This window comes from Podarcis bocagei (assembly GCF_964188305.1).
Source record: "Podarcis bocagei genome assembly, chromosome: 2".
In the NCBI taxonomy this organism is placed as follows: domain Eukaryota; kingdom Metazoa; phylum Chordata; class Lepidosauria; order Squamata; family Lacertidae; genus Podarcis; species Podarcis bocagei.
Genome location: NC_138126.1, coordinates 111,809,325 through 111,880,187, shown reverse-complemented (window position 1 = coordinate 111,880,187; position 70,863 = coordinate 111,809,325). Strand labels below are relative to the sequence as shown.

The 70,863-nt window shown below is 46.8% G+C and overlaps 3 protein-coding genes across 3 annotated transcripts in view; all 3 read left to right on the top strand.

The window, feature by feature from the left end:
• Nucleotides 1–2,652, top strand: part of TUBA1B (tubulin alpha 1b) — a 10,750-nt gene extending 8,098 nt beyond the window's left edge. The window contains exon 4 of the mRNA XM_081181456.1: nt 1,462–2,652. Within this exon, the coding sequence (XP_081037582.1) occupies nt 1,462–2,442 (981 nt within the window). The 3' untranslated portion in view covers nt 2,443–2,652. The remainder of the gene's footprint in view (nt 1–1,461) is intronic.
• Nucleotides 2,653–11,333: 8,681 nt separating this feature from the next.
• On the top strand, nt 11,334–62,546 carry LMBR1L (limb development membrane protein 1 like). Its single transcript, XM_081181436.1, has 17 exons — nt 11,334–11,729; nt 36,821–36,905; nt 39,928–39,958; nt 42,175–42,314; nt 43,733–43,836; nt 44,838–44,964; nt 47,558–47,626; nt 49,511–49,575; nt 50,827–50,902; nt 51,114–51,197; nt 51,945–52,021; nt 53,660–53,737; nt 54,459–54,532; nt 55,012–55,102; nt 56,592–56,658; nt 58,416–58,577; nt 60,144–62,546. The coding sequence occupies exons 1-17, from the start codon at nt 11,658–11,660 to the stop codon at nt 60,200–60,202; spliced, it is 1,461 nt and encodes a 486-aa protein (XP_081037562.1). The 5' UTR covers nt 11,334–11,657; the 3' UTR covers nt 60,203–62,546.
• A 4,084-nt stretch (nt 62,547–66,630) lies between these two features.
• DHH (desert hedgehog signaling molecule) overlaps nt 66,631–70,863 on the top strand; it is a 22,973-nt gene continuing 18,740 nt past the window's right edge. Inside the window, exon 1 of the mRNA XM_081181469.1 lies at nt 66,631–68,081. Coding sequence (XP_081037595.1) covers nt 67,773–68,081 — 309 coding nt within the window. The 5' untranslated portion in view covers nt 66,631–67,772. The remainder of the gene's footprint in view (nt 68,082–70,863) is intronic.

The following is a 70,863-nucleotide window of genomic DNA, read 5'->3' as shown; positions in this document are numbered from 1 at the left end:
GTGAGCCTTTTCTCATACCCAAATTCAGCTGCAGATTGGAATTTGTTTTGGATTTACATAACCAGGTGCTTTTTCGGGGGGGGGGGTGCAGGGGTACACATACCCCTAAACATTTTGTGAACCTTGGACTTTTGTCAGTTTACTATATTTATTTCCCCCGATTTGAACTATAAAATGGTGAGTTTCTTGAGTCAAAATGAGATTACCCCTAAACATTTTTTAAAAGAAAGAAAAAGCACTGTACAGTGGTACATCGCAAGACGAATGCCTCGCAAGACAAAAAACTCGCTAGACGAAAGGGTTTTTTGAGCTGCTTCGCAATACAATTTTCCCTATGGGCTTGCTTCGCAAGACGGAAACGTCTTGCAAGTTTGTTTCCTTTTTCTTAACACCGTTAATACAGTTGCGACTTGACTTTGAGGAGCAACTCACAGAACGTGGTGTGGTAGCCTTTTTTGAGGTTTTTAAAGACTTTGGTGATTTTTGAAACTTTTCCAAAACTTTCCCGACACCGTGCTTCGCAAGACGAAAACAATCGCAAGAGGACAAAACTCGCGGAACGAATTAATTTCGTCTTGCGAGGCACCACTGTATAACTTGGATTTGTGAAGGCTTGGAAGTGTGGAGCCATAACAAGCTTCTGCCCACCTTAGCTACCCAAGCTCCCAGATCCATCCTGGTTGTTCTGCCTATGTAAACACTAGCCTCTGCCCTTTGGTGAGGGCAAGCATATTTAAACACAAATCACCATGTGAGCGATGAAAGGGATAAGGGGGGGGGGTTTGGAATCCTCAGATGAACCGCAATCAGCATGAGACATCTGGGGAAATCTGATCATGAAAAGCAGCCAAGACTTAACTGCAGATGCATGAGGGAGTTTTGAGTAGATAAATGCATGGTTTAGTCTGAGGTTTGCCAGTGAAATGGTATTGATGTGAAGAAGTCCTTGAGGGCTGTGCTAGTAACTTTTACAGTGGTACCTCAGGTTACAGACGCTTCAGGTTACAGACTCCGCTAACACAGAAATAGTATCTTGGGTTAAGAACTTTGCTTCAGGATGAGAACAGAAATCGCGCAGCAGCGAGAGGCCCCATTCGCTAAAGTGGTGCTTCAGGTTAAGAACAGTTTCAGGTTAAGAACGGACCTCTGGAAGGAATTAAGTACGTCACCAGGGGTACCACTGTATTTAAAACCAGCATCCTTTCAAAACTGCTGTTTCTGCTGTGGCATAACATGCCTAGAGAAGCACACCTGGAGTTTAGTGTTAGTATTGGGATCCAAAACAGTCTTGAAGAGATCAATGTATGAGGCTGTTAATTTGTTAAGTAGGGCCAGGAGTCAATTTAGTTGCTGAACGTTGATCCTGCCTGTTAAATTATGTGATAGGGCTTGCCTTGCAATAGACAAGTGTTAGAATTTTTTAAAAATCAGCACTAAATCTTGTGTGGTTATTTCTAACAGGCTGACCAATGCACAGGTCTCCAGGGCTTCCTGGTCTTCCACAGCTTTGGTGGGGGCACCGGCTCTGGGTTCACGTCTTTGCTGATGGAGCGCCTGTCCGTTGACTACGGCAAGAAGTCCAAGCTGGAGTTCTCCATCTACCCAGCTCCCCAAGTCTCCACAGCTGTCGTCGAGCCCTACAACTCCATCCTGACCACCCACACCACCCTGGAGCACTCCGACTGCGCCTTCATGGTAGACAACGAGGCAATCTATGACATTTGCCGCAGGAACCTGGACATTGAGCGCCCCACTTACACCAACCTCAACCGCCTTATCAGCCAGATTGTGTCCTCCATCACGGCCTCCCTGCGATTTGACGGTGCCCTGAATGTAGACCTGACCGAATTCCAGACCAATCTGGTGCCCTATCCCCGAATCCACTTCCCCCTGGCCACCTACGCCCCGGTCATCTCAGCTGAGAAAGCTTACCATGAACAGCTTTCTGTAGCAGAGATCACCAACGCTTGCTTTGAGCCAGCCAACCAGATGGTGAAATGTGACCCTCGTCACGGTAAATACATGGCCTGCTGCCTGTTGTACCGTGGGGACGTTGTTCCCAAAGACGTCAACGCTGCTATTGCCACCATCAAGACCAAACGTAGCATCCAGTTTGTGGACTGGTGCCCCACCGGTTTCAAGGTTGGTATCAACTACCAGCCCCCCACGGTGGTCCCCGGGGGCGACCTGGCCAAAGTGCAGCGTGCCGTCTGCATGCTGAGCAACACCACAGCCATTGCTGAGGCCTGGGCTCGCCTGGACCACAAGTTTGACCTGATGTATGCCAAGCGTGCCTTTGTCCACTGGTACGTTGGGGAAGGGATGGAGGAAGGCGAGTTCTCGGAGGCCCGGGAGGACATGGCTGCCCTAGAGAAGGATTACGAAGAAGTGGGTGTGGATTCCATTGAAGGAGAAGGGGAGGAGGAAGGAGAGGAATATTAAGCCTGTTCTCCATCACTTCTGCTGCATGGCTCATCTCCACGGTTTTTTCAGCTTAACACACTTAGCATACCTGTTAACTGGGGGAGTGTTGTCTATGAAAAAGTGCAGCGGTCTTCACTAGGTTATCTCTCCATTCCACTATGTGATTATGTCAATTTTCCATGTCTTTTAAAGTATCATCATGTCTGTGAAATAAATGCTTTAAAAGGATTTGGATATGCATCATTGAATTATTAGCAATCTCTTAACACCAAGGGTTATTGCACACGGACTGAAAGTGCTGGAAATGCTAGTTCTTGCCTACTACACCATTCAGCACTTTCACTTTCTTTAGAAACTGGTAGGACAGAAAACAAATCTCTTTAACTGATGTCAATAGCCATTAATATATAAGCTAATATGCAAACTTGTACAGTATATAGCTTATTCACTGTTCCTTTGATGTCTGGACTTTTAAGTACAAGTACACAATATCATCACCATTTATTAGACTTATTAGTTTTTACAAACAGATCATTAAGTAACTTGCACCATATTTACAAACAAAAGAACATAGCGACACATTAGCAGAAAAATACTGTACATGCAATTCATGAAAAACGTTGGAAGCAAAAAGCAGCTGCACAAAGCTTTGGCAGCACACAAACTGCAAAACCATCATTGTCCATTAAAAGCCTGCCGATGCTTGCCCATAACTTTGCAGCTGTGTGGTGTTTTTTTTTAAAAAACATCTATCCCAATTTGATTTACTAAAACTGGCTTGAGAAAAGGAGAGAAAGAAACACAGTGCTAATTGGCTGGTAAATGTCTGCTTAGAAATAAGTCCCATTAAGTTAAATGAGGGTAAGTCCCAAGTAAATGGGTATTAGGCAGGGGTCAGCAACCTTTTTCAGCAGGGGGCCGGTCCACCGTCCCTCAGACCATGTGGGGGGCCGGACTATATTTTTTTGGGGGGGGGAAGGAATGAATTCCTATGTCCCACAAGTAGCCCAGAGATGCATTTTAAATAAAAGGACACATTCTCCTGTAAAAACACGCTGGCTCCCGGACCGTCTGTGGGCCGGATTTAGAAGGCAATTGGGCCGGATCTGGCCCCCGGGCCTTAGGTTGCCTACCCCTGGGTATAAGGATTACAGCCATAGGATGAGTAAGTGCAAATATGCCATCACAACCTCCCACTGAAAGCAGTAGGAGTGTAGCCCCCTTTTCTGTTGTAGCTAAGCGATAACTAGCAGTCTTGTACCTGGAAACACTTGGGAATTCTAAGCTTCCCCCCAAAAATTGCAGTTTTTAAATCAGTGGTTAAAATTGGTGAAGGATGTAGTCTGCTATCTTGATTAAAATGGTGTCCAATTGTATCCAAACACAGACTCCTTGATCTCCTCATGCAAAATTTGTTATGATATCCGAATGCATAGGAAACAGATAATTCCCTCACTGGCGGTTCCCTCACTGCGAGAAGCGAAGTTACAGGGAAACCAGGAAGAGGGCCTTCTCGGTAGTGGCACCTGCCCTGTGGAGTGCCCTCCCATTACATGTCAAGGAAATAACCAACCATCTGACTTTTTGAAGGCAACCCTGTATCGGGAAGTTTTTAACATCTGATGTTTCATTGTATTTTTTTACATTTTCTTGGAAGCTGCCCAGAGTGGCTGGGGAAACCCAGCCAGATGGGTGGGATATGAATAAAAATAATAATAGACCAATACAGTGGTACCTCTGGTTACATACGCTTCAGGTTACAGACTCCACTAACCCAGAAATAGTGCTTCAGGATAAGAACAGAAATCGGGCTGTGGCGGCACGGCAGCAGCGGGAGGCCCCATTAGCTAAAGTGGTGCTTCAGTTTTAAGAACAGTTTCAGGTTAAGAACAGACCTCCAGAACAAATTAAGTATGTAACCAGAGGTACCACTGTAATGTCTTGGTGACCGATAATGCCACTTAAAAAAATGATAATCTTGGTTGTATTGCTGGAGCTTTATTAAAAGCATGTCGGCCCACACAGCCTAATTCTTCTTTGTCCACTGATACTCTCCACCTGTGCTGCTTTACTGTCACATAAGTTTGAGGTGCAGTGTAAATACTAGATGGGGATGGTTACGATGGTGCATTGGGCTGATAGATGGGGGCTTGCATGCTGCTCTTTCAGGGACGCGGACTTAGAAAAAATATTGGGGGGGCCCGGGAAAGCTCATGAATAATAAATGAGCTCATGAATATGCAAATAAAGTGGCTCCGGCCCTAAATAGGGCAAGCCACGCCCCCCAGCCAGCCGATTGGCTGGCTGGGAGGTGTGGCCAGTCGGGATTCCCCTGTTCTCGCGGGATTTCCGGCCGGGGCTCTCCGATTAGGGCGCGCGGCTGGCTGGCTGGCAAAGGAGCAGGTGGGGAGGAGGCGGGGGACGGCGGCGGCGCTCTGCTGGAAGGGCGCCCGCCCGAGATTATTGGGGGGGCTGAGCCCCCCAAAAAAAATTTTTGAGGGGGCTCGAGCCCCCTCAAGCCCCATGGAGTCGGCGCCTATGTGCTCTTTTGGAGCTGGCGCAACGGGGCCCTGGCGACATAGCACAGTCAGCGCGCATTACAGCTGATGCAACAAAGCTCCTTTGTGCATTCAGGGGATAAAAAATTAATCTGGCCACCTGACGGAGCAATCAGATTACTATTTTATTGAGTGCCCAGCTGTAATGTGCATGGAACTTGCCCCATGGAAAGGCTCAGTTTTCACTAGTGTACTCTTCCCTTGTGATAAATGACTGAGAACTATTGTGGAAGACTTTTTTGATCATTGGCTGTCTTAAACGCAGCCTGTCTCTCATCTGATTGTACAGTGGTACCTCGGGTTAAGAACTTAATTCGTTCTGGAGGTCCGTTCTTAACCTGAAACTGTTCTTAACCTGAGGTATCACTTTAGCTAATGGGGCCTCCCGCTGCTGCCGCGCAATTTCTGTTCTCATTCTGAAGCAAAGTTCTTAACCCGAGGTACTATTTCTGGGTTAGCTGTAACCTGAAGCGTCTTTAACCCAAGGTACCACTGTTGGGACGCGGGTGGCGCTGTGGGTAAAACCTCAGTGCCTAGGACTTGCCGATCGCATGGTCGGCGGTTCGAATCCCCGCGGCGGGGTGCGCTCCCGTCATTCGGTCCCAGCACCTGCCAACCTAGCAGTTCGAAAGCACGTCAAAGTGCAAGTAGATAAATAGGGACCGCTTACCAGCGGGAAGGTAAACGGCGTTCCGTGTGCTGCGCTGGCTCGCCAGATGCAGCTTGTCACGCTGGCCACATAACCTGGAAGTGTCTGCGGACAGCGCTGGCTCCCGGCCTCTAGAGTGAGATGAGCGCACAACCCTAGAGTCTGGCAAGACTGGCCTGTACGGGCGGGGGTACCTTTACCTTTACCACTGTACTGCCCTCCATTTCCAGTTAGTTGCATTAGGATGGGTTTTTGCAAGTTCGCCTACTACTCTGAGCACCATGGTTTTGGCTACGCCTCTCAGGTCGCCTTCCATTTTGTGCTGCGCATAGTGGTGCCTAGGCAGATGTACTAAAACCTACAGTAAAGGTAAAGGGACCCCTGAATATTATGTTCAGTTGCGGATGACTGGGGTTGCGGTGCTCATCTCGCTTTACTGGCCAAGGGAGCTGGCGTACAGCTTCCAGGTCATGTGGCCAGCATGACTAAGCCGCTTCTGGCTAACCAGAGCAGCACATGGAAACAGCACACACATAATATTTTACTACTAATACATTCTGCGACAGCAAGCACATAAACATTTTACTGCCGAACTGCATAATCTCGGCGAAGTGTTAATTGCATACATGCGATTGCACGTCTTCCTCTGTATTGTGGGAGCGGATATGGCTCAGACACACTGTCGGCACCTGGTGCCCTCCAACAGTGGGTGGCGCTGTGGTCTAAACCACTGAGCCTCTTCGGCTTGCCGATCAGGTCGTGGTTCAAATCCCCGTGATGGGGTGATCGCCGGTTGCTCTGTCCCAGCTCCTGCCAACCTAGCAGTTCGAAAGCACACCAGCGCAAGTAGATAAATAGGTGCCGCTGTAGCGGGAAGGTAAACAGTGTTTCCATGTGCTCTGGTTTCCATCACGGTGTTCCGTTGTGCCAGAAGCGGTTTAGTCCTGCTGGCCACATGACCCAGAAAGCTGTCTGTGGACAAACACCGGCTCCCTTGGCCTGAAAGCGAGATGAGTGCTGGAACCCCATAGTCGCCTTTGACTGGACTTAACTGTCCAGGGGTCCTTTACCTTTTACCTTACACACTGACTGTTGCCAGGGCTCAGCAGTCCTGCTGGATCCCATTGGACACTAACACCTATCCCCAGCTGTGGACTTCATGTGCCCCAGAGTTATGCTGGTGTGGGGCACCTCAGGTCACTGTGGGAAATGGAAGTCCACCAGAGGGCACTTGGCTGAGGAGCTACTCAAACCTGAAGCTGGCCCAAATTCCTCTCTCATGTATAATGGGGAAACTTATGGATGCCCTGTCTGCCCCTGTACCTCTGCCACTGCCTCAAGTGGCAAAATGGGACTTGCTAGCCCAGACATTGAGGGAAAGACTGGCAGCCTGCTGGACACACAAAGATGTTGAAAGAGACTGAGGAAGATGTGTGTTTGCCTATGCTGGAGAGCTGGCACTGGAAGGGATAAATAATAACGATATAATGATAATTTATTATATCTACCCAGCACATCTGGCCACTCTGGCAGCTCCCAACAGAATATAAAAAACACAATATAACATCAAACATTAAAACTTCCCTAAACAGGGCTGCCTTCAGACATCTTCTAGAAGTCAGATAGTTGTTTATTTCCTTGACATCTGACGGGAAGGCGTTCCACAGGGCAGGCGCCACTACCAAGAAGGCCCTCTGCCTGGTTCCCTGTAGCTTAGCTTCTCGCAGTGAGGGAACCGCCAGGAGGCCCTTGGAGCTGGACCTCAGTGTCTGGGCAGAACGATGGGGGTGGAGATGCTCCTTCAGGTATACTGGACCGAGAACATTTAGGGATTTAAAGGTCAGCACCAACACTTTGAATAGTGCTCGGAAACGTACTGGGAGCCAATGTAGGTCTTTCAGGACCGTTGTAATATGGTCTCGGGGGCCACTCCCAGTCACCAGTCTAGCTGCTGCATTCTGGATTAATTGGCTTTAAAGGACCTACAAGCCAGCTCTGGGAGAGGTATGGAACTTAATGAACAGAAGAAGAAGAAATTGCTGAAAGCAGGACATGAGCACATAAGCACTCGATTCCTATCTTTCCCCGTGATGAGGTATTGTTAAGCCGCTCTGAGAATTGTAGCTTTGTGAGGTCAATAGGGGCCTCCCTAACAATGCTCAGCACTCTTAACAAACCACAGCTCTCATAATTATTGGGCATTTGTGTGCCGTGACTGTTTAGAGTGGTACCGTTTTGCTTCAAATAGATGGTGCCAATGTGGCATAGATGTCTTTTGAGAGGGATACCATGTCGTGCACCTTCTCAGAAGATATCCTCCCTGGTTGTTTTTCTAATTCTTGCAAGGCCTCTAGATGGCACTATATGCATATGGTTATTTCCGGGGTGCGCAATGAGAGCAGGTCTGAACTTAATGCATGGTAAAATTGGGGAATTGGTCACAATGAGTAGCTGTCATGAGAACAATAAACTGGCATGCTGTATGTTTTCATAGGTCATGCTGGGCAGTGAACCCTCAACAGTGTAATAAAGCACAGAATCTTAATTGTGATGCAAACCCTTATTTAGTGGTTTTGATTATATGGTGTGGCGTCTCAGGCTAAGCGCATGGCAGTGAGTCAGGTGGCTCAATTACTCTGTGCAGAGAGACATAAGGCTTGTCTCATCCACTGTTGGGTCCAGGTTTTGCGAGGGGCTCTGAGCAATAACCCCTTAGTTAATGAGGCTCTTCTCTTCCTCATTGCCTATTGTGAACGGAGAAATCTGAGAGCTCCCTTGGACAAAAAACAAGGACACCCGCCAGGAATACCAGAGCAAAACAGCAGCCAGTAGGCTTGGTCTTTATTGAAGACTGTCGCGACAGGACTCCCACCTGCCACAAGGTGGAACAAGATGGAAGCCCCGAACAAAAGAGCCGCCAAACTTTTATTAGCTGCTAATCCCCATGTTACACCCCCCAAACTACATCACTCATACATCACAGTTACATCATGAAAGGGGAGGTCTGGTGGCAGTAATCTGAGCATCCTGGATCCTGCCCCATGGTTCTCCTTGCCCTCCACCAAACACCCATCAGGTGTAACAAAAGAGATATTTGCATTTCCCTATTTCCCAGCCAAGTTAATCCCACCCTTTTGTCTTCAGCTGGGTTTGTTATTTCTGGAATGGCTATCTGTCTGGCACTCAGGTATCAGGATGCCAGGGATTATCACTCAGGCAGAGGGGCTGCTCAGTAGCTGAGCTCACATGTCTATATGAATTTCTGAAGTTTTCCCTGTGAGCCAGTACACAGATACATTTATCAGTGAATTGTTACATTTGGTATCGTGCAGCAAAGGCCCTTTGAATAGACAGGAAGAAACTGTGATGAAGTGTTTTGTGGGGACAAATCACAAAAGCGATTGTGCTGATTTTGGTAGTGGGCTGCATGTGCATGATATCTGCTGGAGGGGCAACCCCCCTCCAACCTATACATAAATTCCTGCAACACTATCAACCCAATGTTTACAAGTGACGGGGGGGGGGGGGGAGAATGCAAGGCAAGTGAAAGAAGTCCATGCAGCCCCATGGATCTACATGAGCCCAAAATGCCAACCTTGGATGCTTGTCCTGACTCTGCCACATGGCAAGGCACTACAACCAGCTGCCCACACTGTGAAATGCACCATAGGGAGGCATTGAGAGTTTAATGGCACTTCCAGGTGTCTTTTATTGCATAATCACAATTGTGCACGATCCCACTTCAAATATTTCAATCTTTATATGCGGTTTTGAAATTTTCAGATAAAAAAAAAAAGATTGACATTTTCAGTGGGAGGGCTGTGCCCCAAGTAGGACATTGTCACACCATCTGCACCAACCAGCAAGAAAGCAAACATGTCTCTCTGGTATCAGTCTCTATAGCCACAACAGGCGCTGTAACTCTCCAATGGTTTGACTTCCCTCCCAATGGCGCACTCTTCCATTGTCAACGAAGGGGTTGGACTAGGTGACTCTCAGGGTCCCTTCCAACTCTACAATTCTGTGAGTCTAAGTTATGTTGGACATTTTATGCCCTTTAAGAACAAACGTATGGAGGGGTGTGCGTGTTAATGTTGTGTGTGTTTGTGCATGTGTATGTGTAAACATGTGTGGGGTGCGCGCATCTCCACCCCCATCGTTCAGCCCGGACACTGAGGTCCAGCTCCGAGGGCCTTCTGGTGGTTCCCTCCCTGCGAGAAGTGAGGTTACAGGGAACCAGGCAAAGGGCCTTCTCGGTAGTGGCGCCCGCCCTGTGGAACGCCCCTCCCATCAGATGTCAAGGAAATAAACAACTGTCTGACTTTTAGAAGATGTCTGAAGGCAGCCCTGTTTAGGGAAGTTTTTAATGTTTGATGTTTTATCGTGTTTTTAATACTGTTTTCTGTTGGGAGCCACTCAGAGTGGCTGGGGAAACTCTGCCAGATGGATGGCGTATAATAAATTGTTGTTGTTGTTGTTGTTATTGTTATGTGTGTGCACCAAACTGCGTCTTGTTACTCTAGTTCTCGGACAGGGAGAGTCACACCGAGAACAGAACTGTGCAAGCTGCATGAGATAACATTTAGTGCTTTTCCAACCAGCAGTTCAACAGCTCCAGAGAGCACAAATAAACTTTATCGAGCGAACTGACCCAGATCTTTAGCAGATGGACTAAATGCTCCAGATTAAATCTAGCAGCTGCAGCGTCTGAGCTCCCAGCAGATTTTGGGTACAGCATGGTGCTGATAATGCCAAAGGTCGCAGGTTCGATCCCCATATGGGACAGCTACATATTCCTGCATCTAGTTTGGACTAGATGATCCTTTATATATATATAATAATTATTAATTTTTCTATTTTAAAATACTCATTTTACGAGGGTAAGGATTTGCTGAACTAAATATCTGAACTGGAATACAAAAAGGGAGGTGTGAGGAGGTCAAGAAACTAGTGAATGATGTATAAGATATGAAAATACTAATCTTTTTTCTGTTTTGTTTTTTGGTGTTTTTTCTTCTTTTTTCTCTATTCTGTTAATGGTTCTCTATTGTGTACCTCTATGTGTTTTGTTTTGTATTTTTTCATTTTTGTAGTTTTTTTGGTTTTTGTATTCTATCTTTAAACTTTGAAGTTTTTGATTGTTTATGATATGTTAATAAATATTACTTTTAAAAAAAACCTCATTTTACATCCTTAAAATATCAGTGACTTCCCTTCTTCTCCTTCCATGGTTCATTTCACGTATCATAAATCCCAGCATATTTTACAAAAACGATACCATGCCGTATTCCATTATTGCATCCATCAAAACTTGTTTACACTGTTGAATTTATCTTAATGCTGCCAGCGTTTTCAACTGTATGCAATTATTTCCCACAGATGATCCTCAGGGTCTATGACCTTCTAGAAACTTTCCCTCGAACTTCAAAAGAGCCCCCCTGTCTCAACGAGGGTGCCGCACCGGGGCAGAGAAAGGAAGAAATAAATGTAAAGGCAAAAGGACCCCTGACCTTTAGGTCGAGTCGCGGACGACTCTGAAGTTGCTGCGCTCATAGGCGCGGGTGGGCGTGGCTACCTGCGGAATAATGGACGCCCCGCTCGGCCTACCAGGTTGAGCCGCGGTCTGCGGAGGCAGCCAATGATAACGAGCCCTTCTCCAGCCAATCGGCGCGTTTCCGTCGAAGGGGAGCTGGCGTCGTCAGGCTGCCTCCTTCCTTTGCTGCGAAAGTGGCGTCGTTAGCTGGCGGGTGGGGGGCCGTGTCTCTTTAAGAATGGAACGCGGAGCTCCGTGGGCTGCGGCCGAGGGTACATTGTGACGTCGCCGCGCCATTGTGACGTCGAAAGGGACCCCCACCCCCCATATAAAAGGCGCCTGCGAAGCCGGAGGAGGAGGAGGAGGAAAGCGGACGGAGCTCTCTGCCTTCTCCATTGTGGCTCCCGCCCTGGGGCGCCTCTGGGATTCCCGCGCGCTGCTTCCCCCGGCTCCCGAGCCAGCCCTTCTCGCCTTCAGCCATGCTGACCAGAGCATGGACTCCGCGGAAGGCGATGTGCTGTCGACGCGGGAGCAGCTCTTCCACGAGCGGGTCCGGGAGTGCCTCGTGAGTAGACGGCCGGCGGTGCGGGGATGTTCCCGGGACAGCAAAGGCAGGGGGGGGAGTTGGCTTGGGGTCACAGAAGAGGAAGCGACTTGCGCCCCCCCCCTCCAGCTTGCACCCCAGACCCCATGTTCTCGGGTGGTCGCGCGCCCGGAATTTCCCGGAGACACACTGCGTGTCCGGGGAAATCCGGACGCATGGCAACCGACGTCGGCGGTGCCGATTTCCGCTTAGCATAGCTAGAACTTTGGCGTAAACAAATAGCTCGACAACTTTTCCGTCCGCCGATTTTCAGCCTTTGAAATATGGGAAGCCTAGACCTGGGGGGTGGGGGGGGGTCAGCAGCGATTACTTCCCGTGGTACCGTAGGCTGCCTGACACACAGGCTGTGAAGGGGGCATTGGCTGGCAAGGCGGAAAAGCCCACGATTTTCAGGTAGGAGAGAGCAACAAGTCCCGTCAGGCCGCCTCTGCGGTGAAACGTCTCTCCAACACAGAGGATTGTGCTGTCATAACCTGGTAGTTGAGAAGGCGGGTTGAGAAATTGAGGTCGAGCATGTCACTTGCAGAGTTTTGCTCACTTAGTGAGATAATAAGCAGTGAGTCAACTTATTTACGGCGGCTGAGACAACCGGAATCTTCTCTCCGAACCCCCCCCCCCTTTGTTTTTATCTATGTTTCTCTTGGAGTTCTTAACTTGGCAACGACATAATCTGTAATTATGCAGTAATTAAAAGACTAAATTAATGTCATTGCACAAAGTTGTTCTTTTTATTTGAGCGACTTATTTGTGTGTTCCCCCCCCCCTATTTGTTGTTGCTGTTGTTTAGTCGTTTAGTCCTGTCCAACTCTTCGTGACCCCGTGGACCAGAGCACGCCAGGCACTCCTGTCTTCCACTGCCTCCCGCAGTTTGGTCAAATTCATGCTGGTAGCTTCAAGAACACTGTCCAACATCTCGTCCTCTGTCGTCCCCTTCTCCTTGTGCCCTCCATCTTTCCCAACATCAGGGTCTTTTCCAGGAAGTCTTCTCTTGAGGTGGCCAAAGTATTGGAGCCTCAGCTTCACAATCTGTCCTTCCAGTGAGCCCTCAGGGCTGATCTCCTTAAGAATGGAGAGGTTTGACCTTCTTGCAGTCCATGGGACTCTCAAGAGTCTCCTCCAGCACCATAATTCAAAAGCATCCATTCTTCGGCGATCAGCCTTCTTTATGGTCCAGCTCTCACGTCCGTACGTCACTACTGGGGAAACCATAGCTTTAACTATACGGACCCATTTATAGAGCTGCCCTCATAACAGGAGTTCTTGGGACAACTTCTGTATCTAGAATAACAGAACTGTGGAGTTGAAAGGGACCACAAGGGTGATCTAGGTCAGACCCCTGCAATGCAAAAATATTTTGCCCATGCTCTACTGATTGAGTCTGCTGACGCCCACTGGGTGACCTTGGCCTAGTCACTACCTCTCATCCTAACCTACCCCACAGAGGAGTTGTGAGGATAAAAAGGAGAGAGGGAGATACGTTGTATACCACCTTTCGCTGCTCGGAGGAAAGATGGGATATAAATATAACAATGGCTAATCATTAAATACTGACCTGACCTGACCAAGGCAACCCAGCATGCTTCACAACCCAGTGGATATTGGAGCCCTAGTCTTCTTGCCCAGGTCCCATATAGTATTTCTCTAGAACCATTGGTGCACATTGTGCTTTTCTGGTGAGCAAAAGCAGGCTGGACTCTGCTTTGAGAAGCCTAGAGTCTAGCTCATGGGTAGGCAAACTAAGGCTCTAGGGCTGAATCCGGCCCAATCGCTTTCTAAATCCGGCCCGTGGACAGTCCGGGAATCAGCGTACTTTTAAATGAGTAGAATGTGTCCTTTTATTTAAAATGCATCTCTGGGTTATTTGTGGGGCCTGCCTGGTGTTTTTACATGAGTAGAATGTGTCCTTTTATTTAAAATGCATCTCTGGGTTATTTGTGGGGCATAAGAATTTGTTCATTATTTTTTTCAAAAAATAGGCCAGCCCCCCACAAGGTCTGAGGGCTGGTGGACCGGCCCCCTGCTGAAAAAGTTTGCTGACCCCTGGTCTAAGCTGCTGACTGCTTTTGTTTTGCATTCTCCAACAGCATGTTTGGCACGGATGAGTTGTGAGGTGTATGTGTGTGCCTAGATAGCTGAAATAAGAAGCATTTGTGGCTGTGGGTCTTCCTGACCAAGAGAAGTCTGGTGTCGTGGGCTGGCTGAGTCAGGGCTGGGCAGGCCAGACCATCTGTAATGTTCAAATACTTATTCATTTCTGGAGGATTTGTGTGCGCGCGCATTTGATTTGCCCTTGGTGATGATACAGCAGGTGGTCTAGTGCCAGGAATAAGGGAACTATTCCTATTCCAATCAGCCCCACCAGCGACGATGGGAGCTGTAGTTCCATAAAATGAAAGGCTGTTGTTTCCCCATCTCTGGGCTTGAGGTTTCAAAATTTTATCAACTGCTTGTGCCTCCATTTTCAAATGGCATCTTCTCTGACTGGGTAACCTTGAGGCATCTTAGTCCCACCTTCAAGCTTTTCTGGAAATTGGAATAATCGTGGCTTGCTTCACAATAGAGTATGTGACAGCAAACATCTTGCCTGTGTTTTCCGTTGGTGAACTGGTCGCTTGGCCTTTGTGCAAATAAAGTTGGCATTTCCAGATCGCAGGCTGGGTACTTCTCACTGTACCTTTTGAAAACAGAATTGGGAGAGGTAACAGCCATGTTTTTGTGTCTCCCCGCTTCCCCTCCTGATGCCTGTCTTCCTCTTCCACATGCTGTGTGACCTCCTTAGAGTGTTTCCTAACAGGGGAGGAAGGAGGAAGAGAGAGGAGAAACTGCCCTTAACATAATTTCCCAATTCAGATGCCATTTTAAAGGTGTGTGGGAGAAACTCTAGGGTGTGACCTGGCCAGGATGCCAATCTCTAAGAAATGCATGCAGATAGATGGCTATCTGTGTCTGTGAATGACTGGCATACGTGTCCCTATTTTGCTGTTAAGTTGTATGTTTGGGAGGCAAAAGTTGCTTAGCCAAACAAGCCTCAAAGGTGTTCAGAACTGTTCTCAGCCCTACTGACACTTGCTTTCAGGAACTTTCTCTTTTCTGTGAGCTGTACATTCGAATGAGCGTTTGTTGTCTTGGTGTATTTCTGAAGTTCAGAAGATCAGGATCTGAATGAAAGACCATTTGGGAACGCCATGCACACTACTCTCAGTGTCTAGAAGGAAGGGCAAGATACAGCTGTAAAAAACCTGCTAACGGATTAGTAATTTGACAGTGTTCTTTTACATAAACTCTGTATATGTCCCATTCTCTGATAAATTTTTCATCTGCAACGTCTCTTAACCTGATAGTCTCACCAGTTCAGCGTATTCCCTTAATTGGTTTTGCCAATCTAGTTTAGATGGTATATCCTATCCTTCCCCGTCTTTTGCAATTAAAATTCTGGCTGCTACAGTGGCTTACATAAAGATTCTCCTGAACTTTTTTGGAATTTCATGACCCATAATTCCTAGCAGGAAGGCTTCAGGGGTTTTTCAGGAAAGAGCATGTAAACATTTTCTTAAGCTCGTTGTAAATCATTTCCCAAAACTGTCTAATCTTTTTAGAGTGAATCCATGTGCCTTCAGCCTCCCTGCATTTCTAACATATGCTTGTCCTGGATCTATATATTTTAGCTAACTTAACCAGTGTCAAATGTCACCTGTAAAGCATTTTCATGCAATTCTCTTTTAAACTGTAAAGGTAAAGGGACCCCTGACCATTAGGTCCAGTCGTGGCTGACTCTGGGGCTGCGGCACTCGTCTTGCTTTACTGGCCGAGGGAGCCGGCGTACAGCTTCCGGGTCATGTGGCCAGCATGACTAAGCTGCTTCTGGCGAGCCAGAGCAGCACACGGAAACGCTGTTTACCTTCCCGCCGGAGTGGTACCTGTTTATCTACTTGCACTTTGACGTGCTTTCGAACTGCTAGGTTGGCAGGAGCAGGGACCGAGCAACGGGAGCTCACCCCGTTGCAGGGATTCGAACCGCCAACCTTCTGATTGGCTAGTCCTAGGCTCTGTGGTTTAACCCACAGTGCCACCCGGGTCCCTCTTTTAAATTGTAGCATGCTGTAAATTTGATGTCTTCCCTCCAGAGTCATGATACACACCTCTTATCATGCCTTCTCCCCTTTACTTGGAAGCTGCCAGTCTTGCAAGCCTTCCTCATAGGAGACTTGCACCAACCCCTTCAAGTTGTGGATTCCCCTTTCCTGAATCTTTTCTAGCTCTACAATGAGCAGAACTTTCCCTAAAGCTGTGCTGCTTTCACCATGGGCGAGTAGCCTGTGTTAGACCTCCATTAGAAACTCTCCTGGACTTTCTCTCTCTCTCTTTAAATTATTTATTTGGTTTTCAAATTAAAATTTTTGCAATCACAAACATACAACATAAAGACAAGATTCCAAAGAATCTCCCGGACTTCCCTCCTCCCCTTTGCGGGTCCTATTATTAATCCTTTCCTCTTGCATCTTTTAGAATACAGTGGAACCTCGGTTCCTGAACGCCAAAAACCCGGAAGTGAATGCTTCCTGTTTCAAACGTTTTTTGGAACCCGAATGTGCGACACAGCTTCTGCTGAGTGCAAGAAGCTCTTGCAACCAACAGGAAGCCGCGCCTCGGTTTCTGAACGTTTCAGAAGCCAAACAGGCTTACAGAACGGATTTTGTTTGAGGACCAAGGTACCACTATAATCCAAATCGTTTCCATCTCCATTATATCCAAAATTCACTATTAAACTACAACTGACGGTTTTCGCTGTTTACAATGGTTTTTAAGGTAATGGCCTTTCTCTCTCTTTGTCCCCCGCCCTTCCCAGATTTAAGTCAAGACTCTGCTGTGTCACACAGGGACTTCTGAGATGAAGCTTCTGGAATGCTTGCTAAGAGTTCCATTTTGGCACCTGATGCACAAGCAGTTCAGTTTCAGAGTGCTGGGTGGGATGTTGATGTTTTTTCTGGATGGCAGCATTTGCAAGAGTTGCATCTCTATTTGTGGCCCTGTCTCTGCCCAGAGACAGCTCCGCATGCAGCTTATGCATGATATGAGGAGGTTGGCAAGCTGTGAGATTCCTGGCATCTCTCCTTCTCTGGTGCAGCGAGTTCAGCTTCCCAACGTGGCTTTGTGTGCTAAAGGTTAGTCCGAAGTCCCATCTGCGGACTCTGGAGCGTTAGCAGGGATTTGGAGTTCTGTAACGGCTTCAGTAATCTGCTTATCCGGGATAATGCTGGGAAGTTGCGTAAGACAAGTGTATAGCTCTAGAGCGTGGGTAGGCAAACTAAGGTCCGGGGGCCGGATCTGGCCCAATCGCCTTCTCAATCCGGCCCACGGACGGTCTGGGAATCAGCATGTTTTGACATGAGTAGAATGTGTCCTTTTATTTAAAATGCATCTCTGCTTATTTGTGAGGCCTGCCTGGTGTTTTGACATGAGTAGAATGTGTGCTTTTATTTAAAATGCATCTCTGGGTTATTTGTGGGGCATAGGAATTCTTTCATTTTTATTTTTCCCCAAGATATAGTCCCCCCCCCACAAGGTCTGAGGGACAGTGGACCGGCCCCCTGCCGAAAAAGTTTGCTGACCCCTGCTCTAGAGGGCCATGTTGGCAGAAGAAGCGACCTTTAAACGTGCGTGTTTTCACTTGGGAGGAGCCGGCATTGAGCCACTGGGATGTGTTGACAAGCATGCCCAAGGAATTTAGTCCAGGGTTAGGTAACATAATTCCCTTTCCCTTCCTGCTGGACTACAACTCCCATAATTCCTGACCACTGACTTTTGCCAGCTGGATCTGATGGGAATTGTAGTTGAGCAACATCAGTGTTCGAAATTTGCTCGGCGACAGGCAGATTTTGTACCTGGCTATTGAAGGCTTGCGACCAAGTGAAAATGCCTGGGGGCCAGGATGGCTCCTGACTTCTCCACCAGCTGGAGGTGCGGGCCTGCGAATCATTGGATCTAGACTGTTTTCACTCACTAGCAACATACCGGTATCCTGCAGAACTCTACCTGTTATATTACATCGGCACAATCGGAATGAATTTCAGGAACCAAACAGTCGTATGGGGTGGGGAGGACTTTTGAGTCATCTGGCTCCAAAATACTGGCTCCAAAATGGCAACTAGGCATTCTGATTTGGGAACTGCAGCCCTGGTTTAAGGAGCCATTTGGTGCTTACCACATACAGTGGTACCTCTGGTTACATACTTAATTCGTTCCGGAGGTCTGTTCTTAACCTGAAACTGTTCTTAACCTGAAGCACCACTTTAGCTAATGGGGCCTCCTGCTGTGCCGCCACTGCACGATTTCTGTTCTCGTCCTGAAGCAAAGTTCTTAACCCGAGGTACTATTTCTGGGTTAGTGGAGTCTGTAACCCGAAGTGTATGTAACCTGAAGCGTATGTAACCTGAGGTACCACTGTAATGATTTTTTAGCGCTGAGCATATGAAGGGCACCATGTTGAAAAAATAAGAAGAGTTCTCCTGAATCAGGCCAAGCATATTGTCCTGCATCTCTACAGTGGTACCTCGGGTTAAGAACTTAATTCGTTCTGGAGGTCTGTTCTTAACCTGAAACTGTTCTTAACCTGAGGTACCACTTTAGCTAATGGGGCCTCCTGCTGCCGCCGCACGATTTCTGTTCTCGTCCTGCAGCAAAGTTCTTAACCCGAGGTACTATTTCTGGGTTTGTGGAGTCTGTAACCCGAAGCATCTGTAACTCAAGGTACCACTGTATAGTCTGTTCAAAGAAGTGACCACATGCATCTGAGAAGCTCAGAAGCAGGGCATCAGCGCTGTAGCTCACTGGTCCTTTAAGGTAACTGGCGTTCAATGGCATACTTATTCTGAACCCGGAGCTTCTAGCCAGCTAGCCATTCCTGTCTAATTGGAGGCGATAGACCAATCTCCCTTTAATTTATGTCATTTTTAAAACTGAGGAGTAAGAATAGGCTTCGACAGGAGATCAGATATGGGGTGTGTGTTGAACTGTAGGTTGGTTGCATCCCCATGTTTGCTTGTGTGCCATAATGCTACTCTTTGCTCTTCTAAAAATCCAGCAAACATTCAAACACGAGAGGCATGCATAATTCATCCCCTTGAGCCATCCAGATACTGTAGTAATCTTTGAGCCAGCTTAGGTTTAGTGGTTGTGTTTCATTGGCTGCTGCAGGCATGCTTCCAGAATTTCCCCCCAGGTAGAACTGTTGACCTGAAAACGTCTTTGTCATAAGGATTTATTAGGATGCTTCCTGCATTGCTGCCATCTCATGTTCTCAGCAGTGCTTGAAATTAGCCAGGCGAATTTTGCACCTGGCTTTTGACCACTTGTGACCAAGTGAAAATGCCTGGGTGCCAGGATGGCGTTTGACGTCTCTGCCATCTGGAGGTGCATGCGTGGGGATTATTGGTTCTGGACTGTTTTCACACACTAATACCCCATGCTGTAGAATTCTGTCACTTACATGTTATCTGCACAACTGGAATGAATTTCTGGAACCAAATTGCTTTTGTGTGTGTGCAGCCTGAGCAGGAGCAGTCCCCGTTAAGAAAAAGAAGTTGGAATAGGCCAGTATATATGTGGACTGTCCCTGGATCAAGTGACTTTTCTTCTTTATGTTCTCAGAGCTCTTAACCTAGCTCAAGGTTGTCGTCTGAACTATCCAGATGTTTGACTGAGAATTGATCACAGTCAGCCCATCATTTGGAAAATCTTTAGGGGCATCTTGCCCCCAAATGGCAACTAGACAGTCTGTTTTGGCGACTGCAACCTTGTTTCAAGGAGCCATTTGGTATTGTGTTTTCAAAACACAATATCGGTATCTACTTCAGTTTTCAAAACACTCTACACTTTATTGTTAAACTCCTAGATGTAGTGTCTATCCTCAACATATACTTTGAGGCTTCAAAGCAAATACAGTGGTACCTCGGGTTAAGTACTTAATTAGTTCCGGAGGTTCATTCTTAACCTGAAACTGTACTTAACCTGAAGCACCACTTTAGCTAATGGGGCCTCCCGCTGCCGCCGCACGATTTCTGTTCTCATCCTGAAGCAAAGTTCTTAACCCGAGGTACTATTTCTGGGTTAGCGGAGTATGTAACCTGAAGCGTATGTAACCTGAAGCGTATGTAACCCGAGGTACCACTGTATACAATGAAAGAAATTTGCCGTGCAACATCGCTCCTCCATTCTCATATACATCAATGAGCCAGCCCATAGTCTCAACAATGGGGTAGCCAACGTGGTGCTCTCTAGATGTTTTGGATTTCAGTTCCTATCAGTTCTAGCCTAGCATGTTCCTACAGCCAGGAATGATGGGAGTTGTAGTGCAGCAGGATCTAGAGCCAGCATAAGCAAACTCCGGCCCTCCAGATGTTTGGGACTACAATTCCCATCATCCCTGACCATTGGTCCCGTTAGCTAGGGATGATGGGAATTGTGGTCCCAAACATCGGGAAGGCTGGAGTTTGCCTATGTCTGATCTAGAGACTCCCAGGTTGGCTGCCCATGCTTCAAGGACACTATCTGAAAAGCAAAGACAACTTTTTGGCCCCTTTCTGTGTGTTGCCCAAAGCCTGCACTGGTGCAATGGACTCAAGTCTGTGAAAACTGATGCGTAGTAAGTGCAAGTAAAGTCTTTGAGGTGCCACAAGGCTCTTGGTGGTCTGTGTTACAGCTAAAACGACCAATGCAGTTGTCCCCTCTGGAAATGATTCCCAGGGATAAAAACAACTTTAGTTTTATAGCGGTTGTTAAGCAAGAATAGGTAAAGGGACCCCTGGCCATTAGGTCCAGTCGTGACCGACTCTGGGGTTGCGGCGCTCATCTCGCTCTGTAGGCCGAGGGAGCCGGTGTACAGCTTCCGGGTCACGTGGCCAGCATGACTAAGCTGCTTCTGGCGAACCAGAGCAGCGCACGGAAACGCCGTTTACCTTCCTGCTGGAGCAGTACCTATTTATCTACTTGCACTTTGACGTGCTTTTGAACTACTAGATTGGCAGGAGCAGGGTCCAAGCAATGGGAGTTCACCCCGTCGTGGGGATTCGAACCACCCACCTTCTGATCGGCAAGTCCTAGGCTCTGTGGTTTAACCCACAGCACCATCCGCGTCCTCCTAAGCAAGAATACATGTGCACAATTTCCTGAGGGATGTCCGTCCAGAGATTAGTTAATGGTGGCTGGTCATGATATATAAATGGAGTTGCAGGCTCCAGCTGATGTAAAATGTAAAGTCAGTTCATAAAAGTATAGTTGTACCTCGGCTTCCAAACGCCTTGGGAGTCAAATGTTTTGGCTCCCGAACGATTGAAAACCAGAAGTGAGTGTTCCGGTTTTCAAATGTTCTTTTGGAAGCCGAATGTCTGACTGGGCTCCCGCGGCTTCCTATTGGCTGCAGGAGCTTCCTGCAGCCAATCAGAAGCCGTGCTTTGGAAGTCGAACATTTCGGAAGTCAAACGGACTTCCCCAGTGGATTCTGTTCGACTTCTGAGGTACGACTGTACTACCGAAAGAATACTTTATGTACTATTGGTAGGAATTTCCTCTAATTTCATAGAGTAGACCCATTTAAATTGTTGTTAGGCACATTGATTGTCATGGGTCTACTCTAAGTAAAAGTTAGTTGAATGCTATCTTTTCTCTGCTCCGCTCCCTCTGGGTTAACCCAAAAAATAGGGGAGACATAACATTGTGAAACCTTCCCCTATCCTTTTGATGAGCACAAATTGTGCGTCTTTTCTCCTACAGCCCTGATTAATCCTTTCAGTCGCAGCTTCCAGATTCAGCAGCAGATGGAACCTTTTGTAAGAACAGCAAAGAGTAATTTTTTTAATGGACCATGGAATTTGGTGTTTGTACAAAGCAGCCTCCAACATTGATTTTAAATGATGGATTTTGACAGCAGATTCCAGTAAGCCTTTTAACAAGCAAAAACCAGAAACCTCAGCCTTAGGACAGTCAGTTCAAGGGTGTCCCAAGCATTTTATAGCTGATATAATCCTGTTTCATAGGCCTCCATTCTTCCAATTGTCAATCTATTGCTCACCCAGCAGAGCTCTAAAAAAACCCGATCCATTCTCTAGAGGGCTCAAGCTAATGTACCCCTGGGGTGTCTTTCAGTAGTGACTGCATACCAAAGCCATGCCCATTTATGCCATTCACATACCCTCCAACATTTCTCCGGTGAAAATAGGGACATCCCATTCCATAATGATGATTTTACTATTTATACCCCACCCATCTGACTGGGTTGCCCCAGCCACTCAGGGCAGCTTCCAACACATGTAAAAACATAATAAAACATTATACATTAAAAATCTTCCCTCTACAGGGCTGCCTTCAGATGTCTTCTAAAGGTTATATAGTTACTCATCTGCTTGACGTCTGATGGGAGGGCGTTCCACAGGGTGGAACAATGGGGCACAGTTTTTCCATTCAGGACCACGGAGTCCCCCACACCTGCCCACCCTCTGTCCCCCAGAAACAATACTTCTACCTTGTAAGAACTCAGTCACAATCCATTAGCTGCCACCCATCCTCCAACCGCTTCCGGACAGGGTTCGAAATTAGCAGGGCTCCTGGCGTACTTTGTACCTGAAGATTCTCCATTTGCGAGCACCTCAGAAAGTCTGGGTGCCATTTTTTTTTCACCTGGCTGACACTGAAGGATTACTGAAATGTACAGGGGTTCCTCGGGTTACATACGCTTCAGGTTACATATGCTTCAGGTTACAGCACTAACCCAGAAATAGTGCTTCAGGTTAAGAACTTTGCTTCAGGATGAGAACAGAAATCATGCTCCGGCAGCAGGAGGCTCCATTAGCTAAAGTGGTGCTTCAGGTTAAGAGTAGTTTCAGGTTAAGAACGGACCTCCGGAACGAATTAAGTACTTAACCCGAGGTACCACTGTATTTGCTTTGAAGCCTCAAAGTATATGTTGAGGATAGACACTACATCTAGGAGTTTAACAATAAAGTGTAGAGTGTTTTGAAAACTGAAGTAGATACCGATATTTTTATTGTAAACACCAAATTAAACATGTATTAACAATTTCTGCTAAAACTGTAGTATTAACAATGTGTCACTTATGTGAATTGCGTATTAGTTCAAAATAATAAAAAGTGTTGCTGACCCGCCACCGTGGCGACTAAACATTCTGTTTTGGCTCCCATATCCCAAGTCCCAGAAGCCATTTGGCTCCTAGCTTTTCTATTCCAGTTTCTAACACTGCCTCCAGACCAGGGGGTCAGCAAACGTTTTCAGCAAGGGGCCGCTCCGCTGTCCCTCAGACCTTGTAGGGGACCGGACTATATTTTTTTGGGGGGGGGGGGAACTGAACGAATTTCTATGCCTCACAAATAACCCAGAGATGCATTTTAAATAAAAACACACATTCTACTCATGTAAAAACACAAGGCAGGCCCCACAAATAACCCAGGGATGCATTTAAAATGAAAGGACACATTCTACTCATGTAGAAACACACTGATTCCCGGACTGTCCGTGGGCCGGATTGAGAAGGCGATTAGGCCAGATCCGGCCCCCGGGCCTTAGTTTGTCTACCCATCCTCCAGACACTCACACAGCATTGGTCCCTGACACAAAGAATTGTGTTATCCTTTTTGCCATCTGGAACTGAACTCCAGGCCTTGCTGCGCTCTGAGGTAAACCTTTGTGGGCTTGCTGCTGCATAGCACATTTCTCCCCCAGCCAAAATAGAACAGCATTTGCAGTCATCAATGCCGGGCACCTGGGCTCATTGATATTATTAAAATGCTCTGTGGTGAGATCTGTGCGATAGGCATAGCCTGTGTTGAGATTCCCAGCATAGTTGGTTTTGCACTTTGGAATGGGCCTTTTGAGAGTACAAGCAGTTTGTGGCTTGCAGAATAGCTGACTTGGCAGATGCTCTGGCTGCCACCGCCGCTCCCAAATAAATGCTGCACATGGAGACCTTCTGCCGGAATAATTGGATGTGGCGGCTGATTTGAAGGATGGGCAAATGGACAGGCTATGCACTTTATCCCCCAAGTTGGCAGTCTTTGTGGGGGGATGGAACTGATAACAGGAAAACTCACTTCCTGTTAAATACCATATTCATCCAGAGCTTCAAAAGCCAAAGTGTTACTCCTTTGTTATTCCTATCATGGACAGCCTTGATACCTTTCTTCCTAGTGTTGAATTCTTCACGATGCCTTTTTGCCAGGCACTCTATTCTCTACCCTCACAGCACCTTGCTTGAGTGTGTTCTGCTCTACTTATTGAGAGAAGCCGGTAACCTGCTGCGTTCTTGGTTTGAAATGTAATGTCATTGCGTGCCTCAGTCTCAAACAGGGCTGTGTGCAATCTACAATTCCACAATGGCACCATGTTTGTTAATAGTGACAATTTGTTTTCTGGGTTGCAGAGATCGGCATCTTAAACCATCTCTGCTCTTAATTTTAATCTCTCTCTTGTTAAAAGCAAGCTTCTACCTAGCTTCTATTGCTGTAGAAGCTGGTTTAGAAAATGTCTGATACTCTTGGAACGCAAGTGGGGTGCTGAGGTGGAACCATGCACGTGCATTATGCTTTTTAGTGCTTCTGTGAAGACAATAAACCTTTTCCCTGATGATCAAGGTGCATTTTGCAGAGGCAAAAGAACTATTGAGACCAGCATGGTCTTCCCAAATATCTCCGATTATAAAGCATTCACATTTCCCCCTTCCAGCTTCTAGGCATCTGAAAGAGTAATTCTGCATTTAAAAAAGATAAAGGTAAAGGACCCTGAAAATTAAGTCAAGTTGCGAATGACTCTGGGGTTGCGGCACTCATCTCGCTTTACTGGCCGAGGGAGCCGACGTTTGTCCGCAGACAGTTTTTCTGGGTCATGTGGCCAGCATCTCTAAGCCACTTCTGGTGAAACCAGAGCAGCGCACGGAAACACCGTTTACCTTCCTGCCGGAGCAGTACCTATTTATCTACTTGCACGTTGATGTGCTTTCGAACTGCCAGGTTGGCAGGAACTGGGACTGAGCAACGGGAGCTCACCCTGTCGCGGGGATTCGAACTGCAGACTTTCCAATCGGCAAGCCCAAGGGGCTCAGTGGTTTAGACCACAGTGCCACCCGTGTCCCAATTCTGCATTTAGTTTTGTGCAAATACCATCTGAAGCAATAGTCTCCATTTGAGGGAGAGCGCAGGTATTTGGGTATCACTTGAGAAACTGGAAGAGGCAGTTGGTTGCTGAGACCTGTTTTTCCCTCCCACACTCAGATTCTGAACAGTTGTCCTGTTTTTATTATCTTCACTGCTCCCTCCACCCATCCACAACAGGCCAAATCTCCTGAGCCAAACTCCTTGCTTCAGCAGAGACAGCGTGGAACTCCAAACCTGAACTTTCAGCTTCAGATTACTTGCGTGTTCTTGCGTCAGCGAACATCTTACTGCACACAAATATGCAGAGCAATAAAAAAATTTTTTGCATGCCAAGATAATTTCCAGTGGTTCTGAAAGAAGTTCAGAAATCTCATGCCAGATGTCAATGCTGATAGGCATGCTTATTGGAAGGTTTAGTGTTCCAGGCATAGCAGGTTTCTGGTTGGCTTGAACTCTTGTCTGTGTGTATGTGTGTAAGCAACGCTGGCTGGCCAGCTGACCTTTGGTTGCCCTACCAAATCAAGTCCTTCAGGTCTTCTGTGCTGCTTTGTCTTCCTTCCAAGCCAGCTCCACCTCAGCAATTCAGCAGGGAAATCAACCCTCAAATAGGATAATGTAACTAAGGATGCCCTAAGTCCAGAATTTTCCGGACACACCTGGGATTCATCCTTCGGAAACAGCATCTGGGTGAAATTTCCAAAAATTGGAAAAAAATGTCTGGGAAAACCCAGGTGTATGGCAACCCATGTAGTTTTCTTGGCAAATTTCCTTAAAAATAGCTCAAAAACAGTTCAACAACTGTATCCGGATTTCCATTTTTTGAAATATGGCAACCCTAATAATGTAGAGATCCTCTTATTATCTAGACACTGGTCTGTGTCTTGTTCCCAACCTCTCCCTCAAACACAGGAGTAGAAATCTGGGGCTCTCCAGATTTTTGTTTTTCTCAACTACAGTTCCCATCCTTTACTGTTGGCCGTGACAACTGGAGCTGATGGGAATTGGAGTCTGAGAAGCTTTGGGGAGCCACAAAGTTTCCCTACCCCTGGAGGCAGGCTCTTCAGCGGTCTTCTGATAGTTATTGGCTAGCAACTTGCATACATTATTTTTAAAAGGAGGGTAGTGTTGCATTAAAACATTAGAAACTGTGCGTCTCAGAAAGTTTTTGCAACGATTTTTTTTCGTAGGAGTGAAATTGTGTAGAGGTGAACGTTTCATCACGGCTTCATCTCGGCTTCAGTTGGGGTAGGGCTGTGGGGTAGGCCGTACAATGTTTTCCTTACGCGTTCCCAGTAGAAGTCAGTACGTTTCTGAGCACAATTCAAAGTGTTGGTGCCGACCTTTAAAGCCCAGTATACCTGAAGGAGCGTCTCCACCCCCATCATTCAGCCCAGACACTGAGATCCAGCGCCGAGGGCCTTCTGGCAGTTCCCTCACTGCAAGAAGCAAAGCTACAGGGAAACCAGGCAGAGGGCCTTCTAGGTAGTGGCGCCCTCCCTGTGGAACGCCCTCCCATCCGATATCAAAGAGATAAACTACCTGACATTTAGAAGGTATCTGAAGGCAGCCCTGTTTAGGGAAGTTTTTAATGTGTGACATTTTAATGTATTTTTAATCTTTGTTGGAAACTGCCCAGAGTGGCTGGGGAAGCCCAGCCAGATGGGTAAGGTACAAATAATAAAATATTATTGCATTCGGAAACGTTAACTTCAGGGCATCTTTTAGAAGATTCTAAACAAAACCACTCCAACCTGTCTTGCTGCATAGCTCTCCGGTGTGCCACTTCCCAGGCAGGACAGTCTATCCTTATAATATAATAATAATTATCAAAGCTCAAGAATGCCCTTTTGGTGTGAGTTGACTGTTTGGCGCTTCCTTTTAAAAGCATAAGCCCCGGGAGAGACCAAACTCTTAAACACAATATTCTGGTCTCTGCAAACACCACCCCACCCAAGCTTTCATTGTCCAAATGTTTCCAAGCTCCTGAAACACTGAGGGCTAGATACATGGCTTTTATGTTTTCTTTTTTATAACCCTACAAAGCAAGCTGAGCTGCCACACTTGAGTTCTTTGAAGCTGCTCCCTCTGTGCTTTATTATTTTGGTCCTCCAGGGGTCTGATGCAAGTCTAGAGAATTTATTTTGTTTTGTTTTGCTGCGAGGGTTACAGCGTTTAGTTGACAGGCTTATTGGCATGGGACGTTGGGTTTCCCAAAGGCATTTGGAGAGGTGCTCTCTCTGTGTGTGTGTGTGTGTGCGTGTGCGTGTGTGTGTTGGTGAGTGGGGTCTGCAACAAATAGTTGCAGTGTGGAATTGCTCCTGTTCAGGTTTCCAGCCATGCCGTTCCATTTTCCTACTCCCACTCCAACAACAATTAGTATCCCATGTCTATTCAGCACACACAGTGGGATGTTTTCTGTCACACACCCCTGCCAGCTTTTTCACAAGACTTTTTAATACAGTGGAACCTTGGTTCTCAAACTTAATCTGTTCCGGAAGTCCGTTCTAAAACCAAAGCGTTCCAAAACCAAGGCACACTTTCCCATAGAAAGTAATGCAAAACAGATTAATCCATTCCAGACTTTTAAAAACAACACCTAAAACAGCAATTTAACATGAATTTTACTATCTAACAAGACCACTGAGCCATAAAATGAAAACAATAATCAATGTACTGTACTATAAAATAAAGAAGACAGTATTGTAGATGATGAAAATTAAAATTATTTTTTTTCTTACCTGCACTGATGATAGTCGTTGTTGGATGGGGGAGCTTTTATCTATTTCTGCAGTCACACAGTCAATCAATCAGTAGCTGAACTGGGTTCCACGCAGTCACAAAAACAAATTAACTGAAAAAGCCTCAAAAAAAACCAACCGCAAAATAAATAGCAAAAGAGGCAAACTTAATCCGTTCTGGATGTCTGTTTGACTTCCGAAATGTTCGAAAACCAAGGCACAGCTTCTGATTGGTGCAGGTGCCCTGGAAACAATAGCCGACAGCCGCATCGGATGTTCAGCTTCCAAAAAACGTTTGAAAACCGGAACACTTCCAGGTTTTTGGTGTTTGGGAACCATGTTGTTTGAGAACCAAGGTACCACTGTACTTCTGTAAACCTTGAAGTGCCCCCCCTCGCATTTTGGCTACATAAGAAGTAGCACTCAAAGAATTGTGTCTGTATTAGTATATATGTGGCTCCACAATTGGTAGGGGTACAAGGTGACTCTGTCTGGGAACCTGGTTTGAGGTAGTGGGTTTATTGCCAGCCAGATGGGCGGGGTATAAATAATAAAATTATTATTATTATTAGGTGGAGGCAAGTGGCAGTGACCTCCTATGGCATTTTGCAATGTTTTTATAGATCTGTTTCTAGTAATCTTCCCCTCCAGAAGAGGCCAAACCCAGCCCTGCCCTTGAAATTCCTCGCTGCTGTGAAGCGTGACGCAAATTCAGTATTGTGTATTTTTGTGGGTCATAATTTGGGGAGCCAATTTGGGATTAAAAAGCAGGGTGTCAACATGCACTCCTTTGCAGCTCAAGCTCTCTTATTTAGGGGTAAGGTTCTGAAACTATCAGCCTTGGGTTGAAATGGTTCTTCCTGACCAAAGCCCCAAAGCAGAATCTTAAATGTGGAACTGCAAGCCTCATTCTCAGAAAACCATGTTTTTCTCTGGAGCAGAAGTAACCAATACATTGCTCGCCTTTCCAGTTGTTTTGTACTACAACTCCCATCAGCCCCAGCCGGCATGGTCAATGGTTGGGGGTGATGGGAGTCGTAGTCCAATATCATCTGCAGTTTGGCTACCTCTGCTCAAGGGCCTTGTTTGAGTGGTGTTTTACGCCCTCTTTGAACATTGAGGAAAACATCCTTGACTTTTGCTCCTTGAGGGAAGTACCACATAAGAAGGTTTGCTTAGCATTTCGTCCCAATGTTTTTGCTTCCTGCTTTTCTCTGCCGCTCCCCACTTCCTTTGGAATAAAGAGAAAGGAAGGTGCTCCCTTTTCCAGGAGATGAGGACATCCTGTCTTTGTTCTGGTAACATACATTACATGACCAAATGGTCCAGGACTAGGGATCTGTATTGGCTTTAAAGCAGCCCTGCTCTGGGTATTGGTGAACTGATACAGGCCAAAGTGGGATGAAGCTGAAGAGTTATGGGCACAGTCCTATGTGTGAACAGGGGCTCCTCATCTTTCTTCGACGCCCTCCACTCCTTCTTAAAAGCTTCTCCTAAACGTCAGGAGGGACATTCTGGTGTGGCACCCGAAGGGGCATTAAGGACTGCCTCCCATAAGGAAAAACTAGCTGCTGCCATGCTAGTACAAGAACAGTAACACTCCCAGTGTGTTTGAGCATAATTCAAAGTGTTGGTGCTGACCTTTAAAGCCCTAAACGGCCTCGGCCCAGTATACCTGAAGGAGCGTCTCCACCCCCATCGTTCAGCCCGGACACTGATGGTCCAGCTCCGAGGCCCTTCTGGTGGTTCCCTCACTGTGAGAAGTGAGGTTACAAGGAACCAGGTAGAGGGCCTTCTTGGTAGTGGCACCTGCCCTGTGGAACGCCCTCCCAGCAGATGTCAAGGAAATAAACAACTATCTGACTTTTAGAAGACGTCTGAAGGCAGCCCTATTTAGGATAGTTTTTAAAGTTTGATGTTTTATCGTGTTTTTAATATTCTGTTGGGAGCTGCCCAGAGTTGCTGCAGAAACCCAGACAGATGGGTGGGGTGTAAATAATAAAACTTCTTCTTCTTTGCATGCACACATGTGTTTCTCTCCCCCCCCCTCAATAATATTTATTAAGTTTCATACAAATACAGCAAATACTATAAAATCAATGAAACAAAAATAAAAGAGCAAAAAAAGAAGAAATAGAACACATATAACAGATGATAACCGAAAATACAACCACAAACACTTAAACAATAAAAAGTTAATTAATTAATTAAATTTCCAACTTCTTAAACATATTACTTGACTTCCTTTAATCTCTTCCATCTGAATTTCCTTGTAACTAAATGTAGCAGTTTTCCAATATCATTATTCAAAAGCACAATATTCTGATTATGATCAAATTTCTTAACTTTTCTTAACATTCTATATCTTATTTATTTATTTAATCTTAATTTATTCCTATCAGGGATGCGGGTGGCGTTGTGGGTGAAACCTCAGCGCCTAGGACTTGCTAACGTATTGTCGGTGGTTCGAATCCCCGCGGCGGGGTGAGCTCCCGTCGTTCGGTCCCAGCTCCTGCCCACCTAGCAGTTCGAAAGCACCCTTAAGTGCAAGTAGATAAATAGCGGGAAGGTAAACGGCGTTTCCGTGTGCTGCGCTGGTGCTGGCTCACCAGAGCAGCTTCGTCACGCTGGTCACGTGACCCGGAAGTGTCTGCGGACAGCGCTGGCTCCCGGCCTCTTGAGTGAGATGAGCGCACAACCCTAGAGTCTGTCAAGACTGGCCCGTACGGGCAGGGGTACCTTTACCTTTACCTTTAAGTTATTCCTAGGCCTGTTTAGTACCTTCAAGTAACTACTAATCTTTAATATTACAATATTTGTTCAAATAATCTTTAAATTTCTTCCAGTCTTCTTGATTTTCCTCTTCTTTCTGGTCGCGGATTCTCCCAGTGAGATCAGCCAGCTCCAAAAAGTCCATCATCCACATGTGCTTCTCTTTGGCTCATGGTCTGCACTCTTAATGCGCACTGTTTCCTTGTGTGCATGCATGCGCCATCCATCACATTGCAGTGCAATGCCCTGTTGCTGATTCAGTGTGCCCCCTCCTCATGGACTGGGAACCTGTAGCTCTTGGTTGCCACATCATGGAGTTCTTAGTGTTTATAGAAATGGGATTTTGAGATGCATGCCTCAGAGAAAATGACACTTGAAACACACCCGGCGTGCATTTGAACAGCACAGCCGGAATGTCCTCTTCCGGCCCTTCATCATGTGACAGATGAAACATCAATGTTTCCTTTGCATGTGACCTCTATGTGTTAGACTTGTGAGAGCACAACTCTGTATTAGTGATTTATTGTTCATTCCAAGCCTGGCAGGAAGAGGTTAATGTGGGGTGTTTTCCAGGGTTTGTGGAACGTACAGAACGGTAATCTCTTCAGAGCCAGCCCTAACTTGTTTACATAGCCACATTAGTGCATGAAATGTGGACTCTTCCCGAGGTTCAGTGATAGAAACTCAGATACAGTGGTACCTTGTTTCTCAAACCTAATCCGTTCCAGAGGTCTGTTCCAAAACCAAAGCGTTCCAAAACCAAAGCACGCTTTCCCATAGAAAGTAATGCAAAATGGATTAATCCGTTCCAGACTTTTCAAAACAACCCCTAAAACAGCAATTTAACACAAATTTTACTATCTAACGAGACCATTGAGCCATAAAATAAAAACAATAATAAAATAAATAAATAGGACAGTATTGTAGATGATAAAAATAAAATTACTATTTTTTCTTACCTGCACTGTTGATAGTCATTGTTTGGATGGGGGGCTTTCATCCATTTCCACAGCCATAGAATCAATCGGTCAGTAGCTGAACTGGGTTCCCCACAGTCACAAAAGCAAATGAACTGGAAAATCCTCAAAAACAAAAATGCAAAATAAATAGCAAAAACAAAAGCGGCACACTTAATCTGTTCCGGAAGTCCGTTTGAATGTTCGAAAACCAAGGCACAGCTTCTGTTTTGTGCAGGTGCCCCAGAAACAATAGCCGACAGTTGCATCGGACATTCGGCTTCTGAAAGACGTTCAAAAAACAGAACACTTACTTCCGGGTTTTTGGCATTTGAGAACCAAAATACCTCTGTATACTGTATTAGCTCGGCACCAAATGCCTCCTTCAACCAAGATTACAGTTGCCATTTTGGAGCCAGACAGCTCTAAAGTCTTTATTCCCAATACTACCTCTTGGTTCCTGAAATTTGTTTTGATTGTGCAGATGAAATATCGCAGATAGAATTCTGAAGGATATGTTGCTACTTTGTGAAAACGGGCAAGATTCAAGGATCCCCAGGCATGACCCTCCCGATGGTGGAGACATCAGGCACCAACCTGACACACGGGCATATTCACTTGGTCGCAGGTGTCCGATAGCTAGGTGCAAACGCCTGGTGAATTTTGAATGCTGTTCGCCTCAGGTGTCAAAACGCCTTAGACCGGTCCTGGTGGTGTTTAATAGTGCATAAAACATTGGTTAGGAACCTTTAGAATTTTCTCTTTCACCATTTCCGATTGCTTGTGCATTTTCTTGTGCACTCATTTTGAAAGGTGCCATTTTTGTGCATGCCTTGATCTTTGCCCTTTTGCTGTGGTTGTCTCGATAACCCTTCACAGCTGTGCAAATAGAAGAGATGTCAGTGTCGGACCTCCAGCCACTCACAGTTAACTTATGGAGAAGCTTGGGGAGACATTCAGTGAGTCATTTATTAGACAGTGTGTTCCTGCTCAAATTTCTAGTATGTGACTGCTGTAGGCAAGTAGTACTGCAAGTTTTCTGGAAGCCGATCAATGCCATCTTGCTATAAAACCAATAAAATATTCTAAAGAAGGATTTAAAAGCCCTGCAAAGTATTTGATCTTTATGGTCTGCAGACCAAATAAAATGAGCTGGTTATGAACCAAGGGTGGCTGAATTCACACAGCAGGCTATATGTTTTCTAAAATAGATAAAAATAGCTGTTAGCAAGAGCTTAGCTCCTCTAGAAACAGCAACTGTGACCTAAATCGAAAAGAATGTTCTGATAGGGTTAAACCAACAACTGCTAATCCCTTTCCCTAAATCTCTCTTTCGATCATGCATTAAAAAGGGATCTGTTTCTCTCCCTCCCTTTGCATCTTTGCAATTCTGCCAATTAATATATTTTTCGCATCTCTGCAGTTCTAAGGGCTGGAGCTTAGCTCCAGAGCCTGTCTGCTTGCGTAGCCAGTGTGGTTTATAGTCGGGCATGATGAGAATGGTTGTCCAAAACATCCGGAGGCCACCACGTTGGGGAAGGATGCTTTGACATCTGGCCTGGGAGGCAAATTAAATCTCCTTCGTCCTTTTCCAGCCGCCAAGCCTTAACACATGGGATGGCTTCTAAGTTTGAGTCTATCTCCCCACCACCATTCTCTTTATGCCTTCCTATAGCACCGAGCTGCAGCTGTTTCTCCCTGTCCAGTAGTTTTTGGCAGGTACAGCATCTTCCTACCGCCTGAAGCTTGGGGGTGGGTGAGCTGTATTTTCCTCTCTTCCTTTCACCCCCCTAGCTGGTGATTCTCCCTCAGCAGCAAGACCACTGTGTTCCAGGCATCTCCCCCTCCAGCCTTGCCTATGTAGTGTTCCTGCTGGGGGGTGGGGATGGGGGCAGGAAGCTAAGGAAGTGGCTGCTGACACTATCCTCACCTCTTCCTTCTTCGCATATTTGCTTTCGATGACTTGAGATTGGAAACCAACAGTACAGTGGTGCCCCGCAAGACGAAATTAATTCGTTCCGCAAGTTTTGTCGTCTAGCGAATTTTTCGTCTTGCGAATCACGAAATCCCATAGGAATGCATTGAAAATCAATTAATGCGTTCCTATGGTCAAAAAAAGTCCAAACAAAGCCAAATTTGGTACAACAACAGTTTATTAACTGCTCTTTAAAGTCACACATACTGTAAAGAGCAGTTCAAAAATTGAAGGGAAAATAAATTAACTTTATAAACAAAACATGTCTTTGTTTTTAGACAAAGGAAACAAAGTCGCGAGACGTTTTCGTCTTGCGAAACAAGCCCATAGGGAAATTCGTCTTGCGAGGCAAATCGAAAACGGAAAAACCTTTCGTCTAGCGAGTTTTTTGTCTTGCGAGGCATTCGTCTTGCGAGGTACCACTGTACTGACACAGTGCTCATATTTTAGTGGTTCGGAGTAGGATTTTTTCCCCCTTTTATAGTACAGTGGTACCTTGGTTCTCGAATTTAAGCCGTGTTGGACGTTCGGTTTCCGAAAAACGTTTGCAAACCGGAACACTTACTTCCGGGTTTGTGGCATTCGGGAGCCGAATTGCTCTGGAGCCAAGCTGTTTGAGTACCAAGGTACTACAGTGGTACCTTGGGTTAAGTACTTAATTTGTGCTGGAGGTCCGTTCTTAAGCTGAAACTGTTCTTAACCTGAAGCACCACTTTAGCTCATGGGGCCTCCTGCTGCCACCTCGCTGCCAGAGCATGATTTCTGTTCTCATCCTGAAGCAAAGTTCTTAACCTGAGGTAATATTTCTGGGTTAGTGGAGTCTGTAAGCTGAAGCGTATGTAACCTGAAGCGTATGTAACCCAAGGTACCACTGAACTGTATTGTTCGATGAGCCCTTTTAGGAATGCTGTTGTGTTTTGCCTAATCGCTGTTGGGTTTCTAATTGAGCTTTAGCTGTTGAGCATTGTTACAAAGGTTGGGTGCCACCCCCACTCTCTGCCCAGCCGTGGCAGGAGCCTATGGGGTTCCAGGCACTCGTCCAGGGTCTGCATTCCTTTAGAGAACTGAGACATGGCAGAGACTGTCATAGCTTTAAGAAGTATGGTTTATTCACCTTCAGTTTGCACGACAGCATGGTTGTCAGGGAACTGCCATCAGAGGCAAGAGGAGAGGTAAGACGCTCCAGTGATGCAGGGGAGGGAACTAGCAAGGAGAGAGAAAGAGCTTCCGCTGGGGAAGGAAATCCAGGGGACACCAGGGAGAAAGGGGAGGCTGAGAGTACTGCGGAGGGGAGGCTCCAAGACTCTTCCAGTGAAATCAGCGGAGAGAGCACAGGACCTCCGCTTGGCACGCCCACGCTGCGCAGAAGGCTTCCGCGCAGAGAATCTAGGAGGAGACTTGGCGTCAAAGAATTTCTATGTTGGAGGAAGTTTAGGAGACGCCCACTCACGGATTCTGCCAGGGACTAAGACAGTCGCGTTGTAAGGGCTGTCAAACCAGGGAAAGGTTTAGCTATACGACCAGCTTGGAGCAGTTTGCAGTTTACGCACAAGCAACCCCAATTCCCATTACAATGGTCATTTCAAGAGGGGCTCGTATCCCACAGCAGGGCAGCCTTGGAGTCCAAAGCATCTCTCCAAGCCAGCTTGCAGCCAGCCTTCCCCAAAAGTATCAGGGTCTTCCTTCCTTCTTCCCAGCAACGTTTTTGTTTGTTTGTTTGTTTAAAAGTTTTTATTATTAAAATAATTCAACATTAATACACACATATTGTGAATTTAATTTAATTTAATTTGTACCCCGCCCTCCCCAGCCGAGACCGGGCTCAGGGTGGCTAAAATCAGGTATAAAAACAATTGATTAAAATAAAAACAAGATTAAAATACTACTTAAAATGCAGCCTCATTTCAGCGGAAGCCCAGATCAAAAACTGTTTGGGGGGGAGAAATCTTCACCAAGCCCAACTATCCAGATTAGTCCTACATGGGTCAGAAAAGCCAGGGAAGTCCCCAAATAGGGGTTCCATCACAGAAGGAAAAGGAAAGAGGGGGAGGGGATTTATAAGATAAAAACTGTTCCCTTTCCCTTATGAGGTATTCCGGAGCCCGTATAGAGTCCTTAAGTGGGTTCCCTATTGGTAGGAGAAAAATAACAGGCCAACCAGAGTATATTGAGAAGCAAAGCGGCTAGTAAGCCTGATCTTTATTAAAGGAACTGTTGCAAAAGGGTCTCCACTCACCACACGCAGGAGGGAGGAGGAACCCACAATGATGGTGTGCAAGCCCTTATATAGACTTTTGAAATTGCCCACCCTGTAGCCCAAAACCACCCCCCTGAAACATCATACATACATCACAGAAGGAGGTGGTCTACAGCAGAAATCCTGTCTGCCAGGATACCTGATAATGGTCGCTGATTGCTTTACCTGGGCAGCCTGGCCATTGTTTTGTGATGGTTAATACTTTAGTTCATGAGTCCAGGTCACAGGCTCACCCTATTCATACACAAATACACCCTTAAGACAGGGTTTGCAAGCAAAAAGGCAGTGGGAAGGCTTTCCCCATTTGCCTCCCTTACTGCAGAGGAACATTTGAGGTCATTGGAAGAGTCAAAATGGCTTCAGGATTACTCTCCCATACTATTTCAGACACATGGTTCATATATTTATATGTGTGTGTATTTATGAATATTCTATATTTGAGGGACACGGGTAGCGCTGTGGGCTAAACAACTGAGCCTAGGGCTTGCCGATCTGAAAGTTGGCCATTCGAATCCCTGCAACGGGGTGAGCTCCCGTTCCTCGGTCCCTGCTCCTGCCAACCTAGCAGTTCGAAAGCACGTCAAAGTACAAATAGATAAATAGGTACCACTCCGGCGGGAAGGTAAACGGCATTTCCATGCGCTGCTCTGGTTCGCCAGAAGCGGCTTAGTCATGCTGGCCACATGACCCGGAAGCTGTATGCCGCATACAATAAAGCGAGATGAGCGCCGCAACCCCAGAGTCAGCCATGACTGGACCTAATGGTCAGGGGTCCCTTTACCTATTCTATATTTGAGACCTCAAAATTCTTATAACAAACCCTTGCTCTCAAGACTCTTTCCCCCGTCTCCTCACACCCAGTTACCCTGGCAACCTTCCAAACCCCCAGTCTCTGTTCACACCTCGGGGTGTGTGACAAGGGCGAAGGACTGTTCTCTTGCATTGCCAATAGCCCTTAATGGTCCTGTATTTGGTGTTGCCCAGAGAAAAAAGCTTGAAAACCACTGATTTAGATGGGTTGCAGGTATCCTATCGCAGAAATCCACCAGTCCCTTGAAATCCATTCATGTGATGCTGTTGCTTTGGGGGAGATGGACTGTGTGTCTTTCGATGACAGTGGAGGAAGGTGTTTTGGGGTGGTGGATAGGCATTGCCTTCTAACTAGCATCTCACCAGCGTTTCCTTGTCCTCCTGCAGATCTGTGCCCTTCTCTTTGCCAGCCTCTACATCCTGTGCTACTTCATCCTAACTCGCTTCAAAAGGCACACAGACTTCACAACAGGTAAGGTGGGGGCAGGAACTTGGGTGAACAGGATCTAACCCCCTGTGTTCATGTCTTGCTCAACGTTGAGGTTTTTAATAAAGGGTGGCTTGGATTCCTTAGGGAGGCATGGGAAGCAACATTTGTTCTCTGCCAAGAGATGCTAACCCAGCTAAATGTGACTGTGGTCCTATGTGCATCCAATGTTTGCGCATGTTTGGGACGACATCTCTGCTACAGCAGTGCTCTTTGGGCAAGCTTTTGTGTCTCTAGGGTTCTTATGCTTGATAGGGAGGGCCTGGTGATATCTGGTTTTATTTTTTAAAAAAAAAATTTATTAGATTTTCTACAAACAACAAAGAATAAAAATAAACAACAACAACATATCGTAGTTTTCGCTCTATAGGGCGCACTGGACCATAGGGCGCACCTCTTTTTTTGGAGGGGAAATAAAGGGGGTAATTATTCTCTCCCCCCCCCCCCGCAGCCCCAAAGAGCAAAGAAGCCAAGACAGCCAGTGGGATCCTGCTGGCTGTCTTGGCTTCCTCTTTAGCTAAACCCTGTGGAAAAGGCCTTTTCCTTCACGCTTCAGTTTGTTTACACTGTGGTTAACCTAGTTGTCCCGCGAGTGGTTGGCCTAGGCAACATGGGAACATGGGGAGTATGGTTATTTGAGAACCATTTTCCATCGCTTCAAATGAGCACTGGAACTGAATTTTATGCAATCTGATGCTGGAGATGACTTGCTAGGCACAGGGTCCATTACGAGACCAGGAAAAAGCCATGCGCAGCCCCAAGTTGCGGAGGTTTTGCGCTTGGTTTCCATGCCAACCCAAGGGTTATTTCCCAGAATGCTCAGTTCCAGCAAAGGAGTAGTCAAGAGGAGTCCTGCTGGCCCATAGAACTAAAGGCGCTGGAGTACTGTATTTTTTGCTCTATAAGACGCACTTCCCCTCCTAAAAAAGTAAGGGGAAATGTGTGTGTGTCTTATGGAGCGAATGAATTTGTTTAATTTGATTTTGGTGTAGCGGCAAGAGTGTCGTACCAGCAGCTCGGAGGCCGGGGTTCAAAGCCCACTCTGCCATTTGTATGGCACTTTGAGCTCCTTGGAGAAAAGGTGGGATAGAAAATAAATAAATAAATAAAATTACAATTTACAGTTTTTCGTTACTGTAAAACATTTTTGGGGGCCAGAACATGATCTAGAAGTGCTAAAATAAAACAGTAATGGGTGTTACAGTGTCTGAGTAGGGGAGAGAAATGGCTTGGCAGAGGATGGAGATAAGTCCTGCCTTCAGAATTGCCTGTCCCTTCTCCCCCTTCCCTTAACCACCTCCCCCCTTTACCCCCCCCCAGTTCCCACAGAATATAGTCTGCTACTCGCCGGGCGTTTTGCCAGTCCCAAAATGGCAATTAAGCAAAACTTCATCACAATGCATCTGGGTTACAGGCAGCCGGACCCAGGAAAGAATGGATTAGTTCCGTTTCTCTATAGGGAACTAAGTCTTTTCAGACAATGTGTGCCTTGTATTCCGGATACCAAGGAGACCAGCTGCGCTCCGAAGGGCTTAACATGGCCTCAGAATGGGGAGAGAAGGGGGTTGCCATTCCATAAAAGCAGCTAGAATGTTTGGGGCATCTATGTACGGCTTTGTTTTTGGTTTTTTTAAAGCTGCATTATTAATGGTAATTCATTCCTGCCAAGCGAGCAGTGCAAATATTCATCTTCTTTTTGAAATCATTTTTATTTGATTTTACAAATATTAATTAATTACAATACCAGTTACATACCCATAAAGTGAGGTTGAATCTCAAGACTTCCCCCCGTACCTTCCACGGGTCCTATTGTCAACATTTCCAACTGCATCTTGTTTCACAGCCTATGTTTTGTATCTATCCATATTGTCCGTGGCATTTGTTACATTACAAGTGAGATTAAAATCCCGCTAATGTTTTCATCTGCTTACAGTGGTCTCCTAAATAAATTACAGTCATACCTTGGGTTGAAGTAGCTTAGGGTTGAGCATTTTCGGGTTGCACTCCGCGGCGACCCGGAAGTAACGGAATGCGTTACTTCCTGGTTTCGCCGCTCGCGCAGACGCTCAAAATGACGTCATGCGCGGAAGCGGCGAATCACGACCCGCAGATGCGCAGACGTGGGTTGTGTTCGCTTCAGGATGCGAACAGGGTTCCGGAACGGATCCCGTTCGCATCCAGAGGTATTACTGTATAAAATTTTCCCATCCTTTCTCTAATTTCTTGTCTTCTTGGTCTCTGAGTTTCCTGGTCAGTTTTGCCATTTCAGCGTACAGTGGTACCTCGGGTTAAGTACTTAATTCGTTCCGCAGGTCCATACTTAACCTGAAACTGTACTTAACCTGAAGCACCACTTTAACTAATGGGGCCTCCTGCTGCCACCGCGCCGCCGGAGCACGATTTCTATTCTCATCCTGAAGCAAAGTTCTTAACCTGAAGCACTATTTCCGGGTTAGTGGAGTCTGTAACCTGAAGCGTATGTAACCTGAAACGTATGTAACCTGGGGTACCACTGTACTACAGTCATACCTTGGTTGTCGAATGGAAACCATACCGGAAGTCTGTTTGTCTTCCGAAAACGTTTGGCAACCAAGGCACAGCTTCCAATTGGCTGCAGGAGCTTCCTGCATGCAATCGGAAGCCGTGTCAGATGTTCGGGTTCCAAACAACGTTCGCAAACTCACTTCTGGGTTTGCGGCATTCAGGAGCCAAAACATTCGTGTCGAGTCACAAGGCGTTGGGGTCTGAGGTATATTAGATGTCAATCTGTCAAAGGCTTGATTTTTGAAATAAAAGACCTGCTCTAGCAGGAACATTAATGAGACCAGGGCTGGAGCTCACATCCCCACTCAGCTGTGCAACAAACTGGGCCTGCCAACGTTTTGGGGCACGATCAACTTTGCAGGATAAAAAGGGGCAGGGAAGAGAGTGGTGTCTGCCGCCCTGAGCTCCTTAGGAGGAAAGTTGGACGTGAATGTAATAAGTAACGATGTTCCTTCTTTCTTAGTTGATGAAGATGCTGCTGTCAACAGAATTGCGTAAGTTCCTTTCCTCATCATTCCTGGTACTTAAAATTACTGGCATCCTTTTTTTCCTCTCTCCCATCCTCCTGCTTTACGTCCCCTGCCCCCCGTACATATGTTTAAAAAATGTTTTATGTATAATCTGTAAATAGCTGAACAAGAAGCCGGCTATAAATGACAATTAAGGCTGCAATCCACACTTACTTCCAGGCAAGTCCCGTTGAATTCATCTATGCTTACCGTATTTTTTGCTCTATAAGACTCACTTTTTCCCTCCTAAAAAGTAAGGGGAAATGTGTGTGTGTGTGTTATGGAGCGAATGCAGGCTGCGCAGCTATCCCAGAAGCCAGAACAGCAAGAGGGATTGCTGCTTTCACTGCGCAGCGATCCCTCTTGCTGTTCTGGCTTCTGAGATTCAGAATATTTTTTTCCTTGTTTTCCTCCTCCAAAAACGAGGTGCGTCTTGTGGTCTGGTGCATCTTGTAGAGCGAAAAATACGGTACTTCAGAGGAAACATGCAAAGGACTGTACTGCTCCTTACTTGTTGAATTTGTCGGCTGAAAAACGGAACAGCATCCTTCAATTTCATGCATTTTGGGGGGATACTTTTAAGAAAGAGTGTGCTGGAGGCGTTATCAGCCAGATAAGATAATTACACATTTTCTGTGACCATTGTTAAAATGTAGGTTCTTTTTAGTTCTCTCATATCTGTACGTGTATTATGGTCACCAGCTGATCTTTAATATCTGAGATGGGCAGTATCCAATTGATGGGTCGTGTCAGCACCAGGATTCCTGCTTGCACAACAGAACTTCTCTCTTCCCAAACAGCCACTAAATCTCTTCCAGGGGTTCCCCCAACCCTCCAGATCAGATCTGGGGAGGGTCAAGGGAGTTGGAAGGGGGATGCATCACTGTACAAGTGGAAATTCTTCTGCTGACAGGATGTGTTAGATTCTGCCCTATGTCTCACCTACATTTAAGGAGATGATTCACAAGATACATTTCTATATGGGTCAAAAGGCACTTAACATGTCTCCTCTCTCTCTCTCTCTCTCTCTCTCTCTCTCTCTCTCATTTTTATTAAATTTTCTGTTTAACAATTTAGAATACTCATTTAAATAACTTTATAATAACAATGAATTTCCTTCTTCTCTTTCCATGGTTCATTTTGCATAACATAAATCCCTGCATATTTTACATAAACTTAAACCATTCAGTATTCCATTATTACATCCATCAAAACTTCTTTACACTGTTGAATTAAGTTAACATGTCTCCTTAACTCATATACAGTCATCTACAGACTCCCAAAAGTAGTCAAGGAAAGCTACAGCCATTCTGCGGTCATTAGACACCTTGGGCTGTATTTTATTTCGTTTTATGCATACATACATACCGTATTTTTCGCCCCATAGGATGCACCTAAATTCTTTTGGGGGGGGAATAAAGGGGAAAAAAATATTCCCCCCCCCCCAGGCACGGGGCTGGGGCGGGGGAAGCCCGAGCTTCCCCCGACCCCAGCTCCCAGAACAGGAAGCTCTCCGCAAGCCCGAGCTTCCCCCTCCCTCAGCCCCCAGAACGGGACCCAGAGCCATGCCGAAGCTGCGTGCAGTTTTGGCATTGCTCTGGGAGCTTGCGGGGCTGGGGGTGGAGCCCCCAGAACAGGCTGCCGCCCCAAGCCTCGCGCGCCCGGCGGGACCTCACGCCGGACGCGGGAGGCTTGCGGACACCTTCCCGAAGCACGGGGCGTCCTCCGGAGGGCACCCCGTGCTTCGGGATGCAGGCTGCTGCCCACAAGCCTTGCGAGCCTGCGGGAACTCCCCCGGGCTCGCAAGGCTTGCGGATAGCTTCCTGAAGCCTGGAGAGTGAGAGGGGTCAGTGCGCACCCATGCGTCTCGCTCTCCAGGCTTCAGCGAAAGCCTGCATTCGCCCCATAGAATGCACACACATTTCCCCTTCATTTTTGGAGGGGGAAAAGTGCGTCCTATAGGACAAAAAATACGGTACATACATAGGCACTCTTGCAATAGCTGTTCCACAGTAATTTTTTTTTATATTGGGGCTTCTCTATCTGTGGAGCATCTTTGGCCTCTTGTCTTTGGCCTCTCTGCTGCTCACCTTCATTCCTGGTGTGGAAGAAATGTTATCAGCTTGAAAGGGGGCACTGGGTGGGTGGAAAGCTGTCAATCATGAGACACGGGTTTTAATCCCCTTTCCTTTGCTCCCCAGACTCTGGCTGTGCACCTTCACCTTGGCAGTATCTCTAGGAGCCGTGCTCCTGCTTCCCTTCTCCATCATCAGCAACGAAGTTCTGCTTACCTTCCCGCAAAACTACTACATCCAGTGGCTCAATGGGTCCCTCATCCACGGTGAGCTCCATGCTGTGGCTTGTACATTTGACCGCCTGGGTCTTCAGTGCGCTGCTCTATGGGAAGAGAGAGCGACTAGGGGAGTTAGAGGTTGTAAAGACTGCGAAGAGAATAATTGGGTGCACTCTTCCCACCTTGGATCAAATCTATGCTTCCAGGTGCCATAAGAAAGTGCAGAGATAGCGCAGGATAGTGCGCACCCCGGAAATGATCTCTTTCAGCTTCTGCCTTCTGGAAGAAGGTACAGGGTTATAAAGACTAGGGCTAGCCGCCTGAGAAACAGTTTCTATTCCAAGGCAATTTTGGTTTTAAACGCAGTGTAAGATAGTCTCTCTAAGGGACGCAGGTGGTGCTGTGGGTTAAACCACAGAGCCTAGGACTTGCTGATTGATCAGAAGGTCATTGGTTCGAATCCCTGCGACGGGGTGAGCTCCCGTTACTCCTCTTCCCTGCTCCTGCCAACCTAGCAGTTCGAAAGCACGTCAAAGTGCAAGTAGATAAATAGGTACCGCTCCGACGGGAAGGTAAACAGCGTTTCCGTGCGCTGCTTTGATTCGCCAGAAGCGGCTTAGTTATGCTGGCCACATGACCTGGAAACTGTACCCCGGCTCCCTCAGGCAATAGAGCAAGATGAGCGCCGCAACCCCAGAGTCGGCCACAACTGGACCTAATGGTCAGGGGTCCCTTTACCTTTAAGGTAGTCTCTATGGTAGTATATTGTATTTAATTATGGGGTATGGGGGCTAACCAGGCTGGGATAGCTGGGATAGTAGGCTTGTTGGTTTCTGAATGTCTGATGAAGATTTTCAATTTCATTGTTCTGTATGGGACAGTGACAATAAATATTATCGTATCATAGAGAGAGCAGTTGTGTGGCATTGCCTCTTCAGCAATAGCCTGGGATATTATTTGCTGAATACTTCCCATTACACTGAAAATGACTGTGGCTTCCAGGGCGTTAATTGGGTTTCTGAGTACCCCAGCCATGAGACTCCTCGGTGAGGAGACTTTAGTTTAGCTCAGACAAGTTTTAAGAAGCAAGCTACCTTTTCTTTATTACCAGCAGGGTTTCCCAAACTTGGGTCTCCAGCTCTTGTTGCTGCTTTGGACTACAATTCCCATCATCCCTGACCAGTGGTCTTGCTAGCTATGGATGGTGGGAGTTGTAGTCCAAAAAAACCACAGCCAGAGATCCAAGCTTGGGAAATGCCGATATACAGTTGTATCTCACCCTTCCAGCAAGGAAGTTCTCCCCCTCTCCATTTTTATTCTCACAACAACCCTTGAAGGTAGGTTAGGCTGAGGGTTGGGAGGGGGGCATCCACCACTGGCCAGATAAGAAGAAAGGAAAGCTTGAACTGTATATCCATAGAGATTTGCCGTTGCGTAAACCAGGCCTTTTCTCTTGTTCCCACCAGGGCTCTGGAACCTCGTCTTCCTCTTCTCCAACCTCTCTCTCGTCTTCCTCATGCCCTTCGCCTACTTCTTCACCGAATCCGAAGGTTTTGCGGGATCAAAGAAGGTAACAGCTGCCCCTCTGCTCTCCACCCTTTCTCCTCCCCCAGATTCAAATCAGAACCAGTGAATGTGGTGAAGGTCCTGTGTGAGTGTCTGAAGGCAGTTGGAGGATGGATGGCAGCTAAGAGATTGAGGTTGAATCCTGACAAGACAGAAGTACTGTTTTTGGGGGACAGGAGGTAGGCGTGTGTGGAGGACTCCCTGGTCCTGAATGGGGTAACTGTGCCCCTGAAGGACCAGGTGCGCAGCCTGGGAGTCATTTTGGACTCGCAGCTCTCCATGGAGGCGCAGGTCAATTCTGTGTCCAGGGCAGCTGTTTACCAGCTCCATCTGGTATGCAGGCTGAGACCCTACCTGCCCGTGGACTGTCTGCCAGAGTGGTGCATGCTCTAGTTATCTCTCGCTTCGACTACTGCAATGCGCTCCATGTAGGGCTACCTTTGAAGGTGACCCGTAAACTAATCCAGAATGCAGCAGCTAGACTGGTGACTGGGAGTGGCCATTGAGACCACATAACACCGGTCTTGAAAGACCTTCATTGGCTCCCAGTACGTTTCCGAGCACAATTCAAAGTATTGGTGCTGATCTTTAAAGCCCTAAACAGCCTCAGTCCTGTATACCTGAAGGAGCATCTCCACCCCCATCGTTCAGCCCTGATACTGAGGTCCAGCGCCGAGGGCTTTCTGGCGGTTCCCTCACTGCGAGAAGTGAGGTTACAGGGAACCAGGTAGAGGGCCTTCTCGGTAGTGGCGCCTGCCCTGTGGAATGCCCTCCCACCAGATGTCAAAGAGAACAACTACTACCAGACTTTTAGAAGACATCTGTAGGCAGCCCTGTTTAGGGAAGCTTTTAATGTTTGATGCATTACTGTATTTTAATATTTTGTTGGAAGCCACCCAGAGTGGCTGGGGAAGCCCAGCCAGATGGACGGGGTATAAATAAATTGTTATTGTTATTATAAAGCAGTGATTGATCCTTTTTTTCTGTTGCCTCCCCTTTTTCCAGGGGATCATGGCTCGCGTCTATGAGACATTTGTGGTCCTCCTGCTGCTGACCCTGTTGGTGCTGGGAATGGTCTGGGTCGCGTCTGCCATTCTGGACAACAACGCAGCCAGCAGGGAGAGTCTCTATGGTGAGTTTGTGTCCTTTAGCTCCCTTTCTGCTTTTCCCAAGGTTTGTGTCCGAAAGCAAGGAAGGGAGACTGGAACCCATCTGTGTGCAAGGCTCAGTCAATATTGCCAGCTAGACATGCATCAGATTGAACTCTCGGCCACCTGGTCTGCATACTGCCAGCAGTAACTGGAAGCACTATGGTCAGATATGTATTTTGGGGGGGGGAGCCTTTTTGACCAGATGGGCCAGATCTTTCTCTTCCACCCCATTGAATTTATTTATTTTTTACTTTGTTATTGTACTTCACCAGATCTTAAGCTATTAACAATATTTGTTAAGAATGGATTCCTAATATCATTGAACTTGTCCATGGCAAGTCTGCGTTTATATGCAAGTTGTTCATATGTTGCAAGTTTGTATAAGTTCAGTCCGATCATAGAAGGGAGCCGCATTTTTATTTTTCCAATTCACCAGGATCAGTCTTTTTGCTCTGGTAAGGGCTCAGAGATTCCACTCATCTTGTCCTTTTGTAAGGTTCCATGTGCTGGGTATATAATTAAAGAGGATATTTTGCTCTGTCAATGTAAGGTTGTCCTGTACAGATCTGTTGATGGTTTCAGTTACCTTCTGCCAAAAATCTTTCATTATAGGACAATAAAAAAAACATACGTTTTAGAGAAGCATTGTCTTTATTGCAACTCTGATGGTTAGATAGCCCTTTTGTAAAACAAAATTAATGGGGTCCAGTATATATTCACCCAGGACGCAGGTGGCGCTGTGGGTTAAACCACAGAGCCCTAGGACTTGCCGATCAGAAGGTCGGCAGTTCGAATCCCCGTGACGGGGTGAGCTCCCGTTGCTCGGTCCCTGCTCCTGCCAACCTAGCAGCTCGAAAGCACGTCAAAGTGCAAGTAGATAAATAGGTACCACTCTGGTGGGAAGGTAAACGCCGTTTCCGTGCGCTGCTCTGGTTCGCCAGAAGTGGCTTAGTCATGCTGGCCAAATGACCCGGAAGCTGTACGCCGGCTCCCTTGGCCAATAAAGCGAGATGAGTGCCGCAATCTCAGAGTCGGCCACGACTGGACCTAATGGTCAGGGGTCCCTTTACCTTTACCTTATATATTCACCCCAGTGAATAATAATAATTTTGTTATTTATACCCTGCCTATCTGGCTGAGTTTCTCCAGCCATTCTGGGCAGCTTACAGCACATATGAAAACATAATAAAACAACAAACCTTTGACAGGTGGGCAGAACCGGCCTTCTATCAAAATTGCCCCCTGCAGGTGGAGAGAGATACTGCCCAAGAATTCCCTGTGTACCAGCATTTTTTGTCTGCAAAAAGGGGGGGGGGGTGTCAGCTTGCAGGACAGTTTGAATCTATGGAGACAGCTTCGAAAGGGGGGGGTCACTTGCCAAGGAACAATCAGGAAGCCCATGTTAGGCTCCCAGTCATTCCTTTGCATCTGTACCCTGCCCACTCCTGATGTTAGTTATTTAGTTAATTTGATCGATTGATTCCCAGGGGTCTCAGGGCAGTTCACAGAATAAAATCAAGATATAAAACCACAAAATGCCTAATAAAAATAAAACAATAACCCAATAGCGCCCCCCCCAAAAAAAACCCCACCACATTTTAAAAGGGCATGTAAATCGGATCTACCCAAGGCCAGCTTGGAAAGGAACGTTTTTGCCTGGTGCCTAAAGGTGTATAATGAAGGTGCCAGGCGAACTTCCCTGAGGAGAGCATTCCACAGATGGGGGGCCACTGCAAAGAAGGCCCGTTCTTGTGTTGCCACCCTCCGGACCTCACATGGGTGAGGCATACAAAGAAAGGGCCTCAGAAGATGATCTCAGTGTCCGGATAGGTTCATATTGGAAAGAGGCAGTCCTTGAGGTATTGTGGTCCTGAGCCGTTACGGCTTTATAGGTCAAAACCGGCACTTTGAATTGGATCCGGAAACCCACTGGTAGCCAGGACCAGGATTGGTTTAATATGCTCAAACCGTCTTGCTCTGACGGAGCGTCTCCACCCACATCGTTCCACCCGGACACCGAGGGCCTTCTGGCGGTTCCCTCACTGCGAGAAGTCAAGTTACAGGACAGAGGGCCTTCTCGGTAGTGGCGCCCACCCTGTGGAATGCCCTCCCACCAGATGTCAAAGGGAACAACAACTACCAGACTTTTAGAAGACATCTGAAGGCAGCCCTCTTTAGGGAAGCTTTTAATGTTTGGTGCATTACAGTATTTTAATATTTTGTTGGAAGCCGCCCAGAGTGGCTGGGGAAGCCGAGCCAGATGGGTGGAGTATAAATAATAATAATAATAATAATAATAATAATAATAATAATAATAATAATAATAATAATAATAATAGTAATAGTAATAATAGTAATAATAATAATATTAATTAATTAATTAATTAATTAATTGCTCCAATGAGCATCGTGGCCGCTGAATTCTGCACCAGTTGAAGTTTCACCAGCTGTTAGGTGTTGGGCAGGTGGGGCAAATGGCCTTGTCTGGGGGCTGTAGGCTCCCCACTCCAGCACTGCCCCAGGTGGCCTGTTTTATTTGCCCGAACCGCACATTGACTGCCTTTCTTTCTGCAGATCTATGGGAATACTACCTCCCCTACCTCTACTCGTGCATCTCCCTGTTTGGTGTGCTGCTGCTCTTGTGTAAGTCATTTGGGTTTTTTTAAATGCATCATTATTGCTACTATTGGGATACTGCGGGGAGGAAGGAGAACTCAGTGCCAGGAGCGCAGATCCGATCCAGAAGGTTAGAGAGGGGTCCTAAATGCCTGGGGTTGAATTGCCAGCTCCACAGGGTCTGTTGGATAAACAATGTATTCTGAGCTTTGTTTGCATTTTTTAAAAAGGGTGTGTGTGTGTATGTGATGTTTTGTAAGGAGAGGGAAGATAGCTGCTCTACCACTGAGCTGCATGCAGAAGATCCCAGGTTTAACACCCCAAATCTCCAGGTAGGACTGGGTGAGCACCTGTCTGAAACCCTAGAGCCATCCCCTAACCCTATACCTGTCCTGTATAATACAGGATTGTCCCGTATTTCAGTGTAAAATGGCACAACTTGTATTGATACAGTTTTGTCCTGTATTATCTACTGTAAATATATACTGCAGGTTATTACAATAATCTTGCTAATGTTTTTATCTGTAAATATTCAATAAACCATTTCCATTCTTTTATTTAAAAAAAGTTTGTTATCTTGATTTCGTATACCATTTCTGCATATTCCATAGGTTTTTGTACCCATTCTTCCTTTACTGGGACGTCTGCTTCTTTCCGCTTTTGGGAAAGTAACATTCTTGCTGCTGTTTGTAGCATACATAAATAAATTTCTATACGATTTAGGTAGTTCTGTCCTTATAATTCCCAATAGAAAAGCTACTGAGGATTTAAATAAAAATAAAAGTTATTTTGAACATCCTTTTCAATTCATTATATATCATTTCTCTCTCTCTCTCTCTCTCTCTCTCTCTCTCTCTCTCTCTGCCAAGTTAGGGCTCCCCCCCCCCCCCAAATGCATATGTTTGAAAAAGGGTGTGTGTAAAAGGTCATATGCCAAGCACAGACACATCAACAAATCAATGTGTATGTGTGTGCACATGTGTGAGTGTGACAAATTCCAGAGGGGGCATCTTTTTAGGCTGCAGTAGATTGTAACGGATGCTTTGAAGTCATTTCAGCACCAGATTTTTTTTTGGGGGGGGGAATCACCCCCTAACTGCCCCGGTCCACCCTGCCCTGTATTTTGTCAGAACATAGGTGGCAATTCTTGACCCAGGCTACCTTTTTTTTGTATGTGTATCTCTCTGCGTATGAAGCAGACGGATAGAAATGCTTGCCGAATAGCTTTGTGGCGGAAGTAGGAAATGACTATTTTCCCTTGAGCAAAATTCTTGCTCTCTCGCTTTGGGTGTTGTCCTGATCTGGGAAAAACAGTGCTCCTTTTTTTTTCAAGAAGAAAAAAAGTTGGTTACTCACCATGAAGTTGTTACAGTCAGTGCCACAATTTTAACATTCAGGGAGCACTGAGTACCCATGAGTACCTACAGCAGCAACAACAAAAAAGCACTTGGAGAATCTATATTCCAAGGATGGTCTTATAATCTCCCTTGGCTTTCTGCCGGAGGGTGTGCCTTGAGCTCAGAGAGTGTTTTTGAAGCTTCCTGGGGCTCGTTCTTCATTGGAATCCAAACAAAACAAAACAAAGAACCTATTAAATGTTAGACAGGGATGACGGCATCTCTGCAAAGAGCCCCAAACCAGAGATTTTGTTGCACTGCGGGAATGAGGACACTTTTAAGTACAGGTTTTTTGAGGCCAGCTGGATCCTCAGAGTTGCAACAGTTTCCAAGAGATTTTCTGTGTGCGTCTGACCCTGTGGAGGCCTGTTTCCCCCCCCCCCCTCTTTGAGCCTTGCCAGTTCTTGAGCTTGGACAATGGTGCCACCTCCTGGCAGAAGGGGTCGTGATGGAATTACATGCTGGTGCTGCTGTTTACAACTCTTTTTCTTCTTCTTTTTCTCTCCCTCCACAGTGTGCACCCCCTTTGGCCTGTCACGGATGTTCACCGTCACAGGGACACTGCTGGTGAAGCCCAGGGTAAGAGCAGGAGAGGCTTTTTGGACTTGCCAGGCCTAGTAGAAGGGATGCGGGTGGCGCTGTGGTCTAAACCGCTGAGCCTCTTAGGCTTGCCGGTCAGAAGGTCGGCGGTTCGAATCCCTGCAAGGGGTGAGCTCCCATTGCTCTGTCCCAGCTTCTGCCAACCTAGCAGTTCGAAAGCACACCAGTGCAAGTAGATAAATAGGTACCGCTCCTGCAAGAAGGTAAACGGCGGTTCTGTGTGCTCTGGTTTCCATCACGGTGTTCTGTTGCACCAGAAGCGATTTAGTCATGCTGGCCACATGACCCGGAAAGCTGTCGGCGGACAAACACCGGCTCCCTCGGCCTGAAAGCGAGATGAACGCTGCAACCCCATAGCCGCCTTTGATTGGACTTAACCCTCCAGGGTTCCTTTACCTTTCAGTACAAAAGAGAAGTGGGGAATGATCAACAAAGCGACCTGGTTGCTTCTCACCAAACGTATTTAGTTGGGAGTGGGAAACAGAATGAGCAGCAGCAGCAGCATAGACGACACTGTTTAGATCAGGGATTGGGGAGTCTCGGGCCCAGAGTCTGAAAGCTGCTCTCCAGACCCTCCCTCTGAGTCTTAGGGAGCTCTGTGCAGGCCATGCCCCTCACAGACCCTGCTCTGCCCCCTCCTCAGGTGCTTTTACCTGCCTAGAATGTGTCCTTAACACCTCTGCCTAGCCTGGGTGGCAGCTGTGTGTGTGTGTGTGTGTGTGTGTGTGTGTGTGTGTGTGCGCCTCTCCACCCCCATCACTCACTAAGGTCCAGCTCGGAGGGCCTTCTGCTGCTTCCCTCACTGCGAGAAGTGAGGTTACAGGAAATCAGGCAGAGGGCCTTCTCGGTAGTGGCGCCCACCCTGTGGAACGCCCTCCCACCAGATGTCAAGGAACTAAGCAACTATCTGACTTTTAGAAGACACCTGAAGGCAGCCCACTTTAGGGAAGTGTTTGATGTTATCGTGTTTTTAGTATTCTGTTGGGAGCCGCCCAGAGTGGCTGGAGAAACCCAGCCAGATGGGTGGGGTATAAATAAAAACTATTAAATTGTGTGTGTGTGTGTGTGTGTGTGTGTGTGTGTGTGTGTAAATCAGATTTTTTGCATGGCTAGAACCATGCAAAACCAGCTCTGTAAAGAGTAAGAGGCCTATGTCTTTCATCCAGTGGGTGGGGTTATTAGTGCTCTTGATTGCCTAGTTTCTCTCATACGTTTTCTTTTTTTCTGTAGCTGCTGGAGGATTTAGATGAGCAACTGAGCTGTACAGGATTTGAGGAAGCTGCCATTTCGCGTAAGATCCACTCTGGTAAGTGCCCAGCCGAGATGGTACAAAACTGGCGTTGGGGTGAGCCTGGCCAGAAATGGCTGATTTGACACCTGATTTGGTTAATGCCCTGAAAGTAAAGCTGCTAGATGTGGGCATTGTGGCTGATAAAGGTGGTTCTTTCTCTGAGTATTGGTATAGATATTATCTAAATATATATATATTTATATTTAATTGTTTTTGCATTGCACAGGGAAAACCTCCTGCTGGCTCAACTTGGATATGGAAGTGCTGAGGCAACAATACCTAGCGATTCACGCACACAGGATAACGCTGGGTAAGAGCAAAGCAGGGCAAAGGCAGGAGCTCTGTATCTTAAATATGCCCCATGTATCTAATTTATCACTCGACAGTTGTGGAATATGGATTCAAGCATCCCTAGATTGTTGTCCGCATTATTAAACTTACCACCATGATTACTATCATTCAGTCTCTGTATGTAGTTTGCAGTTTAAAAAAACAAATCCAGTTTTGCAGCAAGAAAGAATGAAGTGGATTGATTATGCAGATCAAGCAAATCCACATCAGCATACCTTTAAAGCTACCCATCCCAGCCCTAATAGGGATGCGGGTGGCGCTGTGGGTTAAACCACAGAGCCTAGGGCTTGCCGATCAGAAGGTTGGCAGTTCGAATCCCCCCAACGGGGTGAGCTCCCGCTGCTCAGTCCCTGCTCCTGCCAACCTAGCAGTTCGAAAGCATGTCAAAGTGCAAGTAGATAAATAGGTACCACTCCGGCGGGAAGGTAAACGGCGTTTCCGTGCGTTGCTCTGGTTCTCCAGAAGCGGCTTAGTCATGCTGGCCACATTACCCGGAAGCTGTACGCCAGCTCCCTCGGCCAATAAATCGAGATGAGCGCCACAACCCCAGAGTCGGCCACGACTGGAACTAATGGTCAGGGGTCCCTTTACCTTTATCCCAGCCCTAGGATGTTCTGCATTTAATTACCTGTATGATGTGGGTCAGAGAATTTGGCTGGGGCAATGTCTAGTTATCAACTCCCTGTTTTGTGTTTTGTTTTCGCAGAAACACGCCGCAAAGCCTCTGCTTGGCAAAGGAACTTGGGATACCCACTGGCCATGCTTTCTTTGCTATCTCTAACGGTAAATGTCAGGTCTGAAATTGGGGTTGGCAAGTCTGGTGTTTTGTTTTGTTTTTTTTAAAAAAAAATCCTTTAAATGTCAGCATCGTAGCCGAGCGCCATCTCTTCAGTCAGAAAAAATGAATGTCAGAAAACAGCAGACTTCGCTTTGCGATCTCTGTTTGCTGCCAAGCAGCCCCTTGCGCGTTGCAGAGGATTCTGGGAACGCATTCAACAACAGTCTGCCATTTTGGACTGGCCTGAAGGGCCAAGCCAACAAAATGGCGATTGCCTGACGCAGCGTGATTAGTGCTGCAGCCCAAGCGGTGGCTGGGCAAAGGCCCCCACCTGCTTTGCACCTCTCCAGGGAAGGAAATGGTGTCCCACTGGGCGGTCCTGTGCCGCCAAGGTGCTCTGGTCGCCCCAGGTCCATGGTAGCCAGGCCCCTGCAGAGGTTACATTTGCCCTGGGCCTCGGAGAGCTAAACTTGCCAGGGGGGCGCTGCTACGGGCCTGTCGGACTTACACTGTTTCAGTTTATAACTTTATTCTGACAAGACTCCCAGCCCCGGGCCTCAGTCAAGCTCCGCACAGGCCTGGCCAGGCCCACTCCCAGTCTTCTCCCCTCTCTTCTTGGAGAGTTTAGCTCGGGTGGGAATTTCTGTGCCATCCCACTTGGTCTCTGAGGCTGGGAAGAAGGCCCGTAGCTCGACAGGCAGCAGTGGTTCCCTCACGTCTGTGAGCGAAAGCGCCAAACCCGTTTCCTAGAGGCTTGGCAATGGGTGGAATGGAGTCTGTGTCTCTCTTGCTATAGGGAGCCAAGCTTTTTGTTTACTGATTCTGCAGGCAAATACGTGTATGTCCCAGAAAGGATACTGTCCTTTCTCTGTACTTTTGGTGGCTTCCTCGTATTTATGGGAAGCTCCTTGCTTAGACAATATGTGTTAAAAGATGCCTGGAAGGGAGCACTAGGGCATTTCTGTATGTTGTGCTGTCCTTTTTCAAAGGCCCAGACCAGGGCTGCCTACCAGTTCTGAAGGCTAGGCTCTGGCCTCCCTGTTGAAGGCAGTCTGCCTCTGAATACCTACTGCTGGAAGCTGCAGGGAGAGAAGAGTGCTGCGGCGCTCAGGTCCTACTTGCAGGCTCCCTCTATGTATTTGGTTGGCCGCTTTGAGAGTAGAATGCTGGACTAGTTGGGCTACTGCTCCATCAGGCTCTTCTTAGGTTCTTATGCTGGTGCTATATTGATAGGGACGCAGGTGGCGCTGTGGTCTAAACCACTGAGCCTCTTGGGCTTGCTGATCGGAAGGTCGGCGGTTCAAATCCCCATGACAGGGTAAGCTCTGTCCCAGCTCCTGCCAACATAGCAGTTCAAAAGCACACCAGTGCAAGTAGATAAATAGGTACCGCTCCTGTGGGAAGGTAAACAGTGTTTCTGTGTGCTCTGGTTTCCATCATGGTGTTCCGTTGCACCAGAAGCGGTTTAGTCATGCTGGCCACATGACCCAGAAAGCTGTCTGTGGACAAACGCCGGCTCCCTCAGCCTGAAAGCGAGATGAGCGCTGCAACCCCATAGTTGCCTTTGGCTGGACTTAACCATTCAGGGGTCCTTTACCTTTACCTTATATTGATATCTTCCCCCTTCCTGCTATCTTTTCCAGGGCATCTCTGTTCTGGTTGTCTGTTTTCATGTCTTGGAGCTGCTGTTGGATGATGCGGCCATGCCTCGAGGGATCCAGGTGAGAGAAATGACCCCTTTGCCAGAGTCTCCTAAGCCATCATTTGTACTGGAGCGTTCTCTAGCTGCTCTCTCTTCATGGCTCAGGCTTCTTGTCTCACCCTGTTGAGTTGCTTAATTTCTCTAAGCTACTATTTCACTTTCAAGACATAGATTAAATTCAGTGGTTCAAGAGCCTTAGCCATTGCAATGCCTACCTTGCATGCGTCTAGACCAGTGTTTGAAACTCCCATTGTTCCAGGCACATTTTCCAACAGGTAATTTCATTAGTGCAAGCAGTTTCTGAGCTCTGGGCACAGTACTGCGTCTGCGATTTCAGATTAAAACTGCAGAGGTGAAGGAAAGGAGGATCTTTTTCTGCCTCCCCACTTCCAGCTACTCTCTGAAGACTGGAGAAGAGACCCTCTTAAGGCTTTTAGGGTGGTGGGCAGAGGAAGGACTAGACCATGTGAAAAATGAACATGAATTTTAGCTGCAGTTCATTCATTTTCAGCTTTGTATTCTTGTTATAAAAAAAACACACCCAGACATTCCTTTGTTGCACCCATAACCTTGGTTTAAGGTGCCATTTAGCTCCTAGTTTTCGTATCTCACTTTCTAACACTGGTCTAGACTGATGGGTACTCTGGGTCTAACTTGCAGAAAGCATATTGCTTTATTCAGCTCCTCCCTCCCCGAAGGAACCTAATCACACATTTCTCCTTTTGTCTCTCCCTTCCCAGGATGCACCATTGGGAAAAGTTTCTTTCTCTGTCTTTGGCTCTTTTGGGGCAGCCATGCAAGTGATCCTCATATTGTATCCTTTGCAGTTTGTCCGTTTTGGAATTTCCCTCCCGCACCGTTACTTAGCGATACGACGATTGCCAGGCAGGTTTCACGGTCAAAAAAGTTGCTTTTCCATTGCAGGTTTCTCTTAACCTCCTCCTTGTCAGCCAAAATGTTTGACTCTCTCCTAAGGTTAATCTGCCCTGGCTTGTCCTACTTCTTCATCGTCAAGCAGCACTACTTTAACTACCTGCCGCGATCATCAAACTCTGGCAGGGCAAGACCTTCCTTGCCCTGAAGACTCATTGCTTGAACATCATGGTAGCATTTCTGTTCTGAGCCTTACTTCTGTAGAAAGGGGAGAAGCGAAAGGTTTGTTTTAAAGAAGTTTCTCTGTGCATGATTTGTGTGTGCGCACGCACATGCTTCTCTTCGGAAGTCCTGCTTCCCAGCCTGTCCTAGGTGATGACAATTTCTCCATCGTTCTTCCTTAACCCTCTGCTGTATTAGCTACCTAATGATTTCCTCTGTGGTGGGATTCTACAGCTCCCCACTGTTTACCAAACTGCTGCCTGAGCAACATGACACAGCCATGACCAAGGTACTGTATATATCTGGCTGCTGTTTTGTTTTGTTTTGTTTTGTTTTGTTTTGTTTTGTTTTGTTTTGTTTTGTTTTGTTTAAATCGACACCACTGTTGCTGGTGACATCCCTGGCCAACCCATTGCCTGAGCCGCTTGGCTGGAAAAAGGCAGAAAGACAAAAACTGTTATATCTCAGCTGCTGAGAGAGGGAGGATCATTTACAGCATGGGTAGGCAAATTTAAGGCCCAGGGGCCGGATCCAGCCCAATCGCCTTCTAAATCCGGCCCGCGGACGGTCCGGGAATCAGCATGTTTTTACATGAGTAGAATGTGTGCTTTTATTTAAAATGCATCTTTGGGTTATTTGTGGGGCATAGGAATTTGTTCATTATTTTTTTCCAAAATATAGTCCGGCCCACCACATGGTCTGAGGGATGGTGGACCGGCCCCCTGCTGAAAAAGTTTGCTGACCCCTGATTTATAGCATGTTAATGGGAGCTCCTGATCTGAAAGCAGGAGTGGGGCCAGGAAATCTCAAAGAAATTGGGAGTCAGAGAGGCTGCTAGCGAGTAGGACTTGGTGGTTTTTTTAATGGTTCGTTCTCTGCCTTAAATTTTTTTTTTTTAAAAAAAGTAATAATCATAAATAAATAAGAATAAAAATGTGCACCCCACAACCGAGACCTTTCCATTGTAACTACCCAACCTCCCAAAATTTCAACACCTCTTGCAATGGTTTGACCCCTTTCCATTTTAACAGTACTAATTCTACAAACACCCTCAAAATCATATTCCCTGCATATTCCCCGTCTTACCTTAATGGCACATGTTAATTTATGTTTAATAGCTATATCGCACACCTCTTTATACCATTCTTCCATTTTATATTCAGCTTGTCCCTTCCACTTCCTAGCTATCATAATTCGTGCAGCTGTCAATAAATTTGTGAGCAAGTCCTTCATAGCCTGCAAACACCTCACCCCGTTGTAAATTGATAATAACGCTACCTCTGGACTTTTGGTCAGCTTTCACCCAATTTTTTCTGCTGTCTCCTTAAGCACCCTTTGTCAGGAAAATGGTACATATTTACACCCCCACCACATGTGAACGCAATTCCCTGCTTCCTGGCATCCCCTCCAGCATAACACCACATATTCCTTGTTTATTTGATTTAATCTGACTGCGAGTAGGACTTGCGAACTGCAGAGAGGCAGTAGGGGGGCTGAGTGAGTTACAACTCACACCTGTAAGAGCTGAGGCACAGAGCCTCCTCTTTGAGGGGTGGGGAATAATTGTGGCTATGACGCTACTTCCTTGCTAGTCTGCAGTCAAAAGTAATGTGGGTTTCTAGTGTCGCTGGAATGGATGCTGGAAGCTCAGGATTGTCTACTCTGATTGGCAGATGGCTCTCCAGGGTTCCAGGAGATGCCATGATTTGAACCTGGGAACTTCTCTCTGCCTGCTCTGTCTCTGAGCTACGTTTATTCCAAGATTCTTTTCCTTGCAGATAATTGGGAACTGTGTCTCGTTGTTGGTGTTGAGCTCCGCCCTCCCAGTTTTGTCTCGGACTTTGGGTGAGTTTTGCCTACTTCACTCTGTCCTCTTCATCTTCTTCAGAGTGCATCAGTAAAATTCAGCCTCACTGTTGAAAAACTCCCATGTAGGCAGGGCTGTGTGTTTTCAAAACAAATACATCCAGCTCAAGCATGGGGTTGAATGAGAGAGGCACATTGATGGCGTTAGCTGAATTGCTACCCATTTGTGCTATTTATACTTAGGGCTTGTCCTTATAATAGTCTAAGAACTGGTGGTGCTGGGCTGCTAACCCCAATTAATCCAGGAACATCTCTCCCCATAGTCTGCATAGCCTTTTCTATGAAGCGGGAGGATCACGCTACACTGATGATAATATTCAGAATGACAGAACTGCTCCTTTGGAGACAGCCCCTAGAATTCAACCAGCTATTATGTAACCATTCCTGAAACGTTTCAAAGTACACCGAATGCTTAACTTGGGGAATGCTTAACCCCTCTTTTTTGAGTTTGATAGTAATATGGGCTACACATACAGTGGTACCTTGGTTCTCAAACTTAATCCATTCCGGAAGTCCGTTGCAAAACCAAAGCGTTCCAAAACCAAGGCGCGCTTTCCCATACAAAGTAATGCAAAATGAATTAATCCGTTCCAGACTTTTAAAAACAACCCCTAAAACAGCAATTTAACATGAATTTTACGATTTAACGAGACCATTGTTCCATCAAATGAAAGCGATAAACCATGTACTACAGTCACACAGTCAATCAGCCAATCAGTAGCTGAAACGAGTTCCACACAGTCACAAAAAGGAAACGAAAAAGCTGCAAAAAACAAAGAACGCAAAATAAATAGCAAAAACAGACAGACCTCAGCGTAACACTCAAAATGGAAGTGTGGCACTCAAATCGGAAGCAGAACTTCTGGGTTTGCAGTGTTTGGGTTCCAAGGCGTTTGAGAACCAGGGTACCACTGTATTTGTGTAGTCATTTACTTTATTTGCATTATTTTGCTTCCACTGATCCTCTGGGTGGAGGCAAAAAGTATTAGGGTGTCGAAGGCCTGTCCCCTGCAAAGTTTATGTAGCTTCAAAGAGGGTAGTGTACTGCCCCTCATGTTTACAGTGGTGCCTCACAAGACGAAATTAATCTGTTCCGTGAGTCTCTTCGTCTAGCGGTTCTTTCGTCTTGCGAAGCAACCCTATTAGCGGCTTAGCAGATTAGCGCTATTAGCGGTTTAGCGGCTATTAAATGCTTAGCAGCTATTAAAGGCTTAGCGGCTATTAAAGGCTTAGCAGATTAGCGGTTTAGAAAAGGGGGGGAGCGGAAAAAAATCGGAACACTCGCAAGACGTTTTCGTCTTGCAAAGCAAGCCCATAGGGAAAATCGTCTTGCGAAGCAGCTCAAAAACGGAAAACCCTTTCATCTAGCGGGTTTTCCGTCTTGCGAGGCATTCGTCTTGCGGGGCACCACTGTATTTGCAGAATCATTATTGACTAGAACAGTGTTTCCTTTTGGACCCAGAAGAGGTTAGAATAGGGCACGCTTATACTCAATCTACTGACGTGTGCAAGGGCCAGGAATGGAAACCCTGTGCAAAATGGTCGCCCTCTGTATAATGTTCAGAAAACTCTTGCAAGGAGCATAAACCAGTAGATAGTACAATGAATCACAGATCTTTAAAATATTGCAGATGACCTTGAAGATTCAAGTGTGTGCGCCATGGCCAGCATTATTATTATTATTATTATTATTATTATTATTATTTATTATTATTATTTCTTTCTCTCCATCTCAGGAATCACGAGGTTTGACCTGCTTGGCGACTTTGGGAGGTTTAACTGGCTAGGAAACTTCTACATTGTCTTTCTCTACAACATGCTCTTTGCTGGCCTCACGACTCTTTGCCTGGTGAAAAAATTCACCTGGGCTGTGCAAGCTGAACTCATCAGGGCATTTGGTAAGTGCTAGTGTCCCCCTCCCCCTCAAGCTCTCCTCTGTCTATTTGTTACAGCGATATTGGGAAAGAGAACTGTTAAGTAGTCTGATCAGCAACAAAGGGACCACCATGTCCTGCGTAGAAGGGAAAGAACATAAGATGTGGTCCCATTAGGGCTGCGGCTTCCTTCTGTGGAGGTTGACTATGACCCAGTTTACATGTCATGCTAAGCTAAACCATGGCTTGGTGCAAATGCATGGGCTTGAGAAGAGGAGAGCCACTTGCTCTTCTCCAGTCATACTGTTTTGCTGTGCTTTGGCTTGGCTTAGCACATCATCTGAACCCGGCTTGGTAAGTTCAGCTCTCTCCAAGCTAACCATGAGCTGGAACCAAGGTTTTCCCCTGTGGTTTATCTGGGGCAGCTAAACTACCAGCCTTGGTTTGGACAAGATGCTAGGCTGTAATTTGGCTTACCTGATTTACCAACCAGGCCAAAGTGTGGTGGGCCCTGGGGGGTTTCTTGGAGCATTCCGAACCTACCTAGGGTTGTCGGTTCACAGCCCGGAAAACTTTTCTTCCTATGGAACAACCGTTTTGCATGTGAGGAAACCCCCACCTCACCCCACCCCCAGTTCATTTCCTGTCTGGGCAGGCTCACTGTGCGTGTTCATTTTATTTACTATTCTTATCAGCCCCTTTCCAGCCACATTCTCGGAATGGCTTGCAACAAATACAGTGGTACCTTGGTTCTCAAACTTAATCCGTTCCAGAAGTCCATTCCAAAACCAAGGTGTGCTTTCCCATGGAAAGTAATGCAAAACATTCTTTTTGTTTTCTGTTATGTGAATGATGTCATGATGATAAAAATATGTAAAATTCCATAAAAATTATTTTTTTAAAAAGGAAAGTAATGCAAAACAGATTAATCCGTTCCAGACTTTTAAAAACAACCCCTAAAACAGCAATTTGACATGAATTTTACTATCTAACAGGACCATTGATCTGTAAAAAGAAAGCAATAATCAATGCACTGTACTATAAAATAAAGAAGACAGTATTGTAGATGATAAAAAAAATAAATTGTTACCTGCACTGACGATAGTCATTGTTTGGATGGGGGGCTTTTATCCATTTCTGCAGTCACACAATCAATCAAACAGTAGCTGAACTGGGTTCCACACAGTCACAAAAACAAATGAACCGAAAAAGCCACAAAAACAAAAATGCAAAATAAATAGCAAAAACAAAAGCGCCAAACTTAATCCGTTCCGGAAGTCCGTTTGACTTCCGTAATGTTCAAAAGCCAAGGCACAGCTTCTGATTGGTGCAGGAGCACCGGAAACAATAGCTGACCGTCACATTGGATGTTCAGCTTCCGAAAAACGTTCAAAAACTGGAACACTTACTTCCGGGTTTTGGGTTTTTGGGGAACCAAGGCGTTTGAGAACCAAAGTACCACTGTAATAAAATTGCAACGATGGAACAACTTGTTCAGTTGGTCTTCTTCCTGCCTGGGTATCGGGATGAGAGACTGCAGGCTTTGGCCTTTAATCCATAATCTCCTCCTCCTCCTCTCTTTCTCTCCAGGCCTCCACAAACTGCCTCTACCTGTGACTCGATCCCAGCAGCCATGCAAGCTCAGCTAGGATCAGTGTTGGTGCCTGAACCAAGCCCGGCAAGGCTGCCCACCTTGCCTGTGAGCCACAGCTGGGACATCCTTACCTTGGCGCCGTGATTGTTGCTTGTCTTCTGAGCCATCGGACTGCAGCAGACGAGGGTGGGGCAGACAGCTGCCTTTGCCCTGCCTTCATTTTGACCAATGACTTGTCGGAAAGGAGGGAAGGTGGCATTTTCAGCCTCGCCTCCCCGTTTCCCAGAAGCCCGAGGAGGGCGATAGACTCGAACCACTCTTGAGACCTCACTGTCTTCTCTGAGGTCCCTGTTCCTATCAGCTGAGGGAACATCTCAGTAGTTCACACTGTGACTTCGGAACTGGGCCGGTGTGAATAGGTTGTGGAGAAAGAGGCCTTTGACTGTCTTAGAGAGAGATTGATGTAGAATTGGCCCCGGGGCATTGTTAGGGAGCAACGTGGGAGAGACAGGCTGGGGGGGGAAGTCCCTTGCCCCCGCAGGGGTGCTGCAGATTTCTGCTTTTGCTCCCTCTCTTCCTTGTTTACATTTGACATTGTCTTAAACCTCATGCCCATGTTGGCCTCTCACTAGACCGTAGGGCCGAAAACCTTTCCAGTTAGGAATTCTGAGCCAGTTCTGTGTACTAGATCGAACTCCGTTCCATTGTTTACATACCTCACTCAAGTGCAATATAAGCTGACGCTATTGAGCCATTTATCCATGGCTTTCTGTTCAGCAGCCATCTCTGTGAGAGACTATTTTATGTGTGTGTGTGTTTGCGTGCGCTTTGTGTTCTTCAAAATTTGCCCCGCAACATGTAAGCTTCCCTTGTCCATAACGCTGGGTGTCGTCTCAAAGTAATGGTGGACACATCTAATCAGTTTCCGCTCTGTTTCCCCCCCAAAATGGAAACTCTGTAAGGGGAAGCAGGCCACAGAGTGCCCTTGCCCAGCAAGAAGGGATAACTTGCCACAGTGGGCCACCCTTCCAACTCTTAGACCGTTGAGAGGCGGTTGCAGAGTTTGACGTTTTCTGAAATTAAGAACAGACCTCAAGAACACGCATGCAGCTCTTTTCTTGCCCTGTGACCCCCATGCCTTGCTTCCTGCAATCAAATCCCCTTCAAGGGCAAACTGCACGACCTGTACAACTTGCTTTGCTCTCCACACTCTATCAGTGTTTCCCAAACTTGGGACTCCAGTTGTTTTTTGGACTACGGCTCCCATCATCCCTAGCTAGCAGGACCCAGTGGTCAAGGATTATGGGAACTGTAGTCCGAAACAGCTGGAGACCCAAGTTTGGGAAACGCTGCTTTAGATCAGGGGAGCCATTATGGTGTTGTTCAGGTGCCGCCCAACTATGTCCCTGGCAGGGGCTGATGGGAGTTGGAGTTCAAGAACAGCTGGAGAACGGACACCACATTGACTACTTCTGCTCTAGATACTCCCAGCTTGTAGGAAGATCTCCTGTTATTTGGGTTGGAAGGTGAATCTGTTCAATATGGAGGTATATTTTTCAAAATCTGGGGAATGGCAAAGGCATGTTAGAACACGGGTAATGTGGAAGAATGGTGCAATGGGAAACAGCCCTCTGCCCCCTCTACTATGAGTGCATCATTTGGGCATCTCTTAGTGCTTGGATGCCAGGCTGTGATCTCCAGTTTGTCAGGACTCTGTACCCAGTGCTGGATAGGAATTATATGAGAAAGTTGAATCCCTTATTTTAATTCTCTATTAATGTGAAAGCTCTGTCTATAACCCAGTTTGAGCCTAAATGGCAAGAAGCAGGGAGGTATCAAATTTACCAGCCCAGATGTGAGCGGCCATTTTACAGTTGTGTCTTTTGAGTTTTATGGTAGGAGTTGCTGTGTGTGTGTGTGTGTGTGTGTGTGTGTCTTTTTCCTCCCTGTCTTTGTGGCACCATTGTTTTGCAGTGTGTATCTATGTGTGCTGGGCAAGACCACAACTGCCTATGCCCCATGTTTGCAGAAAATGTAGAAGTTTGCTTCAAGGCACGTTTGAAGAACGACAGACTGCTGCACTCTTGTTATTGTGGCAACCATAATCTCCATAAATTTCACAGCCGGAGCTGAACATAGGAGGCCGCACACGAAAGTCCTGCATCCTTACCACAGATCAGACTTCGATTGGGAGGGGAAGGGTTGTGTGAGAATGAATTATTTTGTTGCAGGAACATATTGTGGCATTGCAGGCCCCGCTTCAGAGGGGCCCAACCAAAATGGAGACTTGTGACCCCTGCCTGCCTTTGTTGCTTCATGTAGTGACTGTCTGATCTCAGTACTATACTGTCCATGGGGCTCGTATCCATGTAAGCAATAAATTGCCTAGTCCTCTTTTATCTCCCCTCTTCTCTCTGGATCCTTATTTTGTGTTGTGGGAGGCTCTGAAAAAAAAGGGTGGTTTCTGTCCTGACACGGTAGAGAGAAAACTTTCCAGCTAGCTGTGTCTCCTGTTTATGTTACTCAATGAATGTTTCATAGAGAGAGCCTCAGATTACCTTTCTGAGCCTCTGTAATCCTGTTCATTTGAATATTGGGTCATTATTTAATGGGGAGGTGAGGTATTTGCCATGCAAATGAGCACCCTGGATTTTGTGGTTTGTCATACCGCAAATGAGTTAAAGCAAGGACTGTTTTGAGTCACAACAGCCAATCCAGATTATATAAGGCAGGGTGATTTTTCTGCGTCTTTATAACTAAGTAGCTAGCTACTCCCATTGCAAATTAGTATTTAAAACAACAACAACAACAACAACAACAACAACAACAACAACACCTTAAAAGAGAGCAAACATCTTACCTATACCAATCACTATGGTTCTGTACTGGAGTTAAAAGTCTTGTCTTGTTGTAAACTGGCATGGAGGAATTGTTGGATGTCAGCTCCGATCAGCCCTGACAATAGACTTGATTGACAATTGTCAATCAGCTTAGGGCTGATGGGAGTTGTTGTCCAACAACATCAGGAGGCCTCCACAATGACTACCCCTGCCTTAGTATTTTAGCTGGTGGGTTGAGACCAATACACCGCATGCCCCATTTTCTTTTTGTCTAGAGGGGCTGGGCTGTGACTGGGAGCACCCCAGTGCAAAAGAGGAGAATGGCTCTGTTATATCTCATAGGGTGGGGTCATCTTGCCTACACATCTGTGACTGGCGTGGGAGCCCTGATCTTTTTTGTATTGGCTTATTTTGGACGGGTGAGAAACATGGACTCGCCCCCTCATGTTACACAATTCCCATCATCCCTGACTGTCGGCCATCTTGACTTTGGCTGATGGGAAGTAGGAGTCCAACAGAGGACTTATGGGACTGCATTTTATGTCTCCCTGTTCTAAGAGGAAAGAAGAAAGAGAAACGGACGCGCAAGTCGATGTTAAACTGGGCCCCATGGTGCAAGTTGGGATTAAAGGTGGGTTTAAGCTTCCAGAAAACTGCTCCCTTTCTCTTATGGGTTATTCCAGAGTCCGTACAGAGTCCTTAAGTGGGTTCCTTATTGGTAGGAGAAAAATAACAGGCCAACCAGAGTATATTGAGAAGCAAAGCGGCTAGTAAGCCTGATCTTTATTAAAGGAACTGGTGCAACAGGGTCCCCACTCACCACACGCAGGAGGGAGGAGAACCCACAACAATGGTGCGCAAGCCCCTATAAAGACATTTGAAATTGCCCACCCTGTAGCCCAAGACCATCACCCCTAAAACATCATACATACATCACAGGAGGAGGTGGTCTCCAGCAGAAATTTGAGAGTGTTGCTTCTCTCCTGTCTGCTAGGATACCTGATAATGCCTTACTTGATTGCATTTTCTGGGTAGCCGGGAGATGGTAAATACTTTCGTTTCTGAATCTCTTACACATATTGATAGTTCGCTCAGCTTAACAGATAACTTGCCAGACTGTATTTGCAGGGAGGTGTAAGCCCCTACATTCCAGAGACAGTTGGAAACTTTGCCCATTTCCTTCCTCCTTGCAGAGAAATATTTGAGGTCAATTGGGGAAAGTCAAAATGGCTTCAGGATTGCTCTCCTGTACTATTTCAGACACGTGGTTTATATACTTATGTATGTGTTTGCCTTGTACGTTTATGAACATTTATTTTATATTTGAGACCTTATAATTCTTATAACAGGAGCTTGCACAATTGCTCATGTATACTGAGCCTGAAATGAAGCTCATTAAATATGTTTGACCTCTATATTTTGCGGCAAGCCCCCTGCACCACAGCTACTTGGTTGGCATGACCTGTGCACTGCACAGAGAGGGGTGTTCTTATAGAGACACCTTGTCTGCTCTGAAGCAATTCTCTTCCTGATCCCTCTCCCATGGCACTCTTGTTCCTAAGGCTACGGTTTACCTGCACAGGCCATGAAGGTTTTTGTGAGAAGTTAAGGAGCTGACTTTGTAGAGGAAATCATTAAAGCAAATGACCACCGGCTACTCTTGATCATAGCTGTCAACCTTCCCTTTTTTTGCGGGAAATTCCCTTATTCCAGCACCGTTTCTTGCTTCCTGCTGCTATCCCGGATTGTTAGATATCCCGTAGACTGTCCCCGGGACAGGTGAGGCTGCTGATCCCTTATTTTCACGGCTGCTGATCCCTTATTTTCAAATCTGAAAGTTGACAGCTATGCTCTTGATTGGAACAGGTGATGATCGCTGCCCGACAAATTGCTTTTCTGCCACCCTCAATGTGGCACTGTGTCATGCATCACGTTAGTGACAAAAGGGAGCAGCAATTCTTCTATGCATCCTTATGTGAATTCACTGCACTCCCTGGACGGTTAAGTCAAGTCAAAGGCAACTATGGAGTTGCGGCGCTCATCTCGCTTTCAGGCTGAGCGAGCTGGCATTCACCCACAGACAGCTTTCCGGGTCATGTAGCCAGCATGACTAAACCACTTCTGGAGCAACAGGACACCGTGACGGAAACCAGAGTGCACGGAAGCGGCATTTACCTTCCTGCCACAGTGGTACCTATTTATCTACTTGCGCTGGTGTGCTTTCGAACCGCTAGGTTGGCAGGAGCTGGTACAGAGCAACAGGAGATCACCCCGTCGCGGAGATTTGAACCACCGACCTTCTGATCAGCAAGCCCAAGAGGCTCAGTGGTTTAGACCACAGCGCCACCTGTGTCCCTGTACCTCTCTTGCAATGCCACATTATTAACCTTAAAGGTGGGGCCTGGGTTATGCTTCACACACGCCTGGGTAAACTTGTGGTGTTTTGTGTTTGTTTTGGCTCTTAGCCATACAGTACTGGAGAAGGTATCCCCCCCCCCCCTTTTAATGTTTTCTGGTTGCCTGCCCACTGTTGCAGGAGAAAATAATAATCACAATCCAACTCTTCATAAGAAGCGCAGTTTTTTCGAAGGGGGGAAGCTAGTTCTCGTCCTTTATGCTTAGCTGGAAGGTAAGTGGAAAGGCAGGCCTTGGTTGGATTCGGGCGGGGGGGTGTGTGTGAGAGAGCCTTTTGCTCTGCCATCACATCAGCTCCTCCCGACATGGTGGGCGCATGCAATAGAAGTGTGGGGCTGGCAAGGGGAAAGGGGTCTCAGGAAGGCAGGAAGATGGGCATTTTGTCTGCAGAGATGAACAGGTTTTGCATTTTGACCTTGTTTGGTTTGTTTCCATGTATCCGGGCATGCAGGAAACCGACTTGAGAGGGCAGGAAGTGAAGCCATGACTACCCCAGATTGCTCTTGGCTGTGTACACTGACCCAGTGACCTAGACCTGCTCCCCGCCAGCCTTCCTCTTGTGAGGGAGGAAATGTGGTTCTTGGAAAGTCGGTTGAAGACTTGGCGACAGAAAACTGGTTGAAAATAAGAGGAGGTGGATTGTCCAATATGGCCAAAGATAGGAATGGTAGTGGCTTCTTTCCTGGGCCTCTAGGAACACCCCCTGTCAGGGGTGCCAACTTGAATAAAATATTGGGGGGTGGAGGTAAGCCCTGCCCCACATAATCACAAGATGCAGTGAGCACACACCATAGGAGCCAATTCCTAGGGGCTGAGGAGTCTTCGACCACCCAATAAAATATTTGAGCCCCCCAAGTTAATGGGCATTGCCATTCAGAGAGAGAGAGAGAGAGCCGTGTCATGTGATCAATTATGTGGGGTGGAGTTTCCCCCCAATATTTTATTCAAGTTGGCACCCAAGACACACACCATTTGAATGACAATGCCCATTAACTTTGGGGGGCCTGGTTCCCTCAAATATTTTATTGGGGGGTACTGAAGAGACCACAGCCCCTAGGAGTTGGCTTCTCTGCCCAGACCTTCCAAGTGTCCCTGTTTTCCAGGGACATCCCCGATTTAGAGAAGCCGTCCCGGTTTCTGATTTTATCCCAGAATGTCCCGTTTTTAGGACATCCCTATTTTCATATATACATGCACACATTTTTATTAATTTTTTAACATATCAGTCCCAACAGTCATACAACATAACTTCTCATCTCATACAATATTTTTGACTTCCGTCAACACCTCTGATGATTTTCCGTTTTTATCACTTATTCTGCATTTCTTACTTTCTGTATTACATATAATTAACTAATAGTTCTCTTCATAATCTTTTTTGCAATATTTCAACTAATCAACCTTACAAAACTTCTTGCAGTCCACTAGCGTAATCTGTTCATCACAGTTACTTTTCAAATAGTTCATATATTTACTCCAGTCTTCTAAGAATCTCTGATCCCGCCGGTTTCGAATCCTTCCTGTTAACTTATCTCATTCTGCGTAGTCCATCAACTTCAGCCTCCTCTTTTCCCTATTTTCATGGTAGAAATGTTGGAGGGTATGGAATGGGACGTCCCCATTTTCCCACCGCCCTCTGTTATTAGCAGGGAGCGCTGAGGGAGATGGGAGCCTCCCGCCTGCCCCGACGCCGTCTCGGCAGCAGAGGGCTCCCCCGAGCCGGCCTAGGAGGCTCTCGCTGCTCGAGCCGGGATGGCGCTGCGCCGTCGAGGGCGCTCGATCGGAGGCGCTGCGAGCCCCGCCAGCGGGAGTCCGCCCTAGGCGGGCAGCGGGTGTCTGCAGGGCGCGCCTCCCTCCGGGCCCAGGGCGGCACCAGGAGGGATGGCGCTGGTACAGCTGCTCGCGGGGGCCGGGCTTCGAGGCGGAGCCGGGCGGAGGACGCAGGAGCCCGGCTGCGGTGCCCCGCCACGGCCACCTCGGCGGGAGGGCAGCGTCGCGCCGGCCGCCCGTCCGTCCTCCCGCCCCATCGCCCGGGAGTGGGAGCCGGGCTGCCCTCGGAAGGTGTTGCCCGGCTGGGATGGCCGGCTTGAAGGGGCACTGCGCGCTTGGCACGGGGAGGAGCCAGGCTTTCCTATGGGCACTGGTGGGTGGCACTGCATGAGTTAGAAGAGAAGATCCACGTGCTGGCGCAGGCTCTGGTTGGCACCAGCGGTGGGCAGCTGCATGTGTGGGCTGGTGCCAAGGCATCCCAAGGCAGCCTTGCCGTGGTGGTGGTGATGCCCTCCTTGCTGGACATCGCGGACTGACGGGAGAGAGTGGAGAGCTTGGGGGGAGAGAGGGCCAGGCAGCCCTGCGGCCACCTGGCTTGCCATGGCCTGGCGCCGCCTTGCCATCTTGCTTGGACTTTGCTTGGCCAGCTGCCTTTGGCGCCCCGCTCGGGGCTGCGGCCCGGGCAGGGGCCCGGTGGGGCGCAAGCAGTCTAGCCGCAAGAACCTGACCCCGCTGCAGTACAAGCAGTTTGTCCCCAACGTGGCGGAGCAGACCCTGGGCGCCAGCGGGAAAGCGGAGGGCAAAATCGGACGCCGTTCGGAGCGCTTCAAGGACCTGGTGCCCAATTACAACCCGGACATCATCTTCAAGGACGAAGAGAACACAGGGGCAGACCGTCTGATGACTGAGGTGGGTGCTGCTGGTTGGTTGGGCAAAGGTGGAGCCCAGATCTCTGAGGGCCTTTGACACATCCAGGGCTTACTTTGACGCAGGTCTCGGCCTAATATATTTGAAGCAATAACAAAATAAAAGTACAGTGTCTGTAAGTTGCTGACCACCTTTCCACTCTTTACTAACTAGAATAAGACTTAACACATCACTGCGATATCCACATTAGAGGATATAACTTCTCATGAGGTTTCATTATCTCTTTTTATGAGTATTAACCACTGGTCTCTCCCATAATTCCCATGTAGGAATTGAAGCTGGGCTTAAGCTCAAATAATCAAACACCAGTAGCTACCTGTAGACTAGCCTTTTTCTAGGTAACCTCTAGTTTTAAGATAAACTAGTTCTGCTGTTCTCTGTTTCATCCAGAGAGAGAGAGAGAGAGAGATTTTCCTTCTGGGCAGAGGCAGGTCTGAGTTGTAACCTGCTGTTTTCAGACTACACTACTTGGTTCAGAGGGGATCCTCAACAAACTTAATTCTTTTGTGCCACCGCCAGGAACTCGGGCTTTGGAACCTTGAAAGGAGAGTGACAGAGCCTATAGGAGCAGGTGGCATTTGCTAACTCACCATGTCTGGGATCAATTGCTAGCAATGAACTTTCACTAGGGAGTTAGTTATTCTTCTTGGGGAATCGGATCTCTGGGAGAGTCACCTGCCTCTACTTCCAAAGGCAGGTTTATAGCACTTGGCTAATCTGAAATCTTGCATATCCACTAGTGAAGGAAGGAGAAGAGGACCTAAACCTATCTGTCTCCTCAGCTGTGAATGGTCTCCCCTTCATCCTTTTCGCCCTTTGACAGTATCTGAGAAAAGAACCTTTGAGGCATTCAGATATCAAGCAGGAGATACATTATCACCCTCTGGACTTAGTGCACACCCATAAAACCTACAGCGGCCAGACCGAACGCTTGGTTTTAAGATGGCTCCCCCCCCCATTTTCTACCCTGCAGTAAACAACATTCACATGTGTTGCAGTGTATGAGAGAGACTCAGGAGATAAGTCTCAATGTTGTGTCTGAAAGCGCACCGAGGGATTTTCTTCACACAAGAGAGATGTTCCCTTAAATGCAGATAACTTTTGTGAACACCGTATTCCATGACAGCTGAAATGCGTGGTCTTTAATCTGCGGTACGGAAAACCATCTTATCTCAAGACGTTTGCTACACTTTGCAAGGAATGACGGAATAGCCCAAGGTGGTGTTGTTGTTGGTATTAATTATTACTAATAGCCGTAGCAACTTTTTCATTTCTTAACACACAAGGCTATCCTTTTCTCAGAGTACTTTATAGTTGAAGTTAAGTTTTTAATTCTGCATCTTAACTGCCATCATTTTAATTTTTTTTGTGCTGGAAAAGTCTATGATCTTGAGGCACCTTGAATGATTTAAAATTGAAAAGGGGGCGGGGGGTAAAATGTATAAATTAATTTCAGTGTAGGAAAGAAAATATGGACTGCACATGTTTTCTCCATGGATATTGATGAATGCATGAAAGAGTCATTCAGTGGTAGATTGATCAAGCGGTGGGGAAGTTAAACTTGAGTGTGTTTAAATCAGGGCATAATACTGAGTGCCCCCTCTGTCTCCAGGACCTCATACAGTCCCTGAAACTGGCACAGTGTAAGTACAAAACTGCTTCTAGCTCCTGCTTTAAGTTTCCTGGGATTCAGATGAATCAGTATTGGGCAGTGTGAGTGATAAACCACTGAGACAGGCTGAGAAAAGGAGAACCTTTTCCCCTTTCTTTCTTTCTTTCTTTCTTTCTTTCTTTCTTTCTTTTTTGCAAACCTCCCATTTCAGGCAAAACACACTTTCAGAGAGTTACATTTTAGTCTGGTCAATTTCTAACTAGGAAATAAACAACCCTGGAGCCGTCTCTCCAATTTCCTAATTGTTTAATATGCCCTGACCTTTGCTTTTGTTTTCTCCCTTGGACATTTCCAACTCCCTCCTCATTGCTTTTCCTCTTTGGATTCCTGATGTCCTTGCAACAAGGTAATCCAAACTCATCTCCGCATGTTAAACCGCAAAATCCAGATCAGATAGGCGACGCAACACACAAAGGCATAAGCAAACAGGAGCTGTAAAGTACATAACTAAAAAACTGGATTGCATCCAATGGATTGTACCCAGAGTTGACCCATGAACCTAGTCATGTCCCATCAGTAGCCAATAGGTAGATTGGGCATTGGACAAATGTATGAAGAAAAGGGAGTATGCGTTGCGAGCAGTCTTAGAGAACCTCCATGTTAAGAAGCAGTTAAGAGGCAGTTGGGACGTGGGTGGCACGGTGGGTTAAACCACAGAGCCTAGGACTTGCCGATCAGAAGGTCGGCGGTTCGAATCCCCACGACGGAGTGAGCTCCCGTTGCTCGGTCCCTGCTCCTGCCAACCTAGCAGTTTGAAAGCACGTCAAAAGTGCAAGTAGATAAATAGGTACCGCTCTGGCAGGAAGGTAAATGGTGTTTCCATGCACTGCTCTGGTTCGCCAGAAGCGGCTTAGTCATGCTGGCCACATGACCCGGAAGCTGTACGCCGGTTCCCTTGGCCAATAAAGCGAGATGAGCGCCGCAACCCCAGAGTCGGCCACGACTGGACCTAATGGTCAGGGGTCCCTTTACTTTTACCTTTAAGAGGCAGTTAAGTGGCCTTTGGATATCCACTGCCAGAGAGCCAGATCAGAAGAGCATTACAGTGGTACCTTAGTTCTCAAACTTCATCCGTTCTGGAAGTCCGTTCCA

What these genes read in the sequence shown, in the direction of transcription:
- LMBR1L (XM_081181436.1), top strand. Translation starts at nt 11,658, where the DNA reads ATGGACTCCGCGGAAGGCGATGTGCTGTCGACGCGGGAGCAGCTCTTC. An exon ending in TGGTGTGCTGCTGCTCTTGT is followed by an intron (nt 47,627 to 49,510) that starts GTAAGTCATTTG and finishes CTCCCTCCACAG; the next exon opens with TGTGCACCCCCTTTGGCCTG. An exon ending in TTTCTTTGCTATCTCTAACG is followed by an intron (nt 52,022 to 53,659) that starts GTAAATGTCAGG and finishes TATCTTTTCCAG; the next exon opens with GGCATCTCTGTTCTGGTTGT.